Source organism: Parasteatoda tepidariorum, chromosome 4, assembly GCF_982258835.1.
Source record: "Parasteatoda tepidariorum strain Cologne lab strain chromosome 4, Ptep-v5.0, whole genome shotgun sequence".
Lineage (NCBI taxonomy): Eukaryota > Metazoa > Arthropoda > Arachnida > Araneae > Theridiidae > Parasteatoda > Parasteatoda tepidariorum.
Genome location: NC_141758.1, coordinates 103,987,836 through 104,059,924, shown reverse-complemented (window position 1 = coordinate 104,059,924; position 72,089 = coordinate 103,987,836). Strand labels below are relative to the sequence as shown.

The 72,089-nt window shown below is 27.7% G+C and overlaps 2 protein-coding genes across 3 annotated transcripts in view; both read left to right on the top strand.

Annotated features, from left to right (window-relative positions):
* Positions 1 to 7,468, top strand: part of LOC147812510 (uncharacterized) — a 13,360-nt gene extending 5,892 nt beyond the window's left edge. The window contains exons 2-3 of the mRNA XM_087162333.1: positions 5,678 to 5,900; positions 7,217 to 7,468. Coding sequence (XP_087018459.1) covers positions 5,678 to 5,900; positions 7,217 to 7,327 — 334 coding nt within the window. The 3' untranslated portion in view covers positions 7,328 to 7,468. The remainder of the gene's footprint in view (positions 1 to 5,677; positions 5,901 to 7,216) is intronic.
* Positions 7,469 to 48,484: 41,016 nt separating this feature from the next.
* LOC147812509 (uncharacterized) lies at positions 48,485 to 52,895 on the top strand. 2 transcript variants are annotated; one of them, XM_071182809.2, is made up of 2 exons: positions 48,485 to 48,698; positions 51,752 to 52,895. In XM_071182809.2, the coding sequence occupies exons 1-2, from the start codon at positions 48,567 to 48,569 to the stop codon at positions 51,935 to 51,937; spliced, it is 318 nt and encodes a 105-aa protein (XP_071038910.2). In that variant the 5' UTR covers positions 48,485 to 48,566; the 3' UTR covers positions 51,938 to 52,895. The 2 variants fall into 2 exon arrangements, with proteins under 2 accessions (XP_071038910.2, XP_087017989.1); XM_087161863.1 differs by lacking the exon at positions 51,752 to 52,895 and adding an exon at positions 50,013 to 50,588.
* Positions 52,896 to 72,089: the final 19,194 nt, after the last annotated feature.

Sequence of the window (72,089 nt, the reverse complement as noted above, 5' to 3'; positions counted from 1 at the left end):
TGAAATCGGCACTAAACTTCATGATTCTTAATGAGAGAAATTATGTATATGTTAATGTTGTAATCACCACACAGTGCCATTTCGAAAAATAGTTCGTGATTTTACAAGATATTAAGTACGGCTATAGTGTACGAAAATAGCATCACTTGATGGTGATTTATTATGTAACATTATAGTTTCTGTAAGTAACTCAGCAGTAACATCTTATGCACTTTGGCAATGCATCTCAGTTTACTTCATTTTTTGGATCACTGTGATTTTAATTTAAAGTGAGAGTTGATTACCATCAAATTACTCCGATGGTCATATCTTGCCTTAACCTTAGTCATATTAGTCACCTTAGTCATATATCATATATAATTTTTAATCAAAGCAATTTATCAAATAACTGATTTTTTAATATTTTTTTTTATGTTACTCATTATTTAGCTGAGAAAAATATCCCACAATCAAGTGGCTGGTATAGCTCTTGTTAAATTATTATTACAAACAAAGTTGTCTTTCGCGATCAAGCAAAAACCTTTTTAGAAAATAAGATTTAAATTTGTGCTTGCTTAGAAATAAATCAAATCGTCCGTCGTTTCAATTCGCCCCATTTTGATGTTACAGTTAATAAATTTTACATACATATTAAAAAATTATTAAAACGTATTTTTCTGATGGGTACAAAAAAAATATGTCTAGAAAAAATTAAAACAAGCTTTAAGTTCTTCTTAGATCTATCCAAGCTATAAGCTAATTTTTATTCCCAGTGCTATTAGGTATTAATGTTAGCTCTGACGTCATCACGTTCTAAAAATATTGGGGAAAAAAACATTTGATTGCGATATTCATTTGCTTAAAAAATAATTTAGCATTTTTACAAAAACTTACCAGGATGTTTAAACTTCTGAAGAAATTGTAAGTTTTGATGAATTTTTGTAGACTTTTAATTCATAAAATGATGTAATAATATTCATTTTCAAGATTTATTTGTAGCATGTTATATGCTTCTAGTATAAGCAAAACATTAATATATCGCCACTTTTTAAAAGAAATTGTATTATGCTTAAATCAGCATACATTAAGAGTTGATTTTAAACATTCTTATATGTATATTTTCCGTATACTAATTCTTAGACTAACTTCTTTCATTGCATTAAATTTTGAAATAAGCCGTGCAACATTGACCTAGCGTTTGAAATTTGATTAGTATATGGGTGATTCTCACGAAATATGACAATTTACTGTCCCTTGCTCCAAGATCTAATACTATAATACTAAAAGAACTTTTTTTTAAAAAAAATAATAAATTGCATTGCTGTTAGCATTTTAAAATGACTTCGCACTAGCATTGACTGTTTTGTATAGTTAAAAAATTTTATTGAACTTCAAAATGTCATTTTCCTGGCATGTCCCAAACTGGTATTTCCAATAATAACTAGCTTCAAAACTTCTCATAAATTTTTCAATATCTAATTTTTTTTATTTCAACCGGTGTAAGCATTTCCAGAATATACGTAGAGGGTATTACTTACAAAAACTTCGTTTAAAAAAAATTCTGTCAATAACTTGTTTGTCCCAAGAAAATCTGTCATTTTCCTGGTTACTTTTATTTAGTGGTTTATAACCATAAATAGATAGAGCCAGCAATCAATATCCTATGCTAATAGATTGATTAGATACCCTCCTATATGAACATGTCTTGTTGCATGAATAAAGATCCAATTTTCTGGTTCAAAATCTGTTTCAAAAAATTTTTCAAGATGAGTAGGTTTTTGTGTTGTCATTTTTATGGTTTCTTGAAATCATTAATAACATAAACTACATAAATTTATCTGAGTTATTTTAAGAAATACTGTTGTTTTCTGCAGAATATAAACGTCTTAGGCCGAAATATTAAATTAAAGTGAAGCTATATGCTATAAAATGGCGAATTTGTCATAATCCTGGCTGTCATTTTCCTGGCTTATGAATTCCAGGACATTGAAGTGTTACCAAAAAAATTTTTTAACTGCTAATACTGAAAGGAGGAAAAGCAAATATAAGCATAATACCAAGTTTATGTATGATTGTAATATGGATGGAAGTAATCAAAGTTATTTATTTATTTAATGATTGATTACTATACACAATTTTATTCTGTAGATATCAGCAACAAAAAAAATTTTGATACTTTCTACAGTGGATAAAAAGAACGAATTTAAGCAATTTATGGTCCATCTAACATAAAAGCTTAAGTTGATTTACTTACTTATAACTTAAATTACTGTTTTTTAAACTTCTTAGCTAATATGTCATTTTCCCGGCATTCAAGATTTGGTGAATTTCTATTTTTTTCTCTTTTTTTCTCGAGCAAATGTCAATAAGCTTCACAACTACGCAGGCATACGAAAAAAAATTTCAATTATTTTAAAGACTTTAAATTTGAAGAAATTTTTTGGTCCGAATTGTCATGTTTGGAAAGAATCATCCATATTAACGAGAAAATCAAGTATAACTCATTTTTCGAGATTTTAAAGGCAATTCGCCATATCTCACCACACAACTCGCAAATAATTATATAGTATCGGCCTGCATAGGTTAACGAAAACTTAAACATTTAAATAAATATTACGCGTGAACTGTTTTCTCTGACGAAATAAAAATCATCGGTTCGCTTAATCTAGTTTTTTTTTCATGCATGTGTAATTAGATGTTATGATTTAATAAACCTTATCTTACTTGTAATGTTAATTAAAGACATTATAATTTCAAATCGGCACTAAATTTCATGATTCTCAATGAAAAAAGTTATGTATATGTTACTGATGAAATCACAACATAGTTTGTGCCATTTCGAAAAATATTTTGTGCTATTACGAGAGATTCAAACCAGCAATATATTGAGTATAGCTATAGTGTAAGAAAATAACTTGACTTGATGGTGATTTATAATTGAACTCATTATCATTTCTGTAAGTAATGCAGCATTAACTTTGACGGTACAGGTTACTATGGTTTGAGCATAAAGCTAGAGTTGATTTACATAAAGTTACCCAAATAAAATTACAATCATAAAGTTGTCGTCCACTATCAAAAAAATCTTTAAAAAATAAAATTTTAAAAATCTTCCACCATTTCGATTCGCCGCATTTTGAAGTTATAGTTTATAAATTTTACATATATATTAAAAAATGATTAAAATTTATTTTTCTGATGGGAATAAAAAAAAATAACTTTAGAAAAGATGTAAACATCCTTTAAGTTCTTCTGATATCCATCCGAGCTATAAGCTAATTTTAAATCCTAGTGCTATTAGGTATTAATGTTAGCTCTGACGTCATCACGTTCGAAAAATATTTAAAAAAATATATGATTGTGATATTCATTTGTTTGCTTAAATATTAATTTTGCATCTTACTGAACAAACTTAACAGGATGTTTACATTTCTGAAGAAATTGTAAGTTTTGATAGATTATTTTGAACTTTTAATTCATAAAATTTTTAATAAACATTTTTGAAATTTATTTATACCATGTTAAATTTCAGTACGAGAAAGATTTTGGTACATCTACGATTTCTAAAAGAAATTGACATATAATTTATAAATACATAATGAGCATTAGCAATTGCAAATGCATAATTAATAATAATATAACATAATAATTAACTAATATATAAATTAGCATGCTTTAAGAGTTGATTTTAAATAATCTAATATGTATATTTTAACTAATTTCATTCACCGCATAAAATTTTTAACTAAACCATAATAATATTAATTAATTTTATGATTTTTTTGCTTCTAAAATTTAATTTTGGGTATAAACGAGAAAATCGAGTATAATTCATTTCCCGAGAACTCAGAAAATTTTGAAACCAATTCAAGAAATCTCGCCACTCACAATTAATTTTATAATATCGACCTGCTTAGAATAATGAAAACTGAAACTTTTAAATAAATATTCCGCGTAGACACTTTTCCTTGAAGAAATAAAATTCATTGGTTCGCTTTATCTAGTTTTTTTTTCATGCCTGCGTAAATACATATTATGATTTTATAAACATCATTTTACTTGTAATGTCAATAGTTAAAAGCATTATAATTCGAAATCGACACTGGACGTGATAATTCTCATTGATGGAAAAAATATGCATTATGTTACTGTTCTAATCACCACACAATTAGGGCCATTACGAAAAAGACTTCGTGCTTTTACAAGATGTTTACAACCAACGCTTTATTAAGTTTGGCTATAGTGTAAGAAAATAATTTCACTTGATGGTGATTTAGTATGGAACATTATCGTTTCCGTAAATAATGCAGAATTAGCAACTTATTCACTTTGGAGATGCATTTGAGTTTACTGTCTTTTTTGGAGGCGAGTTAGGTGTTATGCGTGTGAAATGTTGTCTTGTTGTGTTTTAGTTAGCCCCATGTCCGTCAGTAAGCATTGACCCTCAAACTTCTCTTTTTCACGTTTTGTTTTTCACGTCGGACTTATTGTACTTAAGATCTTTGAATTTTTTTTGAACTTCATCATTTTTCGAGTTCCACGTTCATTATCTCAGAATATCCTGAAGATCTCATTGAAATAAAATGAACTCTTTAACTTGATGACTTCTTCTTGAATTAAATGAACCTTCATGTATTGAGTTTGAATATAACTCTCAACTCTGGATCTCTTCGTCCACCTCGTTTCATAGTTCAATTTTACTTGGGTTTATTTTTGTTAAATGATAAGTCATTTTTTTATTCGAGTTATTATTTTAATTTTTTAATGAAATTTGATTCGAAATTTTGAACACATTGAAAAGATTTCGGTATATAATAGTTATATACTATTAGGTAATGTTTGATTCAGGGAAATGAAATATTTCGCTCAACATTTAATTTTAAAAAATGGTACTAGTTGTTTAAATAATAAATTCAATTTAATTGTTAAAATAATTTAAAATTAAATAATATTTTTTCAGTTGCCCTTTTAAAAGAAATACTTCATATCTTGTGTTAGTATCACATCATCAGATAATTTTTTAACTACAAAAAAATTTTATCACGTAACTAAATTTTAATTTTTTTTTGTCATATCACTCATCATTTACCTGAGAAAAATATCCTAGAGTCGAACGGCTGGTATAACTCTCGTTAAATTGTTATTCCAAAACTGAACCCATTCCAACTGAACCGAAATAAACTACTCCGAAATATTCCTTTCGACGAATTATATTTTTCAATTTTGGTTGTTACCCTCCCCCCCCCCCTCTTTACTATCTTTATCTAGTTTGTCAATGCATATGGTACTAGTTTTAAATTTTTTCTATAATTATTATTATAAATTTCCCATTTTAAATTTATTAATAGCAATCATATTATGCTTTGTTTTAAGATAACTTCATATTTTGCAAGGCATTTGGCATTACTGTTCATACAAACACTATATTTATAACTGTCTACTTCATGGGAATGTTCCACGTTTGCTAACAGTAATAAAGCATTCCATTTAAGAGCATTTTTTTCGCATCATTCTATCTGTCGAATTTGTTACTTATTTGGTGCAAAGGAATGAACATTGAAAATCATGTTATTTGTTTACCGGTGCATTATATTTTTTCTTTAATAATCATCCATGGCTTTGCTACAAGGCTTCAATTGGAAAAGAATTTCTAAGCTGTTATACTTAAACCATTTGTTTGCTTTTATTTTATTTTCAGGATACTCAGGAGGAAACTCAAGCAAGTTTCCAAGAAATTCAAGGAAGAGAGCATTCCCTTGATTGAGGAGGTATTCAGTAGCCTGCCCGAGATGGTTGACTCTGATGGAGGGCCTGCTGCTCCTATCGTTTTCACTGCCGTAGACGATATCTGCACATCACCCTACGGCTATAAGAGATCCATACATCGCGCTTGGAGACACAGTTTCTACGTTCTGAGACAGGTAATTGTGTGGCCTTAACTACCACTACAAAAAATAAATATCAATACACTAGTAGATAAGATATTATAACTTGACTCAATCTTGAGGTACCTTTTGATATTTATTATATAATCGTGACCTCCGGACGGATTATGAACTCGTCAAAATTGATGAATGCTCCGCGTTAAACAGTTGATTTACTTACAAAATAGCGCTTAAATATCAAATGAAGTAAATACGATTCTCCCGGCCAATGAAGGGGAAAAAATAATGAGCGAAATAAGTAAATAACGAATAAATAAATAAAGAGCATAAATCAGCTGGTGGTATTCAGTCATCGAATGCAAACAAAGATAAAATTCTGGAAGGAGAGTAATGCGTAACCAGCACCACAAAAATTAAATACCAGTACACTAATATATAAGACATGTTAACTTGATTCAATCTTGATGTACCTTTTGATAGATAAAGGTAAACATAGTCGATGATTATATCCCCCAAATGCAAATAAGGGAACATTGAAAGTGAACAAAAGAGGAGTTTAATGTTAGAAATAATACACCACGACACTCTAGCATCTGATTAGATGGCTTGTCAGCAGAAATGATCTCAGTGTCATAAAACATACCGAAAAATACATTCTTCACACTTGACAGAAACTACTATTATTATATGCTTTTCGAAAACTTCTGCATTCCTGTTTCGTGGATTAAATAGTCACGTTTGTCAATAAGTCAAATTTGAAAATATTTTATATAGAGTTTTTTAAGTATTATGTACGTGGATATTTTTAAAACTTGTTAAGCAGATAAATTTTATCACTTGTGAAAAATGAAGCATTCACACAGTAACTAGTTGTCTTCCAAGGTGGACATGGCAGCTAGTTAAGTTTAATTTCGAAACCAATGATATAATAGTGGAAATAGGATCAATATTTCTCCCTGGCCACTTTTATGTCTCAAACACGATGTTAGCACTCGATCTAGAGCTGGAGCGACAAGGGGGGGGCAGAATCTCAGTCTGTCATGATTACAGCCCAGTGCTTTAACTACTATATGCAATCAGAGGTCTTTTTAATAAGTGACACCCAATTAATGTAAGATCAAATTAAGTTAGAGCCCTTTAGTTAATATAAATATTTAATAGCGAAGAACTCTAAATTTGATTATGTTTTAAGCAATTTAAAAAATAATTTATTTTTACTAGATATTACACAGATATTTTCTAGACTTTATTTCAAACATTTAGTTGATAAATATTTGTTTATAAAAATTCGTTTAGCTATATTGGGAGTAATTTGCTTACTTAAAGTGTTTTTCCTTTGTTGTTATTTGTAGCATGACTTTGAACGCAGCCAGTCATTTCCCATGGTGACCAAACAGCTTATGCAAAACAAATCAGATAAGTTTGATCCACGAGCCCAACCAAGGCTTCATTCTTTCAGTTAGGGTCAATAACAAAATATTTTATCCCAAAAGGGACAGTTCCCAGATATTTCATATTATTCTAAGACATAAATTTTCTTTTCTTAATATATAAAATTAAAATTATTCTATTTCACGATTAAAAAAGAACTCTTCTTTTAACGGATAAATATTTGAATAACCTCATTAATAATGAAAGTATGAAAGTTTAAGAGTAATTATCAAAAATTTTGTCCTAACAGACACGTCAAAAAGAAACAATTTTTTAAGATTATGAAATATCTGGGTTTTTTTTAATTGCGATATAAAATCATTTATTAAACTATAAATAATCTTTTGACTGTCGTACTAGAGATGAATTTCTACTAAAATTTAAAAATTGTTATCTTTAAATTATGCTTAAAAACAACAACAAAAAATCTTAGTAAAGATAAAGGAACAAAATAGTTTTCTCAGTAATTAGTTTCATTTATTTCAATTATGGACCAATATCTTTGAATTTGACTGCTTCGGGATCCAAGGAAAAATTCCAAAACTTTATTTTGACTTTCTTTAGAGCGTGATCCAACAGAGAAATAGAAATTTCTTTATGGAACATGTCAGGCTTGGGATCCAAAAAGAAACCCTAAATTTCATTTGGACCATGTCTGGCTTGGGATCCAAAAAGAAACCCTAAATTTCATTTGGACCATGTCTGGCTTGGGATCCAAGAAGAAACCCCAAATTTCATTTTGGACCTTGTCTGGCGTGGGATCCAAAAAGAAACCCTAAATTTCATTATGGAACATGTCTGGCTTGGGATCCAAAAAGAAACCCTAAATTCCATTATGGACCATGTCTGGCTTGGGATCCAAGAAGAAACCCAAAATTTCATTATGGACCTTGTCTGGCTTGGGATCCAGGAAGATACCCGAAATTTCATTATGGACCTAATCCTGTTCGGGATTCAGGAAGGGAACCCGAAATATTGGTTTTGACCTTGACCTTTACGAATGACGCAAACTCATCATTGTGGGGAGGTTTATAAATTAATAACAATCATTTTTGAGTGCTAACCTTTTTTAAAAAAATGATCGTAACCAGCGTTTAGATATTAATGTAACCTTTTTTTAAATCCGACTTTCAGATAGTTTCTCGAATATTAACGTGATTTAATTTTTTTTTTATTTTTTTTTTTGTTGGCATTCTACCCTTGTGCCTCAGTGCTTTTTAATATTTTTCTTTTAAATGTTTTTCAAAAAGATAAAGAATTGAAGAAAAAAAATTTTGAGAAATTTACCGTTCATTTTTTTTAAATTTCCTATTATTAAAAAATTTTATTTTTAAATTGAAACCACCATTTTTCAAATTCTTAAAAATTAACTAAAAATATCTTTAATAGTAATTTTTCTGTAAATACAGTATTAAGTCACTATTTCACTTTATTTAATTATCTATCAAGAATAAATTAATATTAAGATTTACAGTTATTATTCGAAAAATATCTATATTTTGCAACATGCACTATTCTTTAAACAAGAACATAATAAATTAAGTATATCAAATAAGATTAGACAAAAAGAAATATAACTGTATTTACTATCATTTCTTATCAAAAAAATCTGAACATGATATATGTTTTGTTTTGTTTTTATTTGAAACCAAAAATATTTTTTTATTAGGATCAGCTTGGTCTGGTGGAAGGAAATGTTAGAAGAAAGTCTGGAAAAGAACAGATAATCTTTCATTTGCTAAAAAGAATTCATAATTTTCCATTTCTTCAATTTCAAATTAATACCTTTTTCTTTAGATATCCCATGATCTGGAGAAAAATAGAAAGTTATTCATTCGAAATGAACATTTCATAAAATTTAGATTCCTCAATTTCATATATATGAGTTTTTGTTTCAGGTTTCCTATGGTCTGGAGAAAAATAGAGTGTTCTTCATTCTAAATTAACATTTCAAAATATTTAGTTTCCTCAATTTTACGTACATGCTTTTTTCTTTCAGAATTACCACGTTCTGGAGAAAACAGAAAGTTCCTCATTTTCAACTAACCATTCATAATTTTTCATTTCTTCAATTCAAAACTAATACTTTTTTCTTCAGATTACCTACAGTCTGTAAAAAATTGGAAAATGGAAAAAATTGGGCCTGGAGAAATAAACTGTTCATTTTCAATAATTACTTTCTAATATTTCACGGCTTAAATTTCACACTAAAATTTATTTAAAGGAACGAAAGCAGTCTGGATGAAAATTGAATATAAAATAAGATGGTCTACAGAAAAACTAGATAATTTATTATTTACAATAATATTTCAATGCTTAAATTTCAAACTAATGATTTTTTTTAACAGTACTCTTCTCTGCTGGAGGAGAAAAAGATTTATTTCAAATGAAGAATTTATAATCATTACTAAAATTTAAAATCCACTTTTTCTAACAGGATTGGAGGAAAATTGAGAGTGGCAAATGTCAGTTTGAAGAAAACTAAAATAAAATTCATTAATTGTTAAAAAAAATCTAAATATTTTACTTCTCAAATTCTTTCGTAAAAGTCATTTTAATATAGGTGATCGCAACGCTTGAATACGCCATCTGAGAAGAAGACAGGTTCCACGCCTTCGGCCCTTCTTCCTTCCCTCTCCTCCTCTTTTCAGTTATATAGTAATGTACTATGATATTTTTCCTTTTCTTAATATTTTTCCTTTTTAAATAATAAAAATATTTTTAAAATTTATGTGATACTTTCTTTTAGAACTGTGTTTAATGTAGTTTTCAGATTCATATAGTTTTCCTTCTTAAAATATTTTAATCTACATGAAAATCAAGACTGAAACTAGCGTACTTCCCGCTTCCATGACTCTCCACACGCTAATGGTGAAAGCATGAGAACTATTGCCGTAGGTAGAGAGTTCTGCTTTACGCCACTAGCAACTCATTTCGATTACCAATTTCCCATTTGTTAAAATGCGATAATTAAAAAATGATAAAAAGTAAAAGTAGTAGCACCGAAAATGTCGTATTACCTTTGACTGGATTAAAAGAATTAAAAAAACTAATTGTGTAAAAACTATAACTTTGAAACCCGCATGTGCAAAGACTTTGAATACTTGATTAATATTTAATTACTTGAAAAATAATTTTTTATTGTTTGTTTCAATTACTAATTTGTCTGAAATTATTCGCTGGCCCACTCCATATAATGGCTTCAGCTTCTTATATAAAATGTTAAAAATGCTTTTTATCACTAAGATGAAGACAACAAAACAACTGAAATGATATTTCAGAATTGTTATTCCACTTTGGTTAGATTGTGCAGAGGAGTAGAAGTTTGAACCGTTGATTTTGTTCTTCTCACGTGATCATTTCTATTCTGAATTAAGAACTGAGATTCTCCTAATGGAAAGACTGTTTGACCTCTTTGATATCAAAATTACAAGCTTCAATCAAAAAAACCGTAGTTAATTTAGATTTTTTCATTATTATTGTAGTACATTAAGCAAAATTTATATCACTTGTGTTTTGGTTTATTAGTTTTTAAGATACGTTGGCTTATTAGCTGCTTATTATTACATAAAATATCTAAGCTTTATTTGGTATGTGGATGTTGAAATTTCGTATGTAGAGTTGCACATATGTGTATATACCAGTTAATATTTTTCTATTGGATAGAATTCTCAGTTCTGTTCCGAATTTTAAATGATTTCTTGGGATACATGGATTCAGCGATTTTTATCTGCTCCTCGGGGGGCTGTCACAAAGTCAACAACTGGAATGAAATAGTAGAATGTGGCAGCTCCTTTGGGGAACTATTTTGACTGCTAAATACATAAAAAAATTATTCATGTGAATTATAAAGAACATTTTACTTTAGTACGCTAACTAACTATTAACTTTTCAATTTAACTAAGAGCATTTTGTTTTCTTTGAGAAAATGCCAATATTTTTTCGGTATGTTTCAGTAATGTACGCAATAATATTTAATAGATCATGATAATACTTTTTCAATTCTTCGTAAAAGACACGTCTCGAACAAAAGATCTTTTCTTAATTCTTCAATTAAATTATAATGTTATTTTTTACTTGTTTTAATTTTTAATACTTTCAATTCTTTATAAGAGATATCTAAAACAAAAGAAATTCTTGTAATTTTTCAATTTCGATACGCTAGTTTTATTTCTTTATACTATTATTTCATCAATTTTTCCTGAAATTATTACATTTAAAAAACTAGCAGTCAAAATAATATAACCTCGCCTCCTCGTCTGGCGTTCCCTGGGCAACACTGTAATTATAGAGGACTATCTGAAAATAACAGGAAATTTTATTGCAAATATTGTAATATTTGCCTAGTATCGATTATAATGATTTTTTTTTTTGCGATTATTTGGTTTAAGTAGTAGTTTTCTAGTGACTAAGCTTCAAACGACATCCTGTTATTTTTAAATCTATCTTGCATAGAGCGACGCGTTACAGTGGCTAAGAGGTTATGATCAAAAAGTGGAATAAATTACATTTTATATTATGTTTAATATTGACTGTAAAAACAATAATATTTTTACATAATTCATGATTTTTTGTCTTACAATCACTACGAGTTTCATAAAAGAATGTTGTCAAGTTGTCATACCGTTTTTTTCGCAATTCCAATAAAATAAAAAATTATTTCAAGGCTCTGCAACTTTTCATCAGTGTGTTAGGCTATTGTGCTCAAAACATTTAATCTAATCTAAATAAATTTAAAATGTGGAAATCTGTCTTCGATATATCTTATTTAAATATCTTAGGTATTGGATCTTAGGAATTGGTGAATAAAATTAGCATTTACTATTTAATATTGTGAGAAAAAAAAATATTCTTTTAAAAATTAATTTATTGTAAAAATTTTTTATCTCAAATATCTTTTTTGGATAAATTTTAACTGGTTTCATTTATTTTTCTGATAGTAATCAAAAAAAAATCAATCTAGAAAGATGAAAACAGGCTTTCAATTCTTTTTTGATCTCTCCGAGCTATAAGCTAATTTTTATTCCTAGTAGTATTAGCTATTAATAATAGCTATATGACGTCATCACGTTCTAAAAACAAAAAAAACATTTGGAAAAAAACATTTGATTGCGATATTCATTTGTTTGCTTAGAAATTAACTTATCATTTTTTTAAAACGAACTTACCAGGATGTTCCAATTTCTGAAGAAATTGTAAGTTTTGATAGATTACTTTATACTCTAAATTCATAAGATCATTTAATAGTATTCATTTTTGATATTTATTTGTGACCTGTTAAATACTAGTATGTGAAAGTACTTTTATATATCTCCGCTTTTTAAAAGCAGGCATATATAGAAGTCCTTTAATGTGCGTTAATTTATATAAATTGCATTGTATGTAAATTAACACGTATTAAAAGTTGATTTAAAACAATCTAATATGAATATTTTTTCTGTACTAATTTTATTTCCCTCAAAGAATTTCGAAATAAATCGAGCAGTATTAGTTAATTTTACTATTTTGTAGCTTGTATAATTTGTATATTAGGTATAACGCAAAAAAGAGTATGTTCCATTTTTCGAGAAATTAAAGCCATTTCATTTCAATAGCAATTCAACAAGTCGCTTTTTTTTAATTCTTTTTATGTATTTCTGACTTAAATTTTAGTTTCCACTTTCCGTTCAATATCAGTAGTCATAACAATTATTGAAGCAAGAAAAATCACGCCACACAACTGACGATTAATTATCAACCTGCTTCGGTTAATAAAAACTTAGACTTTTAAATAAATATTCCACGTGAACAATTTTTCTTGAAAAAATAAAATTCATTGGTTTGCTTAGTCTAATATTTTTCGTGCAGCCGTATATTTGTAACTACCACTATAAATAATAAATACCAATTCACTAGTATATAAGACATGTTAACTCGATCCTATCTTGAGGTACCTTTTGATAGATGAAGGTTGACATAGTCGATAATTAATTCCCCCACATTGGTGACCTACGGACGTGATAAGAAATTGTGAATAGTGATGGATGAATCCACATTAAACAGTTGATATGCTTAAAAAAAAAAAAAAAAAAAAAGAATCCGGTGAAGTAAATAAAGTCTCCCGGTTAATAAATAATAATGAGCGAAATGCTAGAAAAAAAATAATAATAGCGAAAAGCTATAAAAAAAAAATGATGGGAAAAAATAGCGAAAAAGCTATAAAAAAAAAAATAACGAGCGAAATGCTTGGAAAAAAAAAAATTATATATATAATGAGCAAAAATTGAAGTTAATAAATAAAACAGCTACTACTACAATCAACTACTGGTATCTGTTCATAGAATTCTATCACAGATAAAATTCTGGAAGGGGAGTAATGTGGTGTAACTACCACTATAAATAATAAATACCAATTCACTAGTATATAAGACATGTTAACTTGATTCTATCATGAGGTACCTTTTGATAGATGAAGGTTGACATAGTCGATAATTAATTCCCCCACATATTATGATTTTATAAATCTTATTTCACTTGTAATGTCTATAATTAAAATATTATAACTTGAAATTGGCACTAAACTTCATTATTCTCAATTAAAGAAATTATGTAAATGTTACTATAGTAATCACAACACAATTAGTGCCATTTCAAAAAATACTTTGTGCTTTTACAAGAGAATCAAACCAATACTTATTAAGTAAGGGTATATTGTAAGAAAATAACTTCACTTGATAGTGATTTATTATGAAACATTATAGTTTCTGTAAGTAACGTAGCAGTAACATCCTATTCACTTTAGCGATACATCTGAGTTCATTTCGTTATTTGGATTACTATGATTTTAACACAAAGTTACACATAAAATTACGCAAACTTATAATAAAAATAATATAAGTTTGTTAACATAAAATTACTCTGTTGGAATTGCAACGCCAAATTTGTCAAAAGACGATAAAACAATCTTTTAAAAAATAAGATTTTAAAAATTACGTTTGATTTTAAAAAAAATGATCCACCGTTTCAATTCGCCCCATTTTACTGTTGCAGTCAATAAATTCAACATATTTATTAAAAAGTGATTAAAATTTATTTAATTATCATGATTTTTGTTTTAATAGCACTTTAAAAGGAATTAATGTTATTTAGACATTAAAAGAAAAAATTGATGGATAAATTTCAAAGGAATTTACCTCGTTATTCTTAAACTGAAATTTAAAAAGAAAAATAAATTAATTAAATAAAAATAATAAAACAGTTATTAATCTCCTTTTTAAACATTCTATATTTTTGCACTGCTAACGCTTTATAAATTCACATTTATTTATGGATAGTGGCTGCTAAATATGGAGTGCCAGTAATATATATAATTTTCAGACATTTTCCTTGATAATTTTTCGAGAAATCTCAATAGAAAAGGATCTCTTAAATATTTATCAATTGGAAAGATCCCAATTCGTCCGCCGTTTTTATATCCTCCACTCCACGTCTAGCGTATTGATGCACTGTAGAAAAAAATTGAAAAAATTAACAGATTTGTAAAAAAAATGATAACAGTTAGGTTTTTGAAAACTTAACTTCCCTAATAATACCCAGATAAGACTTTTAACTAATTATATTTCCTACAAATACTGAAAGATATAATAGATAAATTACAGAAGAATTTATTGGTACTCTAAAAGCGGCGATTGGTAGTTTCCTAGCGTTCTATATTTTTATGTTTTTTTTTCCAAATGAACAAAATAAATGCGTATTATACTGTCCGCTTTTATTAAATTGCAAATGATAATACTAATTTCCAAAACCTATCAAACCAAAAACCCACTAACCCAAATCAATCAAAATTTACGAATCATTTTTTATCCTCCTTCAGTTTCTTTCCAAAATCAAACAAATGCTTTAAATTATTTTAAAAAAATTTGAATTTTGATTTAAAAGCAATTTAAAGTAAACGAAAATTTATCAGACAGATATGGTTGAAAAGGAGGATAACACATTAAGACTCATAAATTAATATTTAAGTGAGAAAGAATTATATCTTTTCAAAATAATGATCACAATTAAAAGCAATAAAAGTCTAAAATAATCTAACAATTGTCGATCACACAAAACATAGGCCACATAAAATATCTTGTGAATAGCTAACAATCGGGGGCCCATCTACTGTTTAGTGATTTGAAAGTAAATCAGTACATCTTAAAAACTAAAAACTAATCACTTAACTGTAAACTTAAGTTATGGTAACCCGAAGGTGACGTCATTGAAACCAAAGATAGCAAAGAATATCATCGTAACCAGAAACGAGGTATCAGCAAAACTGAACGAAAATTATCACCAAACCAAGGGGCCGCTAATTCAAAATCTTAAACTGGGTGGTTTTTGTTGCATTTGTCCTACGACGGATTCTGCAACAAAATTTTAAGAAATATTCCAATTAATTAGCATGAGTCGCGATGGCTCAGGGGATAAAGCGTTCGGCTTCCAATGAAGTGAACCGTGTTCGAATCCCCCGCAATGGATGGTCGAAACGAATCCGCATCCGGCTTGCAGGGACCACAGTGTTGACGTGAGGGGATCTCAGTGATGGATGGATCAGGGGTTAGAGTCCCTTTGCGCAAATGCGGATTAGTTCCATCAAAAAGTCCTCCACGACATAAAATTTCTCCCAATACTTGATCCAGGAGTTCCCTTGTCTTCTGGATTGGGTTCGAAATCACAAGGCTACTCTATTCTAATTACTAGTAGAACATTAGTAGTCGCAAACCCAAAAAAATTGGGTCGGCAGCTTAACGACGGTTATAAAATAAAATTAAATTAACTAGCATACTTTTCAGAAACGTAGCGGGTACTTTTTTTTAAGTATTTAAAAAAAATTTCATTTCAAATATTCATTCATTTCATTATTTTTTTTTTCGAAACTTGGAACCTAAGCGATCATTTTTATGCACTAACTGGTACACAAAAAAAATTAGGTTTGAAGCTCCAATAAAAGAATAAACTTATAAGATCCACAGCATTTCAATTCGATTGATAATTAACCATACTATATTTTAAATCGTGCTATAAATCCTGGATAAAAATAAATAAATTAAATTAAACTCCTACCAGTAATTATATTAACCGTGTCAACTTTTTTTATCATCTCTGCGTTTGATTTTGTTTTATATTTCATGCAGCTTAACTTTCTTTTACGGCATGTTTAGTATTCGCTGTAAAAATAGTATCTTTATATTATTCATAATTAGTTGGCTTACAATGGTTAAATGTTTCTTAAAAGAATGTTGTCCTATTTTTTAGTTCCGCAATTTCAGTAAAATAAAAAATAATTTCAGAACTCCAAAGATTTATATCAGTGAGTTAGGCAATTGTACACAAAATATTTAATCAAATATAAAGAAATTTCAAGTATAAAAATTCGTTTTTAATGTAACTCAATCAAACATTTCAGATGCTTTTTGAATTGAAAACAATAATAAAGTATAGTTGATATAATATAGTTAATAAAATTTTAAAATTCGAATTAAATATATTATCCTGAACGGGAAAACTTTACTCATTTAAAAACTAATTTACTATTACAATTTACTTACAATTAACACGTGTTTAATATTGACTGTAAAAACAATAATATTTTTATATTATACTTAATTAATTGGCTTATAATCATTCAGAGCTTCCTGAAAAATGTTGCCATACCGTTTTGTTTTTCAATTCCAGTAAAATAAGAAATAATTTCAAATATCCAAAGCTTTACAACGGTGTGTTAGGTTATTGAGCTCAAAACATTTAATTTAATCTAAAGAAATTTAAAATGTTAAAATATGTTTTAAATAAATCTTAATTAAATCTCTAAGAGGAATTTTGATTTGGTGAATACAATTTGCATTAACTACATTATATTTTGAGCGAAAAATTTATTCATTATATTTTGTTATCTTAAATATTTATTTTAGCTAAATTTTAACTGATTTCATTTATTTATCTGATGGGGACAAAAAAAACTAAATCTAGAGAAGATTAAAAGATGCTCTAAGCTCTCTTTGGGTCTGTTTGAGCTATAAGCTAATTTTTATTCCTAATGGTACTAAGCATTACTGTTAGCTCTATGACGTCATAACGTTCTAAAAATACTGAAAAACATTTGATTGAGATATTCATTTCTTTGCTTAGAAATTAATTTAGTATATTTAGTATTAGTTTGTAAGTTTTTATAGATTATTCTGCAATTTTGATTCATTAAATCCTTTGATAATATTTGTTTTTGTCAATTACTCATAGTATGTTAAATACTTCTAGCGCATGAGTGACTTTTGCATATTTCAGGATTTTTCTTTTTTAAAAGAAATTCTGTTATGTATGAATTATGGCAATCATTTAGTTGAGATAAGAGTTGATTTTAAACAAATAATAAATATTTTTTCCATACTAAGTTTTTAAATTCACTTAGAAAAGAATTGCCGTTTTAAGTGTCCACAATTGACTGCTGCAGATAATGAATTCTGCATAATGAATGTTAAAAAAATTGATTGAGTTTTATTAAGTTGAATTGAGAAAAATTAATTGATTAGAAGTTTAAAAAATTCATACAACTTGAAACTGAGTGAATGTGTGAGTGTGCGTGTTTATGCGTTTAAAATGTTGTCTTCTTATGTTTTAGTTTGCTTTTTGTCCCGCAGTATACACTGATCTCCAGGCTTCTATTTTTCGCGTTTTTGTTTTTTTGTCGGACTTATTGTTCATAAGATCTTCGAATTTTTTTGAACTCGGAAATAAATTTGAACCATATCATTTTTCTATATTCATTATCTGACTATCAGTGCTCATAAGAATAAGACGAAATCTTTAACCTTCATGTGTTGAGTTTTAATAGATTTTTCAACTATCAATAATTTGATGTCTTTATAGTTCAATTTTACTTAATTTATTTTTGTTTAGTGAGAGGTCATTTTTTTCTATTAGAGTTATTATTTTATTTTATTGTGAACTTTGAAGATTTTGATCTATGGTTTTGAACATATTGAAAAGAATTCAGTTTATAATAGTTATATATTAGATATTGTTTGATTCAGGAAAATAAAATATTTCGCTCATAATTAAATTTTTAAAAAAAGGACTTAATTATCAAAATAATGAATTTAATTTACTTGTTAATTATTTGTTAAAATAATTTAAAATTTAATAAAAAATTTTCAGTTGTCCATTTTGAAAATTTACTTCATATCTAATCTTAGTATCATGTCATAAGATAATTTTTAACTATAAAAAATATTTATAAGATAACTGATTTTTTTAGTTTTTTCTTTATATCACTCACTATTTACCTAAGAAAAATATCCTAGAATCAAATGGCTGGTATTGCTCTTGTTAAATTATTATTACAAACAACAATCTTCTTTCACAATTAAGCAAAAGTCTTTTTAAAGAATAAGATTTTAAAAATTGTGCTTGCTTTGAAATAAATTAAAACATCCATTGTTTCAATTCGCCACATTTTGATGTTACAGCCAATAAATTTTACAAACTTATTAAAAAATGATTAAAATTTATTTTTCTGATGAGAACAAAAAAAAATTGGTCTCGAAAAGATTAAAACTTGTTTTAAGTTCTTCATAGAACTCTCCGAGCTATAAGCTAATTTTTTTCCTTGTGCTATTAGGTATTAATGTTAGCTCTGACGTCATCACGTTCCAAAAATATTGATAAAACATTTGATTGTGATATTCATTTCTTTTCCTACATATTTATTTATCTTTTTGCAAAACAAACTTACCAGGATGTTCAAGTTTCTCAAGAAATTGTAAGCTTTTCTATCTTTCGCGCTTTTAATTCATAAAATCATTTAATAATTTTCCTTTTAGAGATTTACATGTGGTACATATATTTTCCATACGCTAATTCTAAGACTAATTTCATTCACCGCATAAAATTTCGAACTAAATCATGCGATAATAATTGATTTTAGGATTTGGTAGCATATTAAATTTAATTAGTGCATTGACGAGAAAATAGAGTATAATTCATTTTTCGAGAACTCAGAAAATTGTAAAAGCAATTCGACAAATCTCGCCGTTAATTTTATAATATCGACCTCCTCAGGTTAACGAAACTTTTAAATAAATATTCCGCTTGAACATTTTTCCCTGACGAAATAAAATTTATTGTTCTCTTAATCTAGTATTTTTTTCATGCATTCGTAAATAGGTATTATGATTTTATAAACATCATTTTACTTGTAATGTCAACAGTTAAAAACATTATAATTCGAAATCGGCACTAAACTTCATAATTCTCAATGAAAAAAAAATATGTATTATGTTACTGTTCTAATCACCACACAGTTAGGGCCATATGAAAAAATACTTCGTGCTTTTACACGAAATTTAAAGCCAACCCTATATTAAGTATGGCTATAGTGCAAGAAAGTAACATCACTTGATGGTGATTTATTATGTAACATTATAGTTTCTGTAAGTAACTCAGCAGTAACATCTTATGCATGTGGGCAATACATCTCAGTTTACTTTATTTTTTGGATTACTATGATTTTAATTTAAAGTGAGAGTGATTCACATAAAATTACTCTGATGGAATTACAATCATAATGTTATCTTCCGCTATCAAAAAAAAATCTTAGTCATATATCATAATAAAGTCATATTTTGATAGTCGGAAATTGTGCTTGCTTCGAAATTAATCGAATCATCCGTTGTTTCGATTCAATACATTTCACAGTTGCAATTAGTAATTTATACATATTTACTAAAAAATTATTAAAATTTATTTTTCTGCGCTTTTGAGAGATGTTTAAAACCAACACTATATTAAGTATGGCTATAGTGTAAGAAAATAACTTCACATGATGGTGATTCATTATGGGGCATTATCGTTTCTGTAAGTAATGCAGAATTAACAAAGTATTCATTTCGGAAATCCATCTCTGTTTTCTTCATTATTATGATTACTATGATTTTAACGTAAAGTTAGAGCTGATTCACATAAAGTTACTCTGATGGAATTACAATACCCGAGTTGTCTTCCGCGATCAAAAAAGAATCTTTAAAAAAATAAAATTTTAAAATTTTTGCTTGCTTATTTAGAAATGAATCAACTCGTCAGTCATTATGACTGACAATTTGTGACGAATAGATCATATCAATTCGCCACATTTTGAAGTTACAGTTAATAAATTTCACATATATATTAAAAAATTATTTAAATTTATTCTTCTGATGGGGACAGAAAAAAAAATCAGTCTTGAAAAGATTTAAACATGCCACAGTTCTTCTAAGATCTATCCGAGCTATAAGTTAATTTTTATTCCTAGTGCTATTAGGTAGTAATGTTAGCCCTGACGTCATCACGTTCTAAAAATATTGATAAAGCATCTGATTGTGATATTCATTCATTTGCTTTAATATTAATTTAGCAATTTAATAAACAAACTTACCAGGATGTTCACATTTCTGAAGAAATTGTAAGTTTGGATAGATTATTTTAAACTTTTAATTCATAAAATTGTTTAATAATCATTTTTGAAATTTATTTATACGATGTTAAATTACAGTACGAGAAAGATTTTTGTATATCTACGCTTTTTAACAGAAATTTATCTAGGATTTATAAATACGTAATGAGCATTAGCAATTGCGAATGCATAATTAATTATAAATAAATAATTATAATTAACAAATATAAAAATTAGCATGCCTTAAGAGTTGATTTTCAATAATCTAATATGTATATTTTAACTAGTTCTTAGACTAATTATCTTTCACAGTATAAAATGTTTAACTAAACCATAATATTATTAATTTCAGGATTTTTTTGCGTCTGAAATTTAATTTTGGGTATTAACGCGATAATCGAGTATAATTCATTTCTCGAGAACTCAGAAAATTTTAAAAACCAATTCGGGAAAACTCGCCACTCACAATTAGTTTCATAATATCGTCCTGCTTAGATTAATAAACACTGAAACTTTTAAATAAATATTCCGCATAGACATTTTTCCTTGAAGAAATAAAATTCATTGGTTCGCTTAATCTAGTTTTTCTTTCATGCATGCGTAAATACATATTATGATTTTATAAACATCATTTTACTTGTAATATCAATAGTTAAAAACATTATAATTCGAAATTCGCACTTAACTTCATAATTGTCAATGAAAAAAAAATATGTATATATGTTACTGTTCTAATCACCACACAGTTAGGGCCATTTCGAAAAAGACTTCGTGCTTTTACACGAAGTTTAAAGCCTACGCTATATTAAGTATGGCTATAGTGTAAGGAAATAACTTCACTTGATGGTGATTCAGTATTTTAAAAAAATGGCGTTAATTATCAAAATAGTGAATTTAATTTACTTGTTAATTAATTGTTAAAATAATTTTAAATTAAAAAATGCTTTTTCAGTTGTCCATTTCAAAAATTTACTTCATATCCTAATCTTAGTATCACATCATCAGATAATTTTTAATCAAAGCAATTTATCAAATAACTGATTTTTTAATCTTTTTTTTTATATTACTCATTATTTAGCTAAGAAAAATATCCCACAATCAAGTGGCTGGTATAGCTCTTGTTAAATTATTATTACAAACGAAGTTGTCTTTCACGATCAAGCAAAAACTTTTTTAAAAAATAAGATTTAAATTTGTGCTTGCTAGAATTAAATCAAATTGCCCGTCGTTTCAATTCGCCCCATTTTGAATTTTACATCAATAAATTTTACATACATATTAAAAAATGATGAAAACGTATTTTTCTGATGGTTACAAAAAAAATCTGTCTAGAAAAAATTAAAACAAGCTTTAAGTTCTTCTTAGATCTATCCAAGCTATAAGCTAATTTTTATTCCCAGTGCTATTGGGTATTATTGTTAGCTCTGACGTCATCACGTTCTAAAAATATTGAATAAAAAACATTTGATTGCAATATTCATTTGCTTAAAAAATAATTTTGCATTTTTACAAAAACTTACCAGGATGTTTAAACTTCTGAAGAAATTGTAAGTTTTGATGAATTTTTGTAGACTTTTAATTGATAAAATGATGTAATAATATTCATTTTCAAGATTTATTTGTAGCTTGTTAAATACTTCTAGTATGAGCAAGACATTAGTATATCTGAACTTTTTAAAATAAAGTGTGTTATACCTTAATCAGCATACATTAAGAGTTGATTTTAAACATTCTTATATGTATATTTTCCGTATAATAATTCTTAGACTAACTTCTTTCATTGCATTAAATTTTGAAATAAGCCGTGCAACATTGACCTAGCGTCTAAAATTTAATTAGTATATGGGTGATTCTCACGAAATATGACAATTTACTGTCCCTTGCTCCAAGATCTAATACTGTAATACTAAAAGAACTTTTTTTTAAAAAAAATAATAATAAATTGCATTGCTGTTAGCATTTTAAAATGACTTCGCACTAGCATTGACTGTTTTGTATAGTTAAAAAATTTAATTGAATTTCAAAATGTAATTTTCCTGGCATGTCCCAAACTGGTATTTCCAATAATAACTACCTTCAAAACTTCTCATAAATTTTTCAATATCTAATTATTTTTTATTTCAACCGGTGTAAGCATTTCCAGAATATACGTAGAGGGTATTACTTACAAAAACTTCGTTTAAAAAAAATTCTGTCAATAACTTGTTTGTCCCAAGAAAATCTGTCATTTTCCTGGTTACTTTTATTTAGTGGTTTATAACCAAAATCGATGGAGCCAGCAATCAGTTTCTTATGCTGATAGATTGATTAGATAACCTCCTATATGAACATGTCTTGTTGCATGAATAAAGATCCAATTTTCTGGTTCAAAATCTGTTTCAAAAAATTTTTCAAGATGAGTAGGTTTTTGTGTTGTCATTTTTATGGTTTCTTGAAATCATTAATAACATAAACTACATAGATTTATCTGAGTTATTTTAAGAAATCCTGTTGTTTTCTGCAGAATGTCTTAGGCCGAGATATTAAATTAAAGTGAAGCTATATATGCTATAAAATGGCGAATTTGTCATACTCCTGGCTGTCATTTTCCTGGCTTATGAATTCCAGGACATTGAAGTGCTACCAAAAAAATTTTTTAACTGCTAATACTGAAAGGAGGAAAAGCAAATATAAGCATAATACCAAGTTTATGTATGATTGTAATATGGTTGGAAGTAATCAAAGTTATTTATTTATTTAATGATTGATTACTATACACAATTTTATTCTGTACATGTCAGCAACAAAAAAATTTGATACTTTCTACAGTGTATAAAAAGAATGAATTTAAGCAATTTATGGTCCATCTAACATAAAAGCTTTAGTTGATTTACTTACTTATAACTTAAATGACTGTTTTTTAAACTTTATAGCTAATATGTCATTTTCCCGGCATTCAATATTTGGTGAATTTCTTTTTTTTTGTCATGTTTAGAAAGAATCACCCATATTAACGAGAAAATCAAGTATAACTCATTTTTCGAGATTTTAAAGGCAATTCGCCATATCTCACCACACAACTCGCAAATAATTTTATAGTATCGGCCTGCATAGGTTAACGATAACTTAAACATTTAAACAAATATTACGCATGAACTGTTTTCTCTGACGAAATAAAATTCATCAGTTCGCTTAATCTAGTTTTTTTTTCATGCATATGTAATTAGATGTTATGATTTAATAAACCTTATCTTACTTGTTATGTTAATTAAAGTCATTATAATTTCAAATCGGCTCTAAATTTCATGATTCTCAATGAAAAAAGTTATGTATATGTTACTGTTGAAATCACAACATAGTTTGTGCCATTTCGAAAAATATTTTGTGCTATTACGAGAGATTCAAACCAGCAATATATTGAGTATAGCTATAGTGTAAGAAAATAACTTGACTTGATGGTGATTTATAATTGAACTCATTATCATTTATGTAAGTAATGCAGCATTAACTTTGGCGATACAGGTTACTATGGTGTGAGCATAAAGCTAGAGTTGATTTACATAAAGTTACCCAAATGAAATTACAATCATAAAGTTGTCGTCCACTATCAAAAAAAATTCTTTAAAAAATAAAATTTTAAAACTCTTCCACCATTTCGATTCGCCGCATTTTGAAGTTATAGTTTATAAATTTTACATATATATTAAAAAATGATTAAAATTTATTTTTCTGATGGGAATAAAAAAAATCACTTTAGAAAAGATGTAAACATGCTTTAAGTTCTTCTGAGATCTATCCGAGCTATAAGCTAATTTTTAATCCTAGTGCTATTTGGTATTCATGTTAGCTCAGACGTCATCACGTTCGAAAAATATTTAAAAAAATATATGATTGTGATATTCATTTGTTTGCTTAAATATTAATTTAGCATCTTACTGAACAAACTTAACAGGATGTTCACATTTCTGAAGAAATTGTAAGTTTTGATAGATTATTTTGAACTTTTAATTCATAAAATTGTTTAATAAAAATTTTGGAATTTATTTATACCATGTTAAATTTCAGTACGAGAAAGATTTTGGTACATCTACGCTTTCTAAAAGAAATTGACATATAATTTATAAATACATAATGAGCATTAGCAATTGCAAATGCATAATTAATAATAATATACCATAATAATTAACTAATATATAACTTAGCATGCTTTAAGATTTGATTTTAAATAATCTAATATGTATATTTTAACTAATTTCATTCACCGCATAAAAGTTTTAACGAAACCATAATAATATTAATTAATTTTATGATTTTTTTAGCTTCTAAAATTTAATTTTGGGTATAAACGAGAAAATCGAGTATAATTCATTTCTCGAGAACTCAGAAAATTTTGAAACCAATTCAAGGAATCTCGCCACTCACAATTAATTTTATAATATCGACCTGCTTAGAATAATGAAAACTGAAACTTTTAAATAAATATTCCGCGTAGACACTTTTCCTTGAAGAAATAAAATTCATTGGTTCGCTTTATCTAGTTTTTTTTTTCATGCCTGCGTAAATACATATTATGATTTTATAAACATCATATAATATCGTCAATAGTTAAAAACATTATAATTCGAAATCGACACTGGACGTGATAATTCTCATTGATGAAAAAAATATGTATTATGTTACTGTTCTAATCACCACACAGTTAGGGCCATTACGAAAAATAGTTCGTGATTTTACAAGATGTTTACAACCAACGCTTTATTAAGTATGGCTATAGTGTAAGAAAATAATTTCACTCGATGGTGATTCAGTATGGAACATTATCGTTTCCGTAAATAATGCAGAATTAGCAACTTATTCACTTTGGAGATGCATTTGAGTTTACTGTCTTTTTTGGAGACGAGTTAGGTGTTATGCGTGTGAAATGTTGTCTTGTTGTGTTTTAGTTAGCCCCATGTCCGTCAGTAAGCATTGACCCTCAAACTTCTCTTTTCCACCTTTTGTTTTTCACGTCGGACTTATTGTACTCAAGATCTTCGAATTTTTTTGAACTTCATCATTTTTCGAGTTCCACGTTCATTATCTCAGAATATCCTGAAGATCTCATGGAAATAAAATGAACTCTTTAACTTGATGACTTCTTGTTGAATTAAATGAACTATTTAACCTTCATGTGTTGAGTTTGAATATAACTCTCAACTTTGGATCTCTTCGTTCACCTCGTTTCATAGTTCAATTTTACTTGGGTTTATTTTTGTTAAATGATAAGTCACTTTTTTATTCGAGTTATTATCTTAATTTTTTAATGAAATTTGATCCAAAGATTTTGATTCAAGATTTTGAACACATTGAAAAGATTTTGGTATGTAATTGTTATATATTAGATTTTGGATTTTGTTTGATTCAGGAAAATAAAATATTTCGCTCAACATTAAATTTTAAAAAATGGTATTAGTCGTTAAAATAATAAATTCAATTTAATTGTTAAAATAATTTAAAATTAAATAATATTTTTTCAGTTGCCCTTTTAAAGGAAATACTTCATATCTTATGTTAGTATCACATCATCAGATAATTTTTTAACTATAAAAAAATTTTATCACGTAACTAAATTTTAAATTTTTTTTTGTCATATCACTCATTATTTACCTGAGAAAAATATTCTAGAGTCAAACGGCTGGTATAACTCTCGTTGAATTGTTATTCCAAAACTGAACCCATTCCAACTGAACCAAAATAAACTACTCCGAAATATTCCTCTCGACGAATTATATTTTTTAATTTTGGTTGTTACCCCCCCCCCTCTTTACTATCTTTAACTAGTTTGTCAATCAATTTTTTCTATAATTATTATTGTAAACTTCCCATTTTAAATTTATTAATAGTAATCATATTATGCTTTGTTTTAAGATAACTTCATATTTTGCAAGGCATTTTGCATTACTGTTCATACAAACACTATATTTATAACTGTCTACTTCAAGGGAATGTTCCACGTTTGCTAACAGTAATGAAGCATTCCATTTAAGAGCATTTTTTTCGCATCATTCTATCTGTCGAATTTGTTACTTATTAGGTGCAAAGGAATGAACATTGAAAATCATGTTATTTGCTCACCGGTGCATTATATTTTTTCTTTAACAATCATCCATGGCTTTGCTACAAGGCTTCAATTCAAAAAGAATTTCTAAGCTGTTGTACTTAAACCATTTGTTTGCTTTTATTTTATTTTCAGGATACTCAGGAGGAAACTCAAGCAAGTTTCCAAGAAATTCAAGGAAGAGAGCATTCCCTTGATTGAGGAGGTATTCAGTAGCCTGCCCGAGATGGTTGACTCTGATGGAGGGCCTGCTGCTCCTATCGTTTTCACTACCGTAGACGATATCTGCACATCACCCTACGGCTATAAGAGATCCATACATCGCGCTTGGAGACATAGTTTCTACGTTCTGAGACAGGTAATTGTGTGGCCTTAACTACCACTACAAAAAATAAATATCAATACACTAGTAGATAAGATATTATAACTTGACTCAATCTTGAGGTACCTTTTGATATTTATTATATAATCGTGACCTCCGGACGGATTATGAACTCGTCAAAATTGATGAATGCTCCGCGTTAAACAGTTGATTTACTTACAAAATAGCGCTTAAATATTAAATGAAGTAAATACGATTCTCCCGGCCAATGAAGGGGAAAAAATAATGAGCGAAATAAGCAAATAACGAGTAAATATATAAACAGCATAAATCAGCTGGTGGTATTCATTCATCGAATGCAAACAAAGATAAAATTCTGGAAGGAGAGTAATGCGTAACCAGCACCACAAAAATTAAATACCAGTACGCTAATATATAAGACATGTTAACTTGATTCAATCTTGATGTACCTTTTGATAGATAAAGGTAAACGATGATTATATCCCCCTAAATGCAAATAAGGGAACATTGAAAGTGAACAAAAGAGGAGTTTAATATTAGAAATAATACACCACGACAGTCTAGCATCTGATTAGATGGCTTGTCAGCAGAGATGATTTCAGTGTCATAAAACATACCGAAAAATACATTCTTCACACTTGACAGAAACTACTATTATTATATGCTTTTCGAAAACTTCTGCATTCCTGTTTCGTGGATTAAATAGTCACGTTTGTCAATAAGTCAAATTTGAAAATATTTTATTTAGAGTTTTTTAAGTATTATGTATGTGGATATTTTTAAAACTGGTTAAGCAGATAAATTTTATCACTTGTGAAAAATGAAGCATTCACACAGTAAATAGTTGTCTTCCAAGGTGGACATGGCAGCTAGTTAAGTTTAATTTCGAAACCAATGATATAATAGTGGAAATAGGATCAATATTTCCCTCTGGCCGCTTTTATGTCTCAAACACGATGTTAGCACTCGATCTAGAGCTGGAGGGACAAGGGGGGCAGAATCTCAGTCTGTCATGATTACAGCCCAGTGCTTTAACTACTATATGCAATCAAAGGTCATTTTAATAAGTGACACCCAATTAATGTAAGATCAAATTAAGTTAGAGCCCTTTAATTAATATAAATATTTAATAGCAAAGAACTCTAAATTTGATTATGTTTTAAGCAATTTAAAAAATTATTTATTTTTACTAGATATTACACAGATATTTTCTAGACTTTATTTCAAACATTTAGTTGGTAAATATTTGTTTATAAAAATTCGTTTAGCCATATTGGGAGTAATTTGTTTACTTAAAGTGTTTTTCCTTTGTTGTTATTTGTAGCATGACTTTGAACGCAGCCAGTCATTTCCCATGGTGACCAAACAGCTTATGCAAAACAAATCAGATAAGTTTGATCCTCGAGCCCAACCACGGCTTCATTCTTTCAGTTAGGGTCAATAACAAAATATTTTATCCCGAAAGGGACAGTTCCCAGATATTTCATATTATTCTAAGACATAAATTTTCTTTTCTTAATATATAAAATTAAAATTATTCTATTTCACCATTAAAAAAGAACTCTACTTTTAACGGATAAATATTTCAATAACCTCTTTAATAATGAAAGTATGAAAGTTTAAGAGTAATTATCAAAAATTTTGTCCTAACAGACTCGTCAAGAAGAAACAATTTTTTAATATTATGAAATATCTGGGGTTTTTTTTAATTGCGATATAAAATCATTTATTAAACTATAAATAATCTTTTGACTGTCGTACTAGAGATGAATTTCTACTAAAATTTAAATATTTTTATCTTTAAATTATGCTTAAAAACAACAACAAAAAATTTTGGTAATGATAAAGGAACAAAATAGTTTTCTCAGTAATTAGTGTCATTTATTTCAATTATGGACCAATTTCTTTGAATTTGACTGCTTCGGGATCCAAGGAAAAATCCAAAACTTTATTTTGACTTTCTTTAGAGCGTGATCCAAGAGAGAAATAGAAATTTCTTTATGGAACATGTCAGGCTTGGAATGCAAAAGGAATCCCGAAATTTCATTATGGACATTGACTGGCTTGGGATCCAGGAAGAAACCCTAAGTTTCTTTATAGAACATTTCAGGTTTGGGATCCAAGAAGAAACCCCAAATTTCATTATGACCTTGTCTGGCTTGGGATCCAAAAAGAAACCCTAAATTTCATTATGGACCATGTCTGGCTTGGGATCCAAGAAGAAGCCCCAAATATCATTATGGACTTTGTCTGGCTTGGGATCCAGGAAGAAACCCCAAATTTCATTATGGACCTTGTCTGGCTTGGGATCCAGGAAGATACCCGAAATTTTATTATGGACCTTGCCTGGCTTGGGATCCTAGAAGAAACACCAAATTTCATTTTGGACCTTGTCTGGCTTGGGATCCAAAAAGAAACCCTAACTTCATTATGGACCATGTCTGGCTTGGGATCCAAAAAGAAACCCTAAATTTCATTATGGACCATGTCTGGCTTGGGATCCAGGAAGATACCCGAAATTTCATTATGGACCTAGTCCTGTTCGGGATTCAGGAAGGGAACCCGAAATATAGGTTTTGATCTTGACCTTTACGAATCACGCAATCTCATCATTGTGGGGAGGTTTATAAATTAATAACAATCATTTTTGAGTGCTAACCTTTTTTTTAAAAATGATTGTAATCAGCGTTTCAATATTAATATAACCTTTTTTTAAATCCGACTTTCAGATAGTTTCTCGAATACTAACGTGATTTAATTTTTTTTTTTTTTTTTGGCATTCTACTCTTGTGCCTCAGTGCTTTTTAATATTTTTCTTTTAAATGTTTTTCAAAAAGATAAAGAATTGGAATAAAAAATTATTGAGAAATTTTCCGTTCATTTTTTTTAAACTTCCTATTATTAAGAAATTTTATTTTTGAATTTAAACCACCATTTTTCAAATTCTTAAAAATTAACTAAAAATATCTTTAATAGCAATTTTTCTGTAAATATAGTATTAAGTCACTATTTCAATTTATTTAATTATCTATCAAGAATAAATTAATATTAAGATTTACAGTTATTATTCGAAAAATATCAATATTTTGCAACATTCACTATTCTTTAAACAAGAACATAATAAATTAAGTATATCAAATAAGATTAGACAAAAAGAAATATAACTGTATTTACTATCATTTCTTATCAAAAAAATCTGAACATGATATATGTTTTGTTTTGTTTTTATTTGAAACCAAAAATATTTTTTTATTAGGATCAGCTTGGTCTGGTGGAAGGAAATGTTAGAAGAAAGTCTGGAAAAGAACAGATAGTCTTTCATTTGCTAAAAAGAATTCATAATTTTCCGTTTCTTCAATTTCAAATTAATACCTTTTTCTTTAGATATCCCATGATCTGGAGAAAAATAGAAAGTTCTTCATTCGAAATGAACATTTCATAATATTTAGTTTCCTCAATTTCACGTAAATGCTTTTTTCTTTCAGAATTACCACGTTCTGGAGGAAACAGAAAGTTCCTCATTTTCAACTAACCATTCATAATTTTTCATTTCTTCAATTCAAAACTAATACTTTTTTTTTTCAGATTTCCCACAGTCTGTAAAAAATTGGAAAATGGAAAAAATTGGGCCTGGAGAAATAAATTCTTCATTTTCAATAATTACTTTCTAATATTTCACGGCTTAAATTTCACACTAAAATTTATTTAAAGGAACGAAGGCAGTCTGGATGAAAATTGAATATAAAATAAGATGGTCTACAGAAAAAATAGTTATTTTATTATTTACAATAATATTTCAATGCTTAAATTTCAAACTAATGATTTTTTTTAACAGTTCTCTTCTCGGCTGGAAAAAGATTTATTTCAAATGAAGAATTTATAATCATTGCTAAAATTTAAAATGCACTTTTTCTAACAGGGTTGGAGAAAAATTGAGAGTGGCAAATGTCAGTTTGAAGAAAACTAAAATAAAATTCATTAATTGTTAAAAAATCTAAATATTTTACTTCTCAAATTCTTTCGTAAAAGTCATTTTAATATAGGTGATCGCAACGCTCGAATACGCCAACTGGGGAGAAGACAGGTTCAACGCCTTCGGCCCTTCTTCCTTCCCTCTTCTCCTCTTTTCAGTTATATAGTAATGTACTATGATATTTTTCCTTTTCTTAATATTTTTCCTTTTTAATTAATAAAAATATTTTTGAAAATTTATATGATACTTTCTTTTAGAACTGTGTTTAATGTAGCTTTCAGATTCATATAGTTTTCCATCTTAAAATATTTTAATCTACATGAAAATCAAGACTAAAACTAGCGTACTTCCCTCTTCCATGACACTCCACACCCTAATGGTGAAAGCATGCGAACTATTGCCATAGGTAGAGAGTTCTGCTTTACTCTACTTGCAACTCATTTTGATTACCAATTTTCCATTTGTTAAAATGTGATAATTAAAAAATGATAAAAAGTAAAAGTAGTAGCACCGAAAATGTCGTATTACCTTTTACTGGATTAAAAGAACTAAAAAAAACTAATTGTGTAAAAGCTATAACTTTGAAACCCGTATGTGCAAAGACTTTGAATACTTGATTAATATTTAATTACTTGAAAAATAATTTTTTATTGTTTGTTTCAATTACTAATTTGTCTGAAATTAATCACTGGCCCACTCCATATAATGGCTTCAGCTTCTTATATAAAATGTTAAAAATGCTTTTTATCACTAAGAGGAAGACAACAAAACAACTGAAATGATATTTCAGAATTGTTATTCCACTTTGGTTAGATTGTGCAGAGGAGTAGAAGTTTTAACCGTTGATTTTGTTCTTCTCACGTGATCATTTCTATTCTGAATTAAGAACTGAGATTCTCCTAATAGAAATATTGTTTGACCTCTTTGATATCAAAATTACAAGCTTCAATCAAAAAAACCGTAGTTAATTTAGATTTTTTCATTATTATTGTAGTACATTAAGCAAAATTTATATCACTTGTGTTTTGGTTTATTAGTTTTTAAGATATGTTGGCTTATTAGCTGCTTATTATTACATAAAATATCTAAGCTTTATTTGGTATTTGGATGTTGAAATTTCGTATGTAGAGTTGCACATATGTGTATATTCCAGTTAATATTTTTCTATTGGATAGAATTCTCAGTTCTGTTCCGAATTTTAAATGATTTCTTGGGATACATGGATTCAGCGATTTTTATCTACTCCTCGGGGGGCTGTCACAAAGTCAACAACTGGAATGAAATAGTAGAACGTGGCAGCTCCTTTGGGGAACTATTTTGACTGCTAAATACATAAAAAAATGTTTCATGTCAATTATTAAGAACATTTTACTTTTGTACGCTAACTAACGATTAACTTTTTAATTTAACTAAGAGCATTTTGTTTTCTTTGAGAAAATGTCAATATTTTTTCGGTATATTTCAGTAATATACGCAATAATATTTAATAGATCATGATAATACTTTTTTAATTCTTCGTAAAAGACACGTCTCGAACAAAAGAACTTTTCGTAATTCTTCAATTAAATTATGATGTTGTTTTTTACATGTTTTAATTTTCAATACTTCCAATTCTTTATAAGAGATATCTAAAACTAAAGAAATTCTTGTAATTTTTCAATTTCGATACGCTAGTTTTATTTCTTTATACTATTATTTCATCAATTTTTCCTGAAATTATTACATTTAAAAAACTAGCAGTCAAAATAATATAACCTCGCCTCCTCGTCTGGCGTTCCCTGGGCAACACTGTAATTATAGAGGTTTATCTGAAAATAACAGGAAATTTTAATGCAAAGATCGTAATATTTGCCTACTATCGATTGCAATAATTTTTTTTGCGATTATTTGGTTTCAGTAGTAGTTTTCTAGTGACTAAGCTTCAAACGACATCCTGTTATTTTTAAATATGTCTTGCATAGAGCAACGCGTTACAGTGGCTAAGAGGTTATGATCAAAAAGTGGAATAAATTACATTTTATATTATGTTTAATATTGACTGTAAAAACAATAATAATTTTACATAATTCATGATTTTTTGTCTTACAATCACTACGAGTTTCATAAAAGAATGTTGTCAAGTGGTCATACCGTTTTTTTTTTCGCAATTCCAATAAAATAAAAAATTATTTCAAGGCTCTGCAACTTTTCATCAGTGTGTTAGACTATTGTGCTCAAAACATTTAATCTAATCTAAATAAATTTAAAATGTGGAAATCTGTCTTCGATATATCTTAATTAAATCTCTTAGGTATTGGATCTTAGGAATTAGTGAATAAAATTAGCATTTACTATTTAATATTGTGAGAAAAAAATATTCTTTTAAAAATTAATTTATTGTAAAAAATTTTATCTCAAATATCTTTTTTGGATAAATTTTAACTGGTTTCATTTATTTTTCTGATAGTAATCAAAAAAAATCAATCTAGAAAGATGAAAACAGGCTTTCAATTATTTTTTGATCTCTCCGAGCTATAAGCTAATTTTTATTCCTAGTAGTATTAGGTATTAATAATAGCTATATGACGTCATCACGTTCTAAAAACAAAAAAAAAAAAAAACATTTGATTGCGATATTCATTTGTTTGCTTAGAAATAAACTTATCATTTTTTTAAAACGAACTTACTAGGATGTTCCAATTTCTGAAGAAATTGTAAGTTTTGATAGATTACTTTATACTCTAAATTCATAAGATCATTTAATAGTATTCATTTTTGATATTTATTTGTGACCTGTTAAATACTAGTATGTGAAAGACTTTCATATATCTCCGCTTTTTAAAAGAGGGCATATATAGAAGTCTTTTAATGTGTGTTAATTTATGTAAATTGCATAAAACAGTTAATGAATTTAACATATTTATTTTAAAGTGATTGAAATTTGTTTAATTATCACAATTGATTTTTGTCTTAATAGCATTCAAAAAGGAATTAATGTTATTGAACATTTAACAAAAAGAAATAAAAGATAAATTTCAAAGAAATTTACCTCGCTACTCTTTAACTGCAATTTCAAAAAAATAAATAAGTGAAATAAATAAATAAAAAAAATAAAACTGTGCTTGACCTCCTTTTGAAACATTCCATATTATTTTACTTCAATGCATTTACATGCATCATAAAAAATATTATTCAAATATGCACTGCTAACTTTTTATGGATTCACATTTATTTATGGATAGTGGCTGCTAAATATGGAGTGCCAGTAATATATATAATGTTTAGACATTTTCCTTGATAATTTTTCGAGAAATCTCAATAGCGAAGGATCTCTTAGATATTCATCAATTGATGAAGATCCCAATTCGTCCGTCGTTTTTATATCAGCCAAAGTGCTGGCCCCACGTCTAGCTTAATCATGCACTGTAAAAAAAAAATTTCGAAGATTTATAAAAAAATTATTAAAGTTAGGTGTTTTGAAAACTTAAATTTCCCTAATAATACACAGATGACACTCTAAACTACTTATATTTCCTACAAATACTGAAAGATATGATAGATAAATTACAGAAGAATTTATTGGTACTCTAAAAGCGGCGATTGGTAGTTTCCTAGCGTTCTATATTTTCATGTTTTTTTTCCAAATGAACAAAATAAATGTCTATTATACTGCCCGCTTTCATTAAATTGCAAATAATGATACTAATTTCCAAAGCCTATCAAACCAAAACCCCACTTACCCAAATCAATCAAAATTTACGAATCATTTTTTATCCTCCTTCAGTTTCTTTCCAAAATCAAACAAATTCTTCAAATTATTTAAAAGTTTATGAATAGTGATTTAAAAGCAATTTAAAGCAAACGAAATTTTATCAGACAGATATGGTTGAAAAGGAGGATAACACATTAAGAGACATAAATTAATATTTAAGTTCGAAAGAATTAGATCTTTTCAAAATAATGATCACAATTAAAACCAACAAAAGTTTAAAATAATCTAACAATTGTCTATCACACGTAACATAGGATACATAAAATATAGTGTGAATAGTTTACAATAGGTGGCCCATCTTATGTTTAGTGATTTGAAAATAAATCAGTACATCTGAAAAACTAAAAACCAACCACTTAACTGTAAACTTAAGTTACGGTAACCCGAAGGTGACGTCGTTGAAACCAAAGACAGTAAAGAATATCATGGTAACCAGAAACGAGGTATCAGCAAAACTGAACGAAAATTATCCGCAAACCAAGGGGCCACTAATTCTAAATCTTAACCTGGGTGGTTTTTGTTGCATTTGTCCTACGACGGATTCTGTAACAAAATTTTAAGAAATATTCCAATTAATTAGCATGAGTCGCGATGGCTCAGGGGATAAAACGTTCGGCTTCCAATGAAGTGGACCGTGTTCGAATCCCCCGCAATGGCTGGTCGAAACGAATCCGCATCCGGCTTGCACGGACCACAGTGTTGACGTGAAATATCCTCAGTGATAGATGGATCAGGGTTTAGAGTCTCTTTGCTGTCAGGCTAACGTGGGAGGCTCTCGTGGTCTTCCTCTCCATGTAACGCAAATGTGGATTAGTTCCATCAAAAATTCCTCCACGACATAAAATTTCTCCCAATACTTGATCCAGGAGTTCCCTTGTCTACTGGATTGGGTTCGAAATTTCAAGGCTACTATTCTAATTACAACCAGAACATTAGTAGTCCAAAACCCCAAAAAATTGGGTCGGCAGTTCAACGACGGTTATGAAATAAAATAAAATTAACTAGCATACTTTTCAGAGCGTAAAGAGTACTTTTTTTTAAGTATTTATAAAAATTTTCATTTCAAATATTCATTCATTTCATTATTATTTTTTTCGAAATTTGGCACATAAGCGATCATTTTTGTGCACTAAATGGTTCACAAAAAAAAATAGGTTTGAAGCTCCAATAAAAGAATAAACTTATAAGATCCACTGCATTTCAATTCGATTGATAATTAACCATACTATATTTTAAATCGTGCTATAAATCCTGGATAAAAATAAATAAATTAAATTAAACTCCTACCAGTAATTATATTAAACGTGTCAACTTTTTTTATCATCTCTGTGTTTGATTTTGTTTTATATTTCATGCAGCTTAACTTGTTTTTACGGCATGTTTAGTATTGGCTGTAAAAATAGTATTTTTATATTATTCATAATTAGTTGTCTTACAATGGTTAAATATTTCTTAAAACAATGTTGTCCTATTGTTTAGTTCCGCAATTTCAGTAAAATAAAAAAATAATTTCAAAGCTCCAAAGATTTATATCAGTGTATTAGGTAATTGTACACAAAACATTTAATCAAATATTAAGAAATTTTAGGTGTGAAAATTTGTTTTTAATGAAACTCACTCAAACATTTTAGGTGCTTTTTGAATGGAAAACAATAATAAAATATAGTTAATATAATATAGTTAATGAAAATTTTAAAATTTGGATTCATTATATTATCTTGAGAGAGAAAACTTTACTCATTTAAAAATAAATTTACTATTACAATAAAGTTACAATTACTAAATGTTTAATATTGACTGTAAATACAATAATATTTTCATATTATTCATGATTATTTGGCTTATAATCTTTAAGAGCTTCGTAAAAAAATGTTGCCAAGTTGCCATGCCGATTTTTTTTTACAATTCCAATAAAATAAAAAATAATTTCAAATCTCCAAAGCTTTACTACGGCGTGTTTAGCTATTTTGCTCAAAACGTTTAATTTAATCTAAAGAAATTTAGAATGTGGAAATATGTTTTCAATATATCTTAATTAAATCTTTCAGGGGAATTTTGAATTGATCGATAAAATTTGCTGTTTTTTATTGTGAGATAAAAATTTTCAAAATTAATTTATTATATTTTGTTATCATAAATATTTATTTTGGCTAAATTTTAACTGATTTCATTTATTTTTCTGATGGGGACAAAAAAAAATCAATCTGGCGAAGATTAAAACAGGTTCTAAGCTTTTTTTGAATCTGTCTGAGCTATAAGCTAATTTTTATTCCTAATGGTATTATGCATTACTGTTAGCTCTATGACGTCATCACGTTCTAAAAATATTGAAAAACATTTCATTGCTTAGCGATATTAATTTGTTTGCCCAGAAATTAATTTAGCATTTTCACAAAGCAGGATGTTCAAATTTCTGAAGAAATTGTAAGTTTTTATAGATTACTGTACAATTTTGATTCATTAAATCCTTTGATAATATTTGTTTTCGTCAATTATTCATAGTATGTTAAATACTTCTAGCGCATGAGTGACTCTTGCATACTTCCGGGTTTTTCTTTTTTAAGAGAATTTGTGTTATGTATGAATTATGGCAAGCATTTAGTTAAGATAAGAGTTGATTTTGAACAACTAATAAATATTTTTTCCATACAAAGTTTTTAAACTCACTTAGAAAAGAATTGCCGTTTTAAGTGTCCACAATTGACTGTTGCAGTTAATGAATTCTACATAATGAATATAAAAGAAATTAATTGAGTTTTATTAAGTAAAATTGAGGAAAATTAATTGATTATTATGCTTTTTGTTTTAATAGCACTCAAGAAAGGGTTTTAATTTATTTAAATATTGAAAGAAAATAAGAGATAAATTTCAAAAGATTCTCTTCGCTTAAACCATGATTTTCAGAAAATCAGTGATTCATATATCTTTCAGCATTTGATAATTTTTAACTTAAGTGTATTTACATTCAACCCAAAAAATCAATAATCAAATATACATGTTTTAAAAGTCCATATTTATTTATAGATAGAGGTTGCCTAGTTTAGAGAACAGCTAATTTTTATAATTTGCAGACTTTTTCAAGAAATCTTAATAGCGAGCAATCACTTAAATAATAACTGGAATTATCCTGATTCTTCCAACATTTTTATATCCAACAAAGAGTTGTGTTAACGCTTGTCGAAGTGATATAGCGTAAAAATATTTTTCATAGAATTGTGAAACAATATTTTTCGAGATTTATTTTTCTTTGATAATTTTTTGAGGCTTATAAACAGTACTTAAAAACAATTTAAAGCAAATAAAATTTCAACAAACTGCTAACGCATAAAGGAGGTTAAAACATTAGGGCTCGTAAATAAATATATAAGTAAAAGACAAAACGTTTCCAAATTCTGATAATAATTACCATAAAAACCAATGAAATAATCTAAAAATTGAATATAAGAGATAAAATATGACACGTAAAGATCTCACTTGGAGAAAGTGGATTGCTTTTAAAATCACTCTACAAATAAACTAAATTACTCTGTGATTTAAAGTCCATTGATTTTATTGAACACAAAAGTGGTTGATTAAAGATTTTAAATATTTTTGTCTCCTCTCATTCACATGGTAACTTATAACTCCTCATATTCTTTTTTTTTTTGTACCCCTTTAAAATGTATGAAAGAGGGTAATTACAGAGACGCTTATGCAATGCATCTTCTAAAGTTTAAAAGATTCATACAACTTGAAACTGAGTGAATGTATGAGTGCGGATGTTTATGCGTGTGAAATGTTGTCTTCTTGTGTTTTAGTTTGCTTTTTGTCCCTCGGTCGACACTGATCCCCTGGCTTCTATTTTTCACGTATTTGCTTTTTTGTCGGACTCATTGTTCCTAAGATTTTCGAGTTTTTTTAAACTCGGAAATAAATTTGAACCATATCATTTTTCTAAATTCATTATCTGACTATCAGTGCTTATGAGAATAAAACGAATTCTTTAACTTTTATATGTTGAGTTTTAGTAGATTTTTCAACTATCAATAATTTGATGTCTTCATGTTCTCCCTTTATAGTTCTATTTTACCTAATTTGTTTTCGTTTAATGTGAGGCCATTTTTTTTCATTAGAGTTATTATTTTATTTTGTTATAAACTTTTAAGATTTTGATCTATGATTTTGAACAGATTGAAAAGAATTCGGGACATAATAGTCATATATTAAATATTGTTTGATTCATGAAAATAAAATATTTCGCTCATAATTAAATTTTTAAAAAAATGGTCTTAGTTATCAAAATAATGAATTTAATTTACTTGTTAATTATTTGTTAAAAAGATTTAAAATTTAATAAAAATTTCTCAGTTGTCCATTTTGAAAATTTACTTCATATCTAATCTTAGTATCATGTCATTAGATAATTTTTAACTATAAAAAAAATTTATCAGATAACTGATTTTTTAATTTTTTCTTCGTATCACTCATTATTTACCTAAGAAAAATATCCTAGAATCAAATGGCTGGTATTGCTCTTGTTAAATTATTATTACAAACAAAGTTGTCTTTCACAATTAAACAAAAATCTTTTTAAAAAATGAGATTTTAAAAATTGTGCTTGCTTTGAAATAAATTGAAACATCCATTGTTTCAATTCACCACATATTGATGCAATAGTTAATAAATTTTACATACTTATTAAAAATGACTAAAATTTATTTTTCTGATGAGAACAAGAAAAAATTAGTCTCGAAAGGATTAAAACTTGTTTTAAGTTCTTCATAGAACTCTCCGAGCTATAAGCTAATTTTTTTTCCTAAAGCTATTAGGTATTAATGTTAGCTCTGACGTCATCACGTTCTAAAAATATTGATAAAACATTTGATTGTGATACTCATTTATTTTCTTAAATATTAATTTATCTTTTTGCAAAACAAACTTACTAGGATGTTCAAGTTTCTGAAGAAATTGTAAGCTTTGCTATCTTTCGCGCTTTTAATTCATAAAATCATTTAATAATATTCCTTTTAGAGATTTATTTGTAGTATTTATATTTTCCGTATGCTAATACTTAGACTAATTTCATTCACCGCATAAAATTTCGAACTAAATCATGCGATAATAATTGATTTTACGATTTGGTAGCGTATTAAATTTAATTAGTGTATTGACGAGAAAATAATGTATAATTCATTTTTCGAGAACTTAAAAAATTTTAAAAGCAATTCGACAAATCTCGCCGCACAACTCAGAATTAAATTTATAATATCGACCTGCTAAGGTTAACGTAAACTTAAACATTTAAACAAATATTCCGCTTGAACATTTTTCCTTAACGAAATAAAATTCATTGGTTCTCTTAATCAGTATTTTTTTTCATGCATGCGTAAATAGATATTATGATTTTGTAAACCTAATTTTACTTGTAAAGTCAATAATTAAAAACATTATAATTTGAAATCGGCACTAAGCTTCATGATTCTCAATGAAAGAAATTATGTATATGTTACTATTGTAATCACCACACAGAGAGTTGGGGCCATTTCGAAAAATACTTCGTGTATTTACAAGATATTAAGTATGGCTATAGTGTAAGAAAATAACATCACTTGATGGTGATTTATTACGTAACATTATAGTTTCTGTAAGTAACTCAGCAGTAACATCTTATGCACTTTGGCAATACATCTCAGTTTACTTCATTTTTTGGATTACTATGATTTTAATTCAAAGTGAGAGTGATTCACATAAAAATACTCCGATGGAACTACAATCACATAGTTATCTTCCGCTATCAAAAAAAACCTTAGTCATATATCAGAATAAAAAAATATTTTGAAAGTCGGATATTGTGCTTGCTTCGAAGTTAATCGAATCCTCCGTTGTTTCGATTCGATTCTGTGCTTTTAAGAGAAGTTTAAAACCAACACTATATTAAGTATCACTATAGTGTCAGAAACTAACTTCACTTGATGGTAATTCATTATGGGTCATTATCGTTTCTGTAAGAAATGCAGCATTAACAAAGTATTCATGTCGGAAATCCATCTCAGTTTACTTCATTATAATGATTACTATGATTTTAACGTAAAGTTAGAGTTGATTCACATAAAGTTACTCCGATGGAATTACAATACCCGAGTTATCTTCCGCGATCAAAAAAATAAATCTTTAAAAAAATAAAATTTTAAAAATTGTGCTTGCTTATTTAGAAATGAATCAACTCGTCAGACATTATGACTGACAATTTGTGGCGTATAGATCATATCAATTCGCCACATTTTGAAGTTACAGTTAATAAATTTCACATATATATTAAAAAATTATTTAAATTTATTCTTCCGATGGTTACAGAAAAAAAATCAGTCTAGAAAAGATTTAAACATGCTACAGTTCCTCTAAGATCTATCCGAGCTATAAGCTAATTTCTATTCCTAGTACTATTAGGTATTAATATTAGCCCTGACGTCATCACGTTCTAAAAATATTGATAAATCATCTGATTGTGATATTCATTTGTTTGCTTTAATATTAATTTAGAAATTTACTAAACAAACTTAACAGGATGTTCACATTTCTGAAGAAATTGTAAGTTTTGATAGATTATTTTAAACTTTAAAATCATAAAATTATTTAATAATCATTTTTGAAATTTATTTATATACTATGATAAATTCCAGTACGAGAAAGATTTTTGTATGTTTACGCTTTTTAAAAGAAATTGAGCTATAATTTATAAATTCGTAATGAGCATTAGCAATTGCAAGTGCATACTTAATAATAAATATATAATAATAATTAACAAATATATAAATTAACATGCCTTAAGAGTTGATTTTAAATAATCTAGTATGTATATTTTAACTAGTTCTTAGACTAATTATCATTCACAGCATAAAATTTTGAACTAAAATAAAATAATATTAATTAATTTTACGATTTTGTTGCTTCTAAAGTTTCATTTTGTGTATAAGCGAGAAAATCGAGTATAATTAATTTCTCGAGAACTCAGAAAATTTTAAAAGCAATTCAAGAAATCTCGCCACTCACAATTAATTTTATGATATCGACCTGCTTAGATTAATAAAAACTAAAACTTTATTAATAAAAACTAAAACTTTTAAATAAATATTCCACTTGGACATTTTTTTCGACGAAATAAAATTCATTGGTTCTCTCAATCTAGTTTTTATTTCATACATGCGTAAATACATATGATTTTATAAACAACATTTTACTTGCAATGTTAATAAATAAAAACATTATAAATTGAAATTGGCACTAAACTTCATAATTCTGAATGAAAAAAAAATATGTATTATGTTACTGTTCTAATCACCACATAGTTAGGGCCATATCGAAAAATACTTCGTGCTTTTACACGAAGTTTTGTAGCAAAAAGACCAGGACTCTCTCTATCTCTCCCTGGTGACAGGCAAACCAACACCTGCTTATCCCGACTGGCCAGTGGACACCTTAAAAGTCTCACATTTTCTGCAAATTAAAAGATCTTTCCTCTTTGCCCTAAATGCCAACAAAACCAGGCATCACCTGAGCACATCTTGAACTATTTAGGGCTGGACTGGAACGACAGTCATTCCTCTCCCATTCTGGTTTCGGATTTTCTTAATATCAACGGATTCATTGATCTGGTCTGATCCCGTCAGACCAGATGGGAATTAGCAACAACAACAACACGAAGTTTAAAACCAACGCTATATTAAGTATGGCTGTAGTGTAAGGAACTAACTTCACTTGATGGTGATTCAGTATGGAACATTATCGTTTCTGAAAATATTGTTGAATTACAAATTATTCACTTTGGCTGTACATCTGAGTTTATTCCATTTCTTTTGGAGACGAAACAGGTGTTATGCGTGTAAAATGCTGTCTTCTTGTTCACCCTTAGTCCCTCAGTAAACATTGACACTCAAACTTCTCTTTTTCACGTTTTTTTTTACGTCGGACTTATTGTTCTTAAGATCTTGTAATTTTTTTGATTTATTTTTTTTTAATGAAATTCAAAGATTTTGATCTATGATTTTGAACACATTGAAAAGAATTCGGGATATAATAAGTTACGTATTAGATATTGTTTAATTCACGAAGATAAAATATTTCACTCAAAATTAAATTCTAAAAAAAATGGCGTTAATTATCAAAATAGTGAATTTAATTTACTTGTTAATTAATTGTTAAAATAATTTTAAATTAAAAAATGCTTTTTCAGTTGTCCATTTCAAAAATTTACTTCATATTCTAATCTTAGTATCACATCATCAGATAATTTTTAATCAAAGCAATTTATCAAATAACTGGTTTTTTAATCTTTTTTTTTATATTACTCATTATTTAGCTAAGAAAAATATCCCACAATCAAGTGGCTGGTATAGCTCTTGTTAAATTATTATTACAAACAAAGTTGTCTTTCGCGATCAAGCAAAAACCTTTTTAAAAAATAAGATTTAAATTTGTGCTTGCTTAGAAATAAATCAAATTGTCCATCGTTTCAATTCGCCCCATTTTGATGTTACAGTTAATAAATTTTACATACATATTAAAAAATGATTAAAACGTATTTTTCTGATGGGTACAAAAAAAATATGTCTAGAAAAAATTAAAACAAGCTTTAAGTTCTTCTTAGATCTATCCAAGCTATAAGCTAATTTTTATTCCCAGTACTATTGGGTATTATTGTTAGCTCTGACGTCATCACGTTCTAAAAATATTGAATAAAAAACATTTGATTGCGATATTCATTTGCTTAAAAAATAATTTAGCATTTTTACAAAAACTTACCAGGATGTTTAAGCTTCTGAAGAAATTGTAAGTTTTGATGAATTTTTGTAGACTTTTAATTCATAAAATGATGTAATAATATTCATTTTCAAGATTTATTTGTAGCTTGTTAAATACTTCTAGTATGAGCAAGACATTAGTATATCTCAACTTTTTAAAAGAAATTGTGTTATACTTAAATCATCATACAATAAGAGTTGATTTTAAACATTCTTATATGTATATTTTCCGTATACTAATTCTTAGACTAACTTCTTTCATTGCATTAAATTTTGAAATGAGCCGTGCAACATTGACCTAGCGTCTAAAATTTAATTAGTATATAGGTGATTCTCACGAAATATGACAATTTACTGTCCCTTGCTCCAAGATCTAATACTATAATACTAAAAGAACTTTTTTTCTTAAAAAAAATAATAAATGGCATTGCTGTTAGCATTTTAAAATGACTTCGCACTAGCATTGACTGTTTTGTATAGTTAAAAAATTTAATTGAACTTCAAAATGTCATTTTCCTGGCATGTCCCAAACATTGTTTCCAATAATAACTAGCTTCAAAACTTCCCATAAATTTTTCAATATCTAATTTTTTTTTATTTCAACCGGTGTAAGCATTTCCAGAATATACGCAGAGGGTATTACTTGCAAATACTTCGTTTAAGAAAAATTCTGTCAATAACTTGTTTGTCCCAAGAAAATCTGTCATTTTCCTGGTTACTTTTATTTAGTGGTTTATAACCAAAATCAATGGAGGCAGCAATCAGTATCTTATGCTAATAGATTGATTAGATACCCTCCTATATGAACATGTCTTGTTGCATGAATAAAGATCCAATTTTCTGGTTCAAAATCTGTTTCAAAAAATTTTTCAATATGAGTAGGTTTTTGTGTTGTCATTTTTATGGTTTCTTGAAATCATTAATAACATAAACTACATAAATTTATCTGAGTTATTTTAAGAAATCCTGTTGTTCTCTGCAGAATGTAAATGTCTTAGGCCGAAATATTAAATTAAAGTGAAGCTATATGCCATAAAATGGCGAATTTGTCATAATCCTGGCTGTCATTTTCCTGGCTTATGAATTCCAGGACATTGAAGTGTTACCAAAAAAAAATTTTAACTGCTAATACAGAAAGGAGGAAAAGCAAATATAAGTATAATACCAAGTTTATGTATGATTGTAATATGGTTGGAAGTAATCAAAGTTATTTATTTATTTGATTACTATACACAATTTTATTCTGTACATATCAGCAACAAAAAAATTTTTGATACTTTCTACAGTGGATAAAAAGACTGAATTTAAGCAATTTATGGTCCATCTAACATAAAAGCTTAAGTTGATTTACTTACTTATAACTTAAATGACTGTTTTTTAAACTTTATAGCTAATATGTCATCTTTCCGGCATTCAAGATTTGGTGAATTTCCATTTTTTCTTTTTTTCTCGAGCAAATGTCAATAAACTTCACAACTACGCAAGCATACGAAAAAAAATTTCAATTATTTTAAAGACTTTAAATTTGAAGAAATTTTTTGGTCCGAATTGTCATGTTTAGAAAGAATCACCCATATTAACGAGAAAATCAAGTATAACTCATTTTTCGAGATTTTAAAGGCAATTCGCCATATCTCACCACACAACTCGCAAATAATTTTATAGTATCAGCCTGCATAGGTTAACGAAAACTTAAACATTTAAATAAATATTACGCGTGAACTGTTTTCTCTGACGAAATAAAAATCATCGGTTCGCTTAATCTAGTTTTTTTTTTCATGCAAGTGTAATTAGATGTTATGATTTAATAAACCTTATCTTACTTGTAATGTTAATTAAAGACATTATATATTTTCAAATCGGCACTAAATTTCATGATTCTCAATGAAAAAAGTTATGTATATGTTACTGATGAAATCACAACATAGTTTGTGCCATTTCGAAAAATATTTTGTGCTATTACGAGAGATTCAAACCAGCATTATATTGAGTATAGCTATAGTGTAAGAAAATAACTTGACTTGATGGTGATTTATAATTGAACTCATTATCATTTCTGTAAGTAATGCAGCATTAACTTTGGCGATACAGGTTACTATGGTTTGAGCATAAAGCTAGAGTTGATTTACATAAAGTTACCCAAATGAAATTACAATCATAAAGTTGTCGTCCACTATCAAAAAAAATCTTTAAAAAATAAAATTTTAAAAATCTTCCACCATTTTGATTCGCCGCATTTTGAAGTTATAGTTTATAAATTTTACATATATATTAAAAAATGATTAAAATTTGTTTTTCTGATGGGAATAAAAAAAAATCACTTTAGAAAAGATGTAAACATGCTTTAAGTTCTTCTGAGATCTATCCGAGCTATAAGCTAATTTTTAATCCTATTGCTATTAGGTATTAATGTTAGCTCTGACGTCATCACGTTCGAAAGATATTTAAAAAAATATATAATTGTGATATTCATTTGTTTGCTTAAATATTAATTTTGCATCTTACTGAACAAACTTAACAGGATGTTCACATTTCTGAAGAAATTGTAAGTTTTGATAGATTATTTTGAACTTTTAATTCATAAAATTGTTTAATAAACATTTTTGAAACTTATTTATACCATGTTAAATTTCAGTACGAGAAAGATTTTGGTACATCTACGCTTTCTGAAAGAAATTGACACATAATTTATAAATACATAATGAGTATTGGCAATTGCAAATGCATAATTAATAATAATATACCATAATAATTAACTAATATATAAATTAGCATGCTTTAAGAGTTGATTTTAAATAATCTAATATGTATATTTTAACTAATTTCACTCACCGTATAAAATTTTTAACTAAACCATAATAATATTAATTAATTTTATGATTTTTTTGCTTCTAAAATTTAAGTTTGGGTATAAACGAGAAAATCGAGTATAATTCATTTCTCGAGAACTCAGAAAATTTTGAAACCAATTCAAGAAATCTCGCCACTCACAATTAATTTTATAATATCGACCTGCTTAGAATAATGAAAACTGAAACTTTTAAATAAATATTCCGCGTAGACACTTTTCCTTGAAAAAATAAAATTCATTGGTTCGCTTTATCTAGTTTTTTTTTCATGCCTGCGTAAATACATATTATGATTTTATAAACATCATTTTACTTGTAATGTCAATAGTTAAAAGCATTATAATTCGAAATCGACACTGGACGTGATAATTCTCATTGATGAAAAAAATATGTATTATGTTACTGTTCTAATCACCACACAGTTAGGGCCATTACGAAAAATAGTTCGTGCTTTTACAAGATGTTTACAACCAACGCTTTATTAAGTATGGCTATAGTGTAAGAAAATAATTTCACTCGATGGTGATTCAGCATGGAACATTATCGTTTCCGTAAATAATGCAGAATTAGCAACTTATTCACTTTGGAGATGCATTTGAGTTTACTGTCTTTTTTGGAGGCGAGTTAGGTGTTATGCGTGTGAAATGTTGTCTTGTTGTGTTTTAGTTAACCCCATGTCCGTCAGTAAGCATTGAACCTCAAACTTCTCTTTTCCACCTTTTGTTTTTCACGTCGGACTTATAGTACTGAAGATCTTTGAATTTTTTTGAACTTCATCATTTTTCGAGTTCCACGTTCATTATCTCAGAATATCCTGAAGATCTCATTGAAATAAAATGAACTCTTTAACTTGATGACTTCTTGTTGAATTAAATGAACTATTTAACCTTCATGTGTTGAGTTTGAATATAACTCTCAACTCTGGATCTCTTCGTCCACCTCGTTTCATAGTTCAATTTTACTTGGGTTTATTTTTGTTAAATGATAAGTCATTTTTTTATTCGAGTTATTATTTTAATTTTTTATGAAATTTGATCCAAAGATTTTGATTCAAGATTTTGAACACATTGAAAAGATTTTGGTATATAATAGTTATATATTAGGTATTGTTTGATTCAGGAAAATGAAATATTTCGCTCAACATTTAATTTTAGAAAGTGGTATTAGTTGTTAAAATAATAAATTCAATTTATTTGTTAAAATAATTTAAAATTAAATAATATTTTTTCAGTTGCCCTTTTAATAGAAATACTTCATATCTTATGTTAGTATCACATCATCAGATAATTTTTTAACTATAAAAAAATTTTATTACGTAACTAAATTTTAAATTTTTTTTTGTCATATCACTCATTATTTACCTGAGAAAAATATCCTAGAGTCGAACGGCTAATATAACTCTCGTTAAATTGTTATTCCAAAACTGAACCCATTCCAACTGAACCAAAATAAACTACTCCGAAATATTCCTCTCGACGAATTATATTTTTTAATTTTGGTTGTTACCCCCCCCCCCCTCTTTACTATCTTTATCTAGTTTGTCAATGCATATGGTACTAGTTTTAAATTTTTTCTATAATTATTATTATAAATTTCCCATTTTAAATTTATTAATAGCAATCATATTATGCTTTGTTTTAAGATAACTTCTTATTTTGTAAGGCATTTGGCATTACTGTTCATACAAACACTATATTTATAACTGTCTACTTCATGGGAATGTTCCACGTTTGCTAACAGTAATGAAGCATTCCATTTAAGAGCATTTTTTTCGCATCATTCTATCTGTCGAATTTGTTACTTATTTGGTGCAAAGGAATTAACATTGAAAATCATGTTATTTGTTCACCGGTGCATTATATTTTTTCTTTAATAATCATCCATGGCTTTGCTGCAAGGCTTCAATTGAAAAAGAATTTCTAAGCTGTTGTACTTAAACCATTTGTTTGCTTTCATTTTATTTTCAGGATACTCAGAAGGAAACTCAAGCAAGTTTCCAAGAAATTCAAGGAAGAGAGCATTCCCTTGATTGAGGAGGTATTCAGTAGCCTGCCCGAGATGGTTGACTCTGATGGAGGGCCTGCTGCTCCTATCGTTTTCACTGCCGTAGACGATATCTGCACATCACCCTACGGCTATAAGAGATCCATACATCGCGCTTGGAGACACAGTTTCTACGTTCTGAGACAGGTAATTGTGTGGCCTTAACTACCACTACAAAAAATAAATATCAATACACTAGTATATAAGACATGTTAACTTGACTCAATCTTGAGGTACCTTTTGATATTTATTATATAATCGTGACCTCCGGACGGATTATGAACTCGTCAAAATTGATGAATGCTCCGCGTTAAACAGTTGATTTACTTACGAAATAGCGCTTAAATATCAAATGAAGTAAATACGATTCTCCCGGCCAATGAAGGGAAAAAATAATGAGCGAAATAAGCAAATAACGAGTAAATATATAAACAGCATAAATCAGCTGGTAGTATTCATTCATCGAATGCAAACAAAGATAAAATTCTGGAAGGAGAGTAATGCGTAACTACCACCACAAAAATTAAATACCAGTACACTAACATATAAGACATGTTAACTTGATTCAATCTTGATGTACCTTTTGATAGATACAGGTAAACATAGTCGATGATTATATCCCCCCAAATGCAAACAAGGGAACATTGAAAGTGAACAAAAGAGGAGTTTAATATTAGAAATAATACACCACGACAGTCTAGCATCTGATTAGATGGCTTGTCAGCAGAGACGATCTCAGTGTCATAAAACATACCGAAAAATACATTCTTCACACTTGACAGAAACTACTATTATTATATGCTTTTCGAAACCTTCTGCATTCCTGTTTCGTGGATTAAATAGTCACGTTTGTCAATAAGTCAAATTTGAAAATATTTTATTTAGAGTTTTTTAAGTATTATGTAAGTGGATATTTTTAAAACTTGTTAAGCAGATAAATTTTATCACTTGTGAAAAATGAAGGATTCACACAGTAAATAGTTGTCTTCCAAGGTGGACATGGCAGCTAGTTAAGTTTAATTTCGAAACCAATGATATAATAGTGGAAATAGGATCAATATTTCTCTCTGGCCGCTTTTATGTCTCAAACACGATGTTAGCACTCGATCTAGAGCTGGAGCAACAAGGGGGGCAGAATCTCAGTCTGTCATGATTACAGCCCAGTGCTTTAACTACTATATGCAATCAAAGGTCTTTTTAATAAGTGACACCCAATTAATGTAAGATCAAATTAAGTTAGAGCCCTTTAGTTAATATAAATATTTAATAGCGAAGAACTCTAAATTTCATTATGTTTTAAGCAATTTAAAAAATAATTTATTTTTACTAGATATTACACAGATATTTTCTAGACCTTATTTCAAACATTTAGTTGGTAAATATTTGTTTATAAAAATTCGTTTAGCTATATTGGGAGTAATTTGTTTACTTAAAGTGTTTTTCCTTTGTTGTTATTTGTAGCATGACTTTGAACGCAGCCAGTCATTTCCCATGGTGACCAAACAGCTTATGCAAAACAAATCAGATAAGTTTGATCCACGAGCCCAACCAAGGCTTCATTCTTTCAGTTAGGGTCAATAACAAAATATTTTATCCCGAAAGGGACAGTTCCCAGATATTTCATATTATTCTAAGACATAAATTTTCTTTTCTTAATATATAAAATTAAAATTATTCTATTTCACGATTAAAAAAGAACTCTACTTTTAACGGATAAATATTTCAATAACCTCATTAATAATGAAAGTATGAAAGTTTAAGAGTAATTATCAAAAAATTTGTCCTAACAGACACGTCAAAAAGAAACAATTTTTTAATATTATGAAATATCTGGGTTTTTTGTAATTGCGATATAAAATCATTTATTAAACTATAAATAATCTTTTGACTGTCGTACTAGAGATGAATTTCTACTAAAATTTAAAAATTGTTATCTTTAAATTATGCTTAAAAACAACAACAAAAAATCTTAGTAAAGATAAAGGAACAAAATAGTTTTCTCAGTAATTAGTTTCATTTATTTCAATTATGGACCAATATCTTTGAATTTGACTGCTTCGGGATCCAAGGAAAAATTCCAAAACTTTATTTTGACTTTCTTTAGAGCGTGATCCAACAGAGAAATAGAAATTTCTTTATGGAACATGTCAGGCTTGGGATCCAAAAAGAAACCCTAAATTTCATTTGGACCATGTCTGGCTTGGGATCCAAAAAGAAACCCTAAATTTCATTTGGACCATGTCTGGCTTGGGATCCAAGAAGAAACCCCAAATTTCATTTTGGACCTTGTCTGGCGTGGGATCCAAAAAGAAACCCTAAATTTCATTATGGAACATGTCTGGCTTGGGATCCAAAAAGAAACCCTAAATTCCATTATGGACCATGTCTGGCTTGGGATCCAAGAAGAAACCCAAAATTTCATTATGGACCTTGTCTGGCTTGGGATCCAGGAAGATACCCGAAATTTCATTATGGACCTAATCCTGTTCGGGATTTAGGAAGGGAACCCGAAATATTGGTTTTGATCTTGACCTTTACGAATGACGCAAACTCATCATAGTGGGGAGGTTTATAAATTAATAACAATCATTTTTGAGTGCTAACCTTTTTTTAAAAAATGATCGTAACCAGCGTTTAGATATTAATATAACCTTTTTTTAAATCCGACTTTCAGATAGTTTCTCGAATATTAACGTGATTTAATTTTTTTTTCTTTTTTTTTGGCATTCTACCCTTGTGCCTCAGTGCTTTTTAATATTTTTCTTTTAAATGTTTTTCAAAAAGATAAAGAATTGAAGAAAAAAATTATTGAGAAATTTTCCGTTCATTTTTTTTAAATTTCCTATTATTAAAAAATTTTATTTTTAAATTTAAACCACCATTTTTCAAATTCTTAAAAATTAACTAAAAATATCTTTAATAATTTTTCTGTAAATACAGTATTAAGTCACTATTTCACTTTATTTAATTATCTATCAAGAATAAATTAATATTAAGATTTACAGTAATTATTCGAAAAATATCAATATTTTGCAACATTCACTATTCTTTAAACAAGAACATAATAAATTAAGTATATCAAATAAGATCAGACAAAAAGAAATATAACTGTATTTACTATCTTTTCTTATCAAAAAAATCTGAGCATGAAATATGTTTTGTTTTGTTTTTATTTGAAACCAAAAATATTTTTTTATTAGGATCAGCTTGGTCTGGTGGAAGGAAATGTTAGAAGAAAGTCTGGAAAAGAACAGATAGTCTTTCATTTGCTAAAAAGAATTCATAATTTTCCATTTCCTCAATTTCAAATTAATACCTTTTTCTTTAGATATCCCATGATCTGGAGAAAAATAGAAAGTTCTTCATTCGAAATGAACATTTCATAATATTTAGTTTTCTCTATTTCATATATATGAGCTTTTGTTTCAGGTTTCCCATGGTTTGGAGAAAAATAGAATGTTCTTCATTCTAAATTACCATTTCAAAATATTTAGTTTCCTCAATTTCACGTACATGCTTTTTTCTTTCAGAATTACCACGTTCTGGAGAAAACAGAAAGTTCCTCATTTTCAACTAACCATTCATAATTTTTCATTTCTTCAATTCAAAACTAATACTTTTTTTTTAAGATTTCCTACAGTCTGTAAAAAATTGGAAAATGGAAAAAATTGGGCCTGGAGAAATAAATTCTTCATTTTCAATAATTACTTTCTAATATTTCACGGCTTAAATTTCACACTAAAATTTATTTAATGGAACGAAGGCAGTCTGGATGAAAATTGAATATAAAATAAGATGGTCTACAGAAAAAATAGATAATTTATTATTTACAATAATATTTCAATGCTTAAATTTCAAACTAATGATTTTTTTTAACAGTACTCTTCTCGGCTGGAAGAGAAAAAGATTTATTTTAAATGAAGAATTTATAATCATTGCTAAAATTTAAAATGCACTTTTTCTAACAGGGTTGGAGAAAAATTGAGAGTGGCAAATGTCAGTTTGAAGAAAACTAAAATAAAATTCATTAATTGTTAAAAAATCTAAATATTTTGCTTCTCAAATTCTTTCGTAAAAGTCATTTTAATATAGGTGATAGCAACGCTTGAATACGCCATCTGGGAAGAAGACAGGTTCCACGCCTTCGGCCCTTCTTCCTTCCCTCTCCTCCTCTATTCAGTTGTATAGTAATGTACTATGATATTTTTCCTTTTCTTAATATTTCTCATTTTTAATTAATAAAAATATTTTTGAAAATTTATATGATACTTTCTTTTAGAAATGTGTTTAATGTAGTTTTCAGATTCATATAGTTTTCCAACTTAAAATATTTTAATCTACATGAAAATCAAGACTGAAACTAACGTACCACCCGCTTCCATGACACTCCACACGCTAATGGTGAAAGCATGCAAAAGTATTACCATAGGTAGAGAGTTCTGCTTTACGCCACTTGCAACTCATTTCGATTACCAATTTTCTATTTGTTAAAATGCAATAATTAAAAAATGATAAAGCGTAATTGTAGTAGCACAGAAAATGTCGTATTACGTTTTACTGGATTAAAAGAACTAAAAAAACTAATTGTGTAAAAACTATAACTTTGAAACCCGCATGTGCAAAGACTTTGAATACTTGATTAATATTTAATTACTTGAAAAATAATTTTTTATTGTTTGTTTCAATTACTAATTTGTCTGAAATTATTCGCTGGCCCACTCCATATAATGGCTTCAGCTTCTTATATAAAATGTTAAAAATGCTTTTTATCACTAAGATGAAGACAACAAAACAACTGAAATGATATTTCAGAATTGTTATTCCACTTTGGTTAGATTGTGCAGAGGAGTAGAAGTTTGAACCGTTGATTTTGTTCTTCTCACGTGATCATTTCTATTCTGAATTAAGAACTGAGATTCTCCTAGTGGAAAGATTTCTTGACCTCTTTGATATCAAAATTATAAGCTTCAATCAAAAAAACCGTAGTTAATTTAGATTTTTTCATTATTATTGTAGTACATTAAGCAAAATTTATATCACTTGTGTTTTGGTTTATTAGTTTTTAAGATATGTTGGCTATTTTTCTATTGGATAGAATTCTCAGTTCTGTTCCGAATTTTAAATGATTTCTTGGGATACATGGATTCAGCGATTTTTATCTACTCCTCGGGGGGCTGTCACAAAGTCAACAACTGGAATGAAATAGTAGAATGTGGCAGCTCCTTTGGGGAACTATTTTGACTGCTAAATACATAAAAAAATTATTCATGTGAATTATAAAGAACATTTTACTTTAGTACGCTAACTAACTATTAACTTTTCAATTTAACTAAGAGCATTTTGTTTTCTTTGAGAAAATGCCAATATTTTTTCGGTATGTTTCAGTAATGTACGCAATAATATTTAATAGATCATGATTATATTTTTTTAATTCTTCGTAAAAGACTCGTCTCGAACAAAAGAACTTTTCGTAATTCTTCAATTAAATTATGATTTTGTTTTTTACATGTTTTAATTTTTAATACTTTCAATTCTTTATAAGAGATATCTAAAACTAAAGAAATTCTTGTAATTTTTCAATTTCGATACGCTAGTTTTATTTCTTTATACTATTATTTCATCAATTTTTCCTGATATTATTACATTTAAAAAACTAGCAGTCAAAATAATATAACCTCGCCTCCTCGTCTGGCGTTCCCTGGGCAACACTGTAATTATAGAGGTTTATCTGAAAATAACAGGAAATTTTATTGCAATGATCGTAATATTTGCCTACTATCGATTGTAATAATTTTTTTTTGCGATTATTTGGTTTAAGTAGTAGTTTTCTAGTGACTAAGCTTCAAACGACATCCTGTTATTTTTAAATATGTCTTGCATAGAGCGACGCGTTACAGTGGCTAAGAGGTTATGATCAAAAAGTGGAATAAATTACATTTTATATTATGTTTAATATTGACTGCAAAAACAATAATATTTTTACATAATTCATGATTTTTTGTCTTACAATCACTACGAGTTTCATAAAAGAATGTTGTCAAGTTGTCATACCGTTTTTTTTTTCGCAATTCCAATAAAATAAAAAATTATTTCAATTCTCTGCAACTTTTCATCAGTGTGTTAGGCTATTGTGCTCAAAACATTTAATCTAATCTAAATAAATTTAAAATGTGGAAATCTGTCTTCGATATATCTTAATTAAATCTCTTAGTTATTGGATCTTAGGAATTGGTGAATGAAATTAGCATTTATTATTTAATATTGTGAGAAAAAAAATATTCTTTTCAAAATTAATTTATTGTAAAAAATTTTTATCTCAAATATCTTTTTTGGATAAATTTTAACTGGTTTCATTTATTTTTCTGATAGTAATCAAAAAAAATCAATCTAGAAAGATGAAAACAGGCTTTCAATTCTTTTTTGATCTCTCCGAGCTATAAGCTAATTTTTATTCCTAGTAGTATTAGGTATTAATAATAGCTATATGACGTCATCACGTTCTAAAAACAAAAAAACATTTGATTGCGATATTCATTTGTTTGCTTAGAAATTAACTTATCATTTTTTTAAAACGAACTTACCAGGATGTTCCAATTTCTGAAGAAATTGTAAGTTTTGATATATTACTTTATACTCTAAATTCATAAGATCATTCAATAGTATTCACTTTTGATATTTATTTGTGACCTGTTAAATACTAGTATGTGAAAGACTTTTATATATCTCCGCTTTTTAAAAGCAGGCATATATAGAAGTCTTTTAATGTGCGTTAATTTATATAAATTGCATTGTATGTAAATTAACACACATTAAAAGTTGATTTAAAACAATCTAATATGAATATTTTTACTGTACTAATTTTATTTCCCACAAAGAATTTCGAAATAAATCGAGCAGTATTAGTTAATTTTACGATTTTGTAGCTTGTATAATTTTTAGGGAAAAATATACTTGAGGGTGCCCCTTGGCGAAATTGGCGACTTATGTTTGGCGCCATACTTGTTTGCCCGGAACGCCGTGGTAACCCACAAACAGGACATTTATATCTATTACTAATTAAACCTTCATTCATACACCAGTCAATCACTGTTTTTTTTTTTTTTCATTGTTATTAAAATCGTACAGAAACTTAAGATTTATCGTATTGCCAGTATTCATTTTTAGTACCAAAAGCAAAAATAACCTTACCAGCCGGTATCCAATGTAGAACTAACGAATCTCTGAAATTACATTTAAAAATTCATTTAAAAACAACGCTAAATTCTAAACTAATCAGAATCGCGATTAAAATCTAAACCAATCAGAATCACGATTGATTTTCAACAACGCCCAGCTTGGCGATCAACCGCGATCACAACTTGGCGGGGGAGCCCTCAAGTATAGTCTACCCTAATTTGTATATTAGGTATAACGCAAAAAAGAGTATGTTCCATTTTTCGAGAAATTAAAGCCATTTCATTTCAAAAGCAATTCAACAAGTCGCTTTTTTTCATTCTTTTTATGTATTTCTGACTTAAATTTTAGTTTCCACTTTCCGTACAATATCAGTAGTCATAACAATTATTGAAGCAAGAAAAACTGACGATTAATTATCAATCTGCCTCGGTTAATAAAAACTTAGACTTTTAAATAAATATTCCATGTGAACAATTTTTCTTGAGAAAATAAAACTCATTAGTTTGCTTAGTCTAATATTTTTCGTGCAAGCGTATATTAGGATTTTATAAATCTTATTTCACTTGTAATGTCTATAATTAAAACATTATAATTTGAAATTGGCACTAGACTTCATTATTCTCAATTAAAGAAATTATGTAAATGTTACTATAGTAATCACAACACAATTAGTGCCATTTCAAAAAATACTTTGTGCTTTTACAAGAGAATCAAACCAATACTTATTAAGTAAAGGGTATATTGTAAGAAAATAACTTCACTTGATAGTGATTTATTATGAAACATTATAGTTTCTGTAAGTAACGTAGCAGTAACATCCTATTCACTTTGGCGATACATCTGAGTTCATTCCCTTATTTGGATTACTATGATTTTAACACAAAGTTACAGTTTGTTCACGTAAAATTACTCTGGTGGAAATGCAAAGCCAAATTTGTCAAAAGACGATAAAACAATCTTTTAAAAAATAAGATTTTAAAAATTGTGCTTGATTTAAAAAAAATGATCCACCGTTTCAATTCGCCCCATTTTACTGTTGCAGTCAATAAATTCAACATATTTTTTAAAAAGTGATTAAAATGTATTTAATTATCATGATTTTTGTTTTAATAGCACTCAAAAAGGAATTAAAGTCATATAAACATTAAAAGAAAAAATTGAAAGATAAATTTCAAATGAATTTACCTCGTTACTCTTAAACTGGAATTTTAAAAGAAAAATAAATTAATTAAATAAAAATAATAAAACAGTTATTAATCTCCTGTTTAAACATTCTATATTTTTTTAACTTGAATGCATTTACATATTAATCAAAAAATAATCAAATATGCACTGCTAACGTTTTATAAATTCACATTTATTTATGGATAGTGGTTACTAAGTTTGGAGTGCCAGTAATATATATATATAATTTTTAGACATTTTCTTTCATAATATTTCGAGAAATCTCAATAGCGAAGGATCTCTTAGATATTCATCAATTGTAAAGATCCCAATTTCTCCGCCGTTTTTATATCTCCCACTCCACGTCTAGCTTAGTGATGCACTGTAAAAAAAAAAATTCACAGATTTATAAAAAAATGATTAAAGTTAGGTGTTTTGAAAACTTAAACTTCCCTAATAATACCCAGATGAGACTTTAAACTAATTATATTTTTCACAAATACTGAAAGATATGATAGATAAATTACAGAAGAATTTACTGGTACTCTAAAAGCGGCGATTGGTAGTTTCCTAGTGTTCTATATTTTTATGCTTTTTTCCAAATGAACAAAATAAATGTGTATTATACTGCCCGCTTTTATTAAGTTACAAATAATGATACTAATTTCAAAAACCTATCAAACCAAAAACTCACTATCCCAAATCAATCCAAATTTACAAATCATTTTTTATCCTCCTTCAGTTTCTTTCCAAAATCAAACAAATGCTTCAAATTATTTAAAAAGTTTATGAATAGTGATTTAAAAGCAATTTAAAGCAAGAGAAATTTTATCAGACAGATATGGTTGAAAAGGAGGATAACACATTAAGACTCATAAATTAATATTTAAGTGAGAAATAATTAGATCTTTTCAAAATAATGATCACAATTAAAACCAACAAAAGTTTAAAATAATCTAACAATTGTCTATCACACATGACGTAGGCCACATAAAATATATTGTGAATAGCTAACAATCGGGGGCCCATCTACTGTTTAGTGATTTGAAAATAAATCAGTACATCTGAAAAACTAAAAACCAATCACTTAACTGCAAACTTAAGTTACGGTAACCCGAAGGTGACGTCGTTGAAACCAAAAATAGCAAACAATATCATGGTAACCAGAAACGAGGCTTCAACAAAACTGAACGAAAATTATCCCGAAACCAAGGGGCCACTAATTCTAAATCTTAACCTGGGTGGTTTTTGTTGCATTTGTCCTACGACGGATTCTGTAACAAAATTTTAAGAAATATTCCAATTAATTATCATGAGTCGCGATGGCTCAGGGAATAATAAGTTCGGCTTCCTATGAAGTGAACCGTGTTCGAATCCCCCGCAATGGATGGTCGAAACGAATCCGCATCCGGCTTGCACGGACCACAGTGTTGACGTGAAATATCCTCAGTGATGGATGGATCAGGGGTTAGAGTCTCTTTGCTGTCAGGCTAACGTGGGAGGCTCTCGTGGTCTTCCTCTCCATGTAACACAAATGTGGATTAGTTCCATCAAAAAGTCCTCCACGACATAATATTTCACCCAATACTTGATCCAGGAGTTCCCTTGTCTACTGGATTGGGTTCGAAATTTCAAGGCTACTATTCTAATTACAACCAGAACATTAGTAGTCCCAAACCCAAAAGCATTGGGTCGGCAGTTCAACGACGGTTATAAAATAAAATAAAATTAACTAGCATACTTTTCAGAAACGTAACGGGTACTTTTTTTTAAATATTTAAAAAAATTTCATTTCAAATATTCATTCATTCATTATTTTTTTTTCGAAACTTGGAACCTAAGCGATCATTTTTATGCACTAACTGGTACACAAAAAAATTAGGTTTGAAGCTCCAATAAAAGAATAAACTTATAAGATCCACAGCATTTCAATTCGATTGATAATTAACCATACTATATTTTAAATCGTGCTATAAATCCTGGATAAAAATAAATTAATTAAATTAAACTCCTACCAGTAATTATATTAACCGTGTCAACTTCTTTTATCATCTCTGTATTTGATTTTGTTCTATATTTCATGCAGCTTAACTTTCTTTTACGGCATGTTTAGTATTCGCTGTAAAAATAGTATCTTTATATTATTCATAATTAGTTGGCTTACAATGGCTAAATGTTTCTTAAAAGAATGTTGTCCTATTGTTTAGTTCCGCAATTTCAGTAAAATAAAAAATAATTTCAGAACTCCAAGGATTTATATCAGTGAGTTAGGCAATTGTACACAAAATATTTAATCAATCATAAAGAAATTTCAAGAATAAAAATTCGTTTTTAATGTAACTCAATCAAACATTTCAGATGCTTTTTGAATTGAAAACAATAATAAAGTATAGTTGATATAATATAGTTAATAAAATTTAAAAAATTCGAATTAAATATATTATCCTGTGAACGGGAAAACTTTACTCATTTAAAAATTAATTTACTATTACAATTTACTTACAATTAACACGTGTTTAATATTGACTGTAAAAACAATATTTTTATATTATACTTAATTAATTGGCTTATAATCATTCAGAGCTTCCTGAAAAATGTTGCCATACCGTTTTGTTTTTCAATTCCAGTAAAATAAGAAATAATTTCAACTATCCAAAGCTTTACAACGGTGTGTTAGGTTATTCGCGATCGCAACGAACTATAGGGGGCGTTGTTGTATGAGACGCTTACCTGCGATTTCCATATGAACCGTCATTCAGTTACTCTGGAGACGTCGTTAATGTAGCGTGTAGCATTGCAACGTTCTTTCTTTAATGTGGCTTATTAAATTTAAAAAAGAAAAATGCTTGATCTTCTTTCTTGTACAACCGAAAACAAAATGGTATCTCTTTTTATTAGAGAAGGAATATCCAAAACACATCGGAAAAATATTTGTACATCAACAGAAAAAAATATGTATATTCTTATAAGAGTTAAAACCTAATGCCCGAGAAATAGTTTTACTAAATTTAATGATATAACATGAAAGGCCCATTTAAAGTTTACATTCTATAGTTTTAAGAATCATATTACTTCAAAAATTAAAATGAACAAAAAGTATACCTAAGCCTCATAATTTTATGAAATTTAATTTTGTAAACAAAGTTTTTTGACAACAATTTTTATCAAAAAATTTCAAGTTTCAATAAAAATCATTATTTAGAAACTAAGAAACGTAAAATAAAGAATTCTGACGAAACAAAAACAAAAAACAATTCTTTTTTGTCGCCATTTTTAGTGCTACGAAAATTCGTCTTTGGGATTTGCCACAAACAAAAGAAGATGCAATTTTATTTTTTCAGGAGGGAAATATTTTACCGAAAAAACGAAAATGTACCAATTCCCACAACATAAAACTTTATCTTGGTAAGCGTACGTTTTGGAAATGTTATTTCATTTGGAATCTTATTCATCAGAGTTCATATGGCGATATGATTGTTTTGAATCTATGCTAAACTCTATATCGGCTCATTTTCCACCGAAATCCAATTAACTATTTTGATTTTAAATAAAGTGTTTTATTTTATGAACTGTCGCAAAAATTTTAAGTGTAGATTGGCGGCACTTAAAAACCGCCAAATCTGTAGCGGTGGTGGCGTTAATACGTCGTAAGTACCGAATTTTTATTCCATACTTTTCTGAATCATATTATTTCAAACATTGGAATATACAAGAAGTATACATAAACACATAATGTTATACCATTTAATTTTTCAAAAGTATTTTGAGAACAATTTTTATCAAAAAATTATAAACTAAAAAACGGAAAATAAAGAATTCTTAGGATAAAAAAAACGATTTTAAGAATTATTAACATTGAAATAAAAACTTTCATATTGTTTCTTTTTTTATTATTCTTATAGTTCTTAATCAGACGTAAAAAACCATTCTGTAGAGAACCATCATCAAATGAAAAAAAAAATATTTACAAGCAAATTTTTTATTATAAAAATCATTGCACTTACCTGATTTATGATTCCCGGAGAATTCCAAAATGATAAGTTCCTTGTTTGAAAACTTTATTCTCAAATAATAGATACATAGTTTATACCTTCATTACTTTTAGATAACATACTACACAGCAAAATTTTATAATTGATATGAATTTGAATATGTAGCTAAAAACAGAATAGCTGAATTCTAGTTGAACTTATTCTTTCAAAATTAAAAAAAACTTACCAAGAAAACGATTTAAATTAATTAAGAATCAGCACAAATGGCACTATTTCAAGTAACTTGGATAATTTTTTATTGTTGTTTTCCGAATTATATGGATACAGAAATATATACTATTCTATAACGAAGAAGAATATGCTATAACTATTACAATTCTGTATGTTCTGAATTCATATTTATTCACTGGAATGACGAAAGCAATGTTGACTTCACTTTAATTCGTAATGAATTGAAGACAGAAGAAATGCATTTTACCTTAATACACACATCTGTAACAGTATCCGAAATCGGAAGTCATCAGTTGCAAGTTTGTTGATAATAGAAATAAAAAATTATTGAGGAATTTTTCTTCAAATGTTTGGCGTGTACTGTTCCTGAAAGATTTACTAATATTCTGGAGATTTTTTTCAAGTTCTTCGGCCTTTTCCTTAGGGAAATTTTGTTTCTTATTTGCTGCTAAAAAATGGCGTCTGATTCAGTCAATGACTTTGATGGAACTAAATGAAAACGTGATAAATTAATGTCCGATATTTACAGGCTCCCGCTAGACGGCGTACTCGAGCGTTGCGATCGCGAATTGAGCTCAAAACATTTAATTTAATCTAAAGAAATTTAAAATGTTGAAATATGTTTTAAATAAATCTTAATTAAATCTCTAAGAGGAATTTTGATTTGGTGAATACAATTTGCATTAACTACATTATATTTTGAGCGAAAAATTTATTCATTATATTTTGTTATCTTAAATATTTATTTTAGCTAAATTTTAACTGATTTCATTTATTTATCTGATGGTGACAAAAAAAACTAAATCTAGCGAAGATTAAAAGATGCTCTAAGCTCTCTTTGAGTCTGTTTGAGCTATAAGCTAATTTTTATTCCTAATGGTACTAAGCATTACTGTTATCTCTATGACGTCATCACGTTCTAAAAATACTGAAAAACATTTGATTGAGATATTCATTTCTTTGCTTTGAAATTAATTTAGTATATTTACAAAGCGAATTTCACAGGATGATCAGATTTCTGAAGAAATTGTAAGTTTTTATAGATTATTCTACAATTTTGATTCATTAAATCCTTTGATAATATTTGTTTTTGTCAATTACTCATAGTATGTTAAATACTTCTAGCGCATGAGTGACTTTTGCATATTTCAGGATCTTTCTTTTTTAAAAGAAATTCTGTTGTGTATGAATTATGGCAAGCATTTAGTTGAGATAAGAGTTGATTTTAAACAAATAATAAATATTTTTTCCATACTAAGTTTTTAAACTCACTTAGAAAAGAATTGCCGTTTTAAGTGTCCACAATTGACTGCTGCAGATAATGAATTCTGCATCATGAATGTTAAAAAAAATTAATTGAGTTTTATTAAGTTGAATTGAGAAAAATTAATTGATTAGAAGTTTAAAAAATTCATACAACTTGAAACTGAGTGAATGTGTGAGTGTGCGTGTTTATGCGTTTAAAATGTTGTCTTCTTATGTTTTAGTTTCCTTTTTGTCCCGCTGTCAACACTGATCTCCAGGCTTCTATTTTTCACGTATTTGTTTTTTTGTCGGACTTATTGTTCATAAGATCTTCGAATTTTTTTGAACTCGGAAATAAATTTGAACCATATCATTTTTCTATATTCATTATCTGACTATCAGTGCTCATAAGAATAAGACGAAATCTTTAACCTTCATGTGTTGAGTTTTAATAGATTTTTCAACTATCAATAATTTGATGTCTTTATAGTTCAATTTTACTTAATTTATTTTTGTTTAGTGAGAGGTCATTCTTTTCCTTTAGAGTTATTATTTTATTTTATTATGAACATTGAAGATTTTGATCTATGATTTTGAACATATTGAAAGGAATTCAGTTTATAATAGTTATATATTAAATATTTTTTATTCAGGAAGATAAAATATTTCTCTCATAATTAAATTTTTAAAAAAATGGCCTTAATTATCAAAATAATGAATTTAATTTACTTGTTAATTATTTGTTAAAATGATTTAAAATTTAATAAAAATTTTTCAGTTGTCCATTTCGAAAATTTGCTTCATATCTAATCTTAGTATCATGTCATAAGATAATTTTTAACTATAAAAAATATTTATAAGATAACTGATTTTTTTAGTTTTTTCTTTATATCACTCACTATTTACCTAAGAAAAATATCCTAGAATCAAATGGCTGGTATTGCTCTTGTTAAATTATTATTACAAACAAAGTTGCCTTTCACAATTAAGCAAAAGTCTTTTTAAAAAATAAGATTTTAAAAATTGTGCTTGCTTTGAAATAAATTAAAACATCCATTGTTTCAATTCGCCACATTTTGATGTTACAGCCAAAAAATTTTACAAACTTATTAAAAAATGACTAAAATTTATTTTTCTGATGAGAACAAAAAAAAAATTAGTCTCGAAAAGATTAAAACTTGTTTTAAGTACTTGATAGAACTCTCCGAGCTATAAGCTAATTTTTTTCCTTGTGCTATTAGGTATTAATGTTATCTCTGACGTCATCACGTTCCAAAAATATTGATAAAACATTTGATTGTGATATTCATTTCTTTTCCTACATATTAATTTATCTTTTTACAAAACAAACTTACCAGGATGTTCAAGTTTCTCAAGAAATTGTAAGCTTTTCTATCTTTCGCGCTTTTAATTCATAAAATCATTTAATAATTTTCCTTTTAGAGATTTATCTGTGGTACATATATTTTCCATACGCTAATTCTTAGACTAATTTCATTCACCGCATAAAATTTCGAACTATACCATGCGATAATAATTGATTTTAGGATTTGGTAGCATATTAAATTTAATTAGTGCATTGACGAGAAAATAGAGTATAATTCATTTTTCGAGAACTCAGAAAATTGTAAAAGCAATTCGACAAATCTCGCCGTTAATTTTATAATATCGACCTCCTCAGGTTAACGAAACTTTTAAATAAATATTCCGCTTTAACATTTTTCCCTGACGAAATAAAATTTATTGTTCTCTTAATCTAGTATTTTTTTCATGCATTCGTAAATAGGTATTATGATTTTATAAGCATCATTTTACTTGTAATGTCAACAGTTAAAAACATTATAATCCGAAATCGGCACTAAACTTCATAATTCTCAATGAAAAAAAAATATGTATTATGTTACTGTTCTAATCACCACACAGTTAGGGCCATATGAAAAAATGCTTCGTGCTTTTACACGAAATTTAAAACCAACCCTATATTAAGTATGGCTATAGTGTAAGAAAATAACATCACTTGATGGTGATTTATTATGTAACATTATAGTTTCTGTAAGTAACTCAGCAGTAACATCTTATGCATGTGGGCAATACACCTCAGTTTACTTCATTTTTTGGATTACTATGATTTTAATTTAAAGTGAGAGTGATTCACATAAAATTACTCCGATGGAATTACAATCATAATGTTATCTTCCGCTATCAAAAAAAAATCTTAGTCATATATCATAATAAAGTCATATTTTGATAGTCGGAAATTGTGCTTGCTTCGAAATTAATCGAATCATCCGTTGTTTCGATTCAATACATTTCACAGTTGCAATTAGTAATTTATACATATTTACTAAAAAATTATTAGAATTTATTTTTCTGCGCTTTTGAGAGATGTTTAAAACAAACACTATATTAAGTATGGCTATAGTGTAAGAAAATAACTTCACTTGATAATGATTCATTATGGGGCATTATCGTTTCTGTAAGTAATGCTGCATTAACAAAGTATTCATTTCGGAAATCCATCTCTGTTTTCTTCATCATTATGATTACTATGATTTTAACGTAAAGTTAGAGCTGATTCACATAAAGTTACTCCGATGGAATTACAATACCCGAGTTGTCTTCCGCGAACAAAAAAGAATCTTTAAAAAAAATAAAATTTTAAAATTTTTGCTTGCTTATTTAGAAATGAATCAACTCGTCAGTCATTATGACTGACAATTTGTGGCGAATTGATGTTATCAATTCGCCGCATTTTGAAGTTTCAGTTAATAAACTTTACGCATATATTAAAAAATGATTTAAATTTATTCTTCTGATGGGGACAGAAAAAAATCAGTCTAGAAAAGATTTAAACATGCTACAGTTCTTCTAAGATCTATCCGAGCTATAAGCTAATTTTTGATCCCAGTGCCATTAGGTATTAATGTTAGCCCTGACGTCATCACGTTCTAAAAATATTGATAAAGCATCTGATTGTGATATTCATTTATTTACCTTAATATTAATTTAGCAATTTAGTAAACAAACTTACCAGGATGTTCACATTTCTGAAGAAATTGTAAGTTTGGATAGATTATTTTAAACTTTTAATTCATAAAATTGTTTAATAATCATTTTTGAAATTTATTTATACGATGTTAAATTACAGTACGAGAAAGATTTTTGTATATCTACGCTTTTTAACAGAAATTTATCTATAATTTATAAATACGTAATGAGCATTAGCAATTGCAAATGCATAATTAATTATAAATAAATAATTATAATTAACAAATATAAAAATTAGCATGCCTTAAGAGTTGATTTTCAATAATCGAATATGTATATTTTAACTAGTTCTTAGACTAATTATCTTTCACAGAATAAAATGTTTAACTAAACCATAATAATATTAATTTCAGGATTTTTTTGCTTCTGAAATTTAATTTTGGGTATTAACGCGATAATCGAGTACAATTCATTTCTCGAAAACTCAGAAAATTTTAAAACCAATTCGGAAAAACTCGCCACTTACAATTAGTTTTATAATATCGTCCTGCTTAGATTAATAGAAACTGAAACTTTTAAATAAATATTCCGCATAGACATTTTTCCTTGAAGAAATAAAATTCATTGGTTCGCTTAATCTAGTTTTTTTTTCATGCATGCGTAAATACATATTATGATTTTATAAACATCATTTTACTTGTAATGTCAATAGTTAAAAACATTATAATTCGAAATTCGCACTTAACTTCATAATTGTCAATGAAAAAAAAATATGTTGTTATATGTTACTGTTCTAATCACCACACAGTTAGGGCCATTACGAAAAATAGTTCGTGCTCTTACAAAATGTTTACAACCAGCGCTTTATCAAGTATGGCGATAGTGTAAGAAAATAACTTCACTTGATGGTGATTCAGTATGGAACATTATCGTTTCTGAAAATATTGCTGAATTAACAACTTATTCACTTTGGCGGTACATCTGAGTTTACTTCATTTCTTTTGGAGACGAGACAGGTGTTATGCGTGTAAAATGTTGTCTTCCTGTTCACCCTTAGTCCCTCAGTAAACATTGACACTCAAACTTCTCTTTTTCACGTTCATTTTTACGTCGGACTTATTGTTCTTAAGATCTTGTAGTTTTTTTGAACTCGGAATTAAATTTAAACCTTATAATTTTTCTGTATTCATTATCTGACAATCAGTGCTCATGAGAATAAGACGAATTCCTTAACTTTCATGGGTTGAGCTCTAATAGATTTTTTAAACTATCCATCATTTGATGTCTTCATTCAACTCCCTTCACTGTTCAATTTTATTTAATTTATTTTTGTTTAATGAGAGGCCATTTTTTTCATTGGAACTATTTTTTTATTTATTTTCTTGTAATGAAATTTTAAGATTTTGATCTATGAGAGCGCATTGAAAATAATTCGGGATATAATAAGTTATATATTAGATATTGTTTAATTCAAGAAGATAAAATATTTCGCTCAGAATTAAATTTTTTTAAAAAATGGCGTTAATTATCAAAATAGTGAATTTAATTTACTTGTTAATTAATTGTTAAAATAATTTTAAATTAAAAAATGCTTTTTCAGTTGTCCATTTCAAAAATTTACTTCATATCCTAATCTTAGTATCACATCATCAGATAATTTTTAATCAAAGCAATTTATCAAATAACTGTATCACGTTTATCACGTAACTAAATTTTAAATCTTTTTTTTATATTACTCATTATTTAGCTGAGAAAAATATCCCACAATCAAGTGGCTGGTATAGCTCTTGTTAAATTATTATTACAAACAAAGTTGTTTTTCGCGATCAAGCAAAAACCTTTTTAAAAAATAAGATTTAAATTTGTGCTTGCTTAGAAATAAATCAAATTGTCCGTCGTTTCAATTCGCCCCATTTTGATGTTACAGTTAATAAATTTTACATACATATTAAAAAATGATTAAAACGTATTTTTCTGATGGTTACAAAAAAAAAATCTGTCTAGAAAAAATTAAAACAAGCTTTAAGTTCTTCTTAGATCTATCCAAGCTATAAGCTAATTTTTATTCCCAGTGCTATTGGTTATTATTGTTAGCTCTGACGTCATCACGTTCTAAAAATATTGAATAAAAAACATTTGATTGCGATATTCATTTGCTTAAAAAATAATTTTGCATTTTTAGAAAAACTTACCAGGATGTTTAAACTTCTGAAGAAATTGTAAGTTTTGATGAATTTTTGTAGACTTTTAATTCATTAAATGATGCAATAATATTCATTTTCAAGATTTATTTGTAGCTTGTTAAATACTTCTAGTATGAGCAAGACATTAGTATATCTCAACTTTTTAAAAGAAATTGTGTTATACTTAAATCAGTATACATTAAGAGTTGATTTTAAACATTCTTATATGTATATTTTCCGTATACTAATTCTTAGACTAACTTCTTTCATTGCATTAAATTTTGAAATAAGCCGTGCAACATTGACCTAGCGTCTAAAATTTAATTAGTATATGGGTGATTCTCACGAAATATGACAATTTACTGTCCCTTGCTCCAAGATCTAATACTATAATACTAAAAGAACTTTTTTTTAAAAAAAAATAATAAATTGCATTTCTGTTAGCATTTTAAAATGACTTCGCACTAGCATTGACTGTTTTGTATAGTTAAGAAATTTAATTGAACTTCAAAATGTCATTTTCTTGGCATGTTCCAAACTGGTATTTCCAATAATAACTAGCTTCAAAACTTCTCATAAATTTTTCAATATCTAATTTTTTTTATTTCAACCGGTGTAAGCATTTCCAGAATATGCGTAGAGGGTATTACTAACAAAAACTTCGTTTAAAAAAAATTCTGTCAATAACTTGTTTTCCCAAGAAAATCTGTCATTTTCCTGGCTACTTTTATTTAGTGGTTTATAACCAAAATCGATGGAGCCAGCAATCAGTATCTTATGCTAATAGATTGATTAGATACCCTCCTATATGAACATGTCTTGTTGCATGAATAAAGATCCAATTTTCTGGTTCAAAATCTGTTTCAAAAAATTTTTCAAGATGAGTAGGTTTTTGTGTTGTCATTTTTATGGTTTCTTGAAATCATTAATAACATAAACTATATAAATTTATCTGAGTTATTTTAAGAAATTCTGTTGTTTTCTGCAGAATGTAAATGTCTTAGGCCAAAATATTAAATTAAAGTGAAGCTATATGCTATAAAATGGCGAATTTGTCATAATCCTGGCTGTCATTTTCCTTGCTTATGAATTCCAGGACATGGAAGTCTTACCAAAAAAAATTTTTAACTGCTAATACTGAAAGGAGGAAAAGCAAATATAAGCATAATACCAAGTTTATGTATGATTCTAATACGGTTGGCAGTAATCAAAGTTATTTATTTATTTAATGATTGATTACTATACACAATTTTATTCTGTACATAACAGCAACAAAAACAATTTTGATACTTTCTACAGTGAATAAAAAGAATTAATTTAAGCAATTTATAGTCCATCTAACATAAAAGCTTAAGTTGATTTACTTACTTATAACTTAAATGACTGTTTTTTAAACTTTATAGCTAATATGTCATTTTACCGGCATTCAAGATTTGGTGAATTTCTATTTTTTCTCTTTTTCTCGAGCAAATGTCAATAAACTTCACAACTACGCAAGCATACGAAAAAAAATTTCAATTATTTTAAGGACTTTAAATTTGAAGAAATTTTTTGGTCCGAATTGTCATGTTTGGAAAGAATCACCCATGTTAACGAGAAAATCAAGTATAACTCATTTTTCGAGATTTTAAAGGCAATTCGCCATATCTCACCACACAACTCGCAAATAATTTTATAGTATCGGCCTGCATAGGTTAACGAAAACTTAAACATTTAAATAAATATTACGCGTGAACTGTTTTCTCTGACGAAATAAAATTCATCGGTTCGCTTAATCTAGTTTTTTTTTCATGCATGTGTACTTAGATGTTATGATTTAATAAACCTTATCTTACTTGTAATGTTAATTAAAGACATTATAATTTCAAATCGGCACTAAATTTCATGATTCTCACTGAAAAAAGTTATGAATATGTTACTGATGAAATCACAACATAGTTTGTGCCATTTCGAAAAATATTTTGTGCTATTACGAGAGATTCAAACCAGCAATATATTGAGTATAGCTATAGTGTAAGAAAATAACTTGACTTGATGGTGATTTATAATTGAACTCATTATCATTTCTGTAAGTAATGCAGCATTAACTTTGGCGATACAGGTTACTATGGTTTGAGCATAAAGCTAGAGTTGATTTACATAAAGTTACCCAAATGAAATTACAATCATAAAGTTGTCGTCCACTATCAAAAAAAATCTTTAAAAAATAAAATTTTAAAAATCTTCCACCATTTCGATTCGCCGCATTTTGAAGTTATAGTTTATAAATTTTACATATATATTAAAAAATGATTAAAATTTATTTTTCTGATGGGAATAAAAAAAATCACTTTAGAAAAGATGTAAACATGCTTTAAGTTCTTCTGAGATCTATCCGAGCTATAAGCTAATTTTTAATCCTAGTGCTATTAGGTATTAATGTTAGCTCTGACGTCATCACGTTCGAAAAATATTTAAAAAAATATATGATTGTGATATTCATTTGTTTGCTTAAATATTAATTTTGCATCTTACTGAACAAACTTAACAGGATGTTCACATTTCTGAAGAAATTGTAAGTTTTGATAGATTATTTTGAACTTTTAATTCATAAAATTGTTTAATAAACAGTTTTGAAATTTATTTATACCATGTTAAATTTCAGTACGAGAAAGATTTTGGTACATCTACGCTTTCTAAAAAAAATTGACACATAATTTATAAATACATAATGAGCATTAGCAATTGCAAATGCATAATTAATAATAATATACCATAATAATTAACTAATATATAAATTAGCATGCTTTAAGAGTTGATTTTAAATAATCTAATATGTATATTTTAACTAGTTTCATTCACCGCATAAAATTTTCAACTAAACCATAATAATATTAATTAATTTTATGATTTTTTTGCTTCTAAAATTTAATTTTGAGTATAAACGAGAAAATCGAGTATAATTCATTTCTCGAGAACTCAGAAAATTTTGAAACCAATTCAAGAAATCTCGCCACTCACAATTAATTTTATAATATCGACCTGCTTAGAATAATGAAAACTGAAACTTTAAAATAAATATTCCGCGTAGACACTTTTCCTTGAAGAAATAAAATTCATTGGTTCGCTTTATCTAGTTTTTTTTCATGCCTGCGTAAATACATATTATGATTTTATAAACATCATTTTACTTGTAATGTCAATAGTTAAAAACATTATAATTCGAAATCGACACAGGAAGTGATAATTCTCATTGATGAAAAAAATATTTATTATGTTACTGTTCTAATCACCACACAGTTAGGGCCATTACGAAAAATAGTTCGTACTTTTACAAGATGTTTACAACCAACGCTTTATTAAGTATGGCTATAGTGTAAGAAAATAATTTCACTCGATGGTGATTCAGTATGGAACATTATAGTTTCCGTAAATAATGCAGAATTAGCAACTTATTCACTTTGGATATGCATTTGAGTTTACTGTCTTTTTTGGAGGCGAGTTAGGTGTTATGCGTGTGAAATGTTGTCTTGTTGTGTTTTAGTTAGCCCCATGTCCGTCAGTAAGCATTGACCCTCAAACTTCTCTTTTTCATTTTTGTTTTTCACGTCGGACTTATTGTACTTAAGATCCTCGAATTCTTTTGAACTTCATCATTTTTCGAGTTCCACGTTCATTATCTCAGAATATCCTGAAGATCTAATGGAAATAAAATGAACTCCTTAACTTGATGACTTCTTGTTGAATTAAATGAACTATTTAACCTTCATGTGTTGAGTTTGAATATACCTCTCAACTCTGGATCTCTTCGTCCACCTCGTTTCATAGTTCAATTTTACTTGGGTTTATTTTTGTTAAATGATAAGTCATTTTTTTATTCGAGTTATTATCTTAATTTTTTAATAAAATTTGATCCAAAGAATTTGATTCAAGATTTTGAACACATTGAAAAGATTTCGGTATGTAATAGTTATATATTAGATTTTGGATTTTGTTTAATTCAGGAAAATAAAATATTTTGCTCAACATTAAATTTTAAAAAATGGTATTAGTCGTTAAAATAATAAATTCAATTTAATTGTTAAAATAATTTAAAATTAAATAATATTTTTTCAGTTGCCCTTTTAAAAGAAATACTTCATATCTTATGTTAGTATCACATTATCAGATAATTTTTTAACTATAAAAAAATTTTATCACGTAACTAAATTTTAAATTTTTTTTGTCATATCACTCATTATTTACCTGAGAAAAATATCCTAGAGTCGAACGGCTGGTATAACTCTCGTTAAATTGTTGTTATTCCAAAACTGAATCCCTTCCAACTGAACCAAAATAAACTACTCCGAAATATTCCTTTCGACGAATTATATTTTTTAATTTTGGTTGTTACCCCCCCCCCCTCTTTACTATCTTCATCTAGTTTGTCAATGCATATGGTACTAGTTTTAAATTTTTTTCTTTAATTATTATTATAAATTTCCCATTTTAAATTTATTAATAGCAATCATATTATGCTTTGTTTTAAGATAATTTCATATTTTGCAAGGCATTTGGCATTACTGTTCATACAAACACTA

Excerpts from the sequence above, each read along its gene's own strand:
- LOC147812509 (XM_071182809.2), top strand. The coding sequence starts at position 48,567 with ATGGTTGACTCTGATGGAGGGCCTGCTGCTCCTATCGTTTTCACTGCC. Across the intron at positions 48,699-51,751 it reads GTTTCTACGTTCTGAGACAG|GATCAGCTTGGTCTGGTGGA; the intron begins GTAATTGTGTGG and ends TTTTTTTATTAG.